The sequence below is a fragment of the Gossypium hirsutum genome, chromosome A08, assembly GCF_007990345.1.
Source record: "Gossypium hirsutum isolate 1008001.06 chromosome A08, Gossypium_hirsutum_v2.1, whole genome shotgun sequence".
Lineage (NCBI taxonomy): Eukaryota > Viridiplantae > Streptophyta > Magnoliopsida > Malvales > Malvaceae > Gossypium > Gossypium hirsutum.
In genome coordinates this window covers 94,084,399-94,156,487 of record NC_053431.1, presented here as the reverse complement: position 1 = coordinate 94,156,487, position 72,089 = coordinate 94,084,399, and the positions used below count along the sequence as shown (strand labels likewise).

The 72,089-nt window shown below is 33.7% G+C and overlaps 1 protein-coding gene and 1 non-coding gene across 2 annotated transcripts; both read right to left on the bottom strand.

Annotated features, from left to right (window-relative positions):
- Nucleotides 1-8,961: 8,961 nt before the first annotated feature.
- Nucleotides 8,962-9,068, bottom strand: LOC121205312 (small nucleolar RNA R71). Its single transcript, XR_005900396.1, has one exon. It is a non-coding gene; the product is annotated as a small nucleolar RNA R71 (small nucleolar RNA).
- A 30,831-nt stretch (nt 9,069-39,899) lies between these two features.
- On the bottom strand, nt 39,900-41,169 carry LOC107926873 (glutathione S-transferase F6). Its single transcript, XM_016857815.2, has 3 exons — nt 40,846-41,169; nt 40,646-40,694; nt 39,900-40,546 (listed from the first exon to the last, which is right to left on the bottom strand). The coding sequence occupies exons 1-3, from the start codon at nt 40,993-40,995 to the stop codon at nt 40,098-40,100; spliced, it is 648 nt and encodes a 215-aa protein (XP_016713304.2). The 5' UTR covers nt 40,996-41,169; the 3' UTR covers nt 39,900-40,097.
- Between the last annotated feature and the right edge of the window lie 30,920 nt (nt 41,170-72,089).

Below are 72,089 nucleotides of genomic sequence, written 5' to 3'. Positions count from 1 at the left end.
GCTCAAATTAAAAGTCATCTAATTTGGTTAGAATTTTATTGGGCTTTAATTATTAAATAAAGTATGGGTCAAATATGTGTAGATACTCTAGTAATTGAGTTATAACCAAATTCTAATTAATGATGGGCTAATTAGAATTTGATTAGAACTAATATACCAAGGTTATAAATATTAAGGTTATGGTCCCCAAATTATACACAAGATATCTTTTCTAATATCCCATCATTAGGGAAGAGAGAGCAAATATTCTCTGAATTTCTTGTATGCTAATTTGGAAGATCAAATCCCCAAAATCCGGTAAAACTTCAAGGAATTCATGGATTTAGGTACGCTTCCGCATTTAGTTTTATTCTTGATGATTTGACATGATAGATCCAGGTTTATTCACTTTTATTTTAGATTTATTTTACAAATCTAACATTATATACTCCTTTCCTGTTTCAGCATACAAAGGACCTTGGTCCGAACGGCCTTGCCGTGAATCGAACAGCTTCTCGGCCAAGCCTCCTACATTAGGGAGGCGATGCAATTAGGCCAAGGTGAAGTAGAAGCTTGCAATACATATAACCATCTGCTATTGAGAAGTTAGCATTACAAAAAGTAATAAATTTACAAAGAAACTGGATGAGACCACCGCCTCTTGACCTCTGATTTCCATCTAACTTCCTTCAACTTCCCATCGATGCCGTAATCTCGCTCCATAACAGGGTTGATTCCCTCATCTGAGAAAAAAAAGCGTAGTTATAATCATCATCTATTAATAACATCATTTTTTGTATAAAGCAAAAGATTAATACAAGTAGGTCGGTAATGTCATCAAATAAAATTATAATTGTAGCCTATTAATGCTGGTTACCACCTCTTAATACATGCTTTAACATAATATCCTAAAAATTAATCAAAAGTGTTTTGATTTCAATCAATTAGGTTTCTCGGATTCAATATTTTAATAAATTGTAGAACCATAAGGTACTTGCTTGGCAAATAGAAACTATGGCTAAGTAATGCTTGGAACTATAGCCACAGTTTCAATCACGAAATAAAAAGTGCAAAAACATAAAGATGAATATCAAGATTGTTTATGTAGTTTGACTTCAGCCTCCGTATGCGAGGCCTTGTCTAGAACAATAATTCACTATCTTTCTCACAGTACATCAAATGATTTAAGTCCTAATATCGATCTAACTCTCACCAATTTAGCAACCTCACCATTGTATAAAGACTACATCACTTTCCCACTAAGCTTCCCCCTCGAAAGCTTAGTTTTGCAATACAAGAAACTCTCTTGATTGCTTACAAAAACAATACCCACATAAAACATTCTTAACTTAAATAAATTTTTGTTTTACTTAATCTTTCGGTTTTCTTTTACCTAGACAAAACTGAAGTTTATATACTACTTAAGTTTTGCTTACATAGAGTCATAGTCTAATCACTTTTCTATAAACTAAAGCTAAAAATTAACATGGTACAATAATTCTATAAGAGTGTTGGTGTAACTAAAGCTTTTGAACTATATAAAGTGATTTTACTTGTTCCACAAGTAACCAAACTTGATCCGTAAGAACCAAACTTCAAGTCTTCAATTGTAAATCAATTGGTCTTCATATTTTGGGCTCTAACTCATCCAAGTATCTTCAAAATAGATAGTCCAATGCTTTTGTTCTAAAATTTGCCGCATTCTGAAAATAGGCAAGTACAATAATAAAACAGTGCATGGAGTTGTGGCCATTGTTTCAAACACATAAACAATCATAGAATTTTTCCTTGCATTCAAATGTGTCAACAATCTCTTCCTTTAGTAATTTTTGAACAAATACGGGGATAATAAAATTATGACAGTTACATATTCTCCCCTTAAGGATAACAATCTCCATTAAGGTAAGCCTTAGGTACAGTCTTGTTAATTAAATTCAAAACATGTAATAAATACAATTTTTAAGACGAATGTTATGATTTACTTTTAAACCTACGAAGTGGATGGACTATTAAAATTTTAATGAGCTTACAAGGACTATTTATGATAGTATACCATCTTAAAGCTGGAAGGAAAGAAAACTATAAGAATGGGTGAAGCTGACATGTGCTGATGCCGACTTTAAAGTCAGATCTCCCATTCCCAATTTCGACTATTTCCTTAAACAATTGAGTAACATGTCTAATTTACTAAATAATTTTTTGAACTAATATATATGAAAAAAAGCCAGATATCTCCTTTATTTACTTTGATAATGAATTTGAAAATTTTCATACCAAATATCAATTCAAATAATAATCAAATAATTAAAAAAGCACCTATTTCAATTCTATTAAATCAATTCAAATTCAAATTTTTATCACTTTTTAAAAGATTATTTATAATTTTTTTAAAAGATTTTTAAGAACTATTTAGACTTTTATGATTAAAAAAATTAGAATTTTTTGCTAAGAAAATTTCTTAAACCATGAAAATGATATTTTATTTACATTTTAAGGGTCAAATTAGTTATTAATCCTCTGAATAACGTGTCCCATCTTCATGTCGTTAAGGGACAACAAAAGTTAACAAATAAGCAACCAAAAAGTAACAACTCGATAATATTAGTGATCATTATGCAACTTTTGAAAGTTGAATAACTAAAACATAATTTTAAACAAAATTTAGGAACCGTTGGTAGAATTTACCATTTATTTTAAAAAGTAAAATGAGTTTTTAATTAGTGCAGACTAAACCAACTAGTCCATGTAAAATAGTGGTGGCAATAAACTGGGTCGGGCCGCGTCCTAATTATAAAAATTTCAGGCCTAAGATTGAATTGAGCCCACTCAAACTCATCCGAATGATTTGTTTAACTGTTAATATATAATTAAAATTGTTTTTATTTAAATTTAATTATAAATTATATAAATATTAAAACAAAATGGAAAATATAAACGTTAGCTGGACTTAAAACAAGCTAAGCCAACCAAGTCGGACAACCAATACATCTCCCGCGAAGTAAGAACAAATATAAAAGTCTCCCAAGGCTCTGCTCATGAATTATTTATTTTTAAATTTTTTTAAATACAATTTAATGAAAATTTAAAGCCTGTGATTATAAAATTAACCCATCTAAATTAGTATTTACCTATTTTTATCATTTTAACTTCAATTCTTCTTCTTATTATTTTCACCTTCAACTTTCAAACTTTAATTAAAATATATTTTTTAATGAAAAATTGACTCAACTATTAAATTTTATATGTTCTTTATTGTTAATATAGATAATTTTTCTAAAAACTTTTGTGAATCATTTTGAAATTTTCTAAAATTTTAAAATATTTTTGAAATATATATGAGTTGCTACACGAGTTGTCAAGTTAGTATTATTAAAATTTTAATGGTTCAAATAATTTATTTTCATCTTAAAAACAATTTAACTAAGATTCAAAATTGAATGCAAAAGTCCAGATTGCGATGTGGAAATTTGTGCGTTCTTATCTCTCGACTAAGGGTTAGTTTAGTATTGCTTTTAGAAAATACTTTTAAAAAGTGTAGTGAAAAAGTATTTTTGAGAAGTACTTTTAAAATGTTTGGTTTAAAATTTGAGTATTTAGCATTACTGTTAAAAAGTATTTTTGAGAAATAAAATGTCTATTTTAAACATGGTATTATCAAGTAACAAATATATATTTAAATAATATTCAAATTAGTTAATATTATTATATTTTAGTAAGAATATAAAAAATAATTTATTATAAAATTTTGTTAATATTTTAATATGTGAAATATAAATTTTAAATATTTTTAAGCAATAAATATTAATTATTTATAAAATTTAATTAGAATATATAAATTATATTTTAAATAATTAAACATAACCATTAAATATTTTTAATTAGATATTAACACATTTTTATTATTTTAAAAATATTTTTTTATTTTTAATTAATGATTTTAACACATTTGTAATTAAGCACCAAGAAAAAAAAAAGGGGAAAGTATCATGTTGTTGTAGGGGTGAAAAAGTAATTAAGCACCAAAAGTAGTTTTGGTAGATGAAAAGCTAAAATTTTAGCTTCTCCTTTTTATAAATACTTTTGAAAAGCCAAAAAATTTAACCAAAAAACAACTTGTTTAACACAGTTTTTCTTCCAAAAGTACTGTTCAAGCTAAAAGTGATTTTTTAAGCAATACTAAACAAGACCCAAGTAATGTTTATATGGCAAAAGAATTGCGTATGATCCCCAGTGTCCTAAATGCCAGTTAGCGGTGGAGAATTTGAATCACGTCTTCCGTTTTTATGCTTATGTGAAAGACGTGTGGGCAATTTTGCAATATGCCAGCCTAACACACAATGATCAAATGGACTTCCATAAGTGGCTCTCATGGGTGTTCGACACTTACATTATGACTAAACGATTGAAAATAGCAATTACAATATGGGATCTTTGGTATGCTCGTAATAAGCTAGTGCATGAGGGTACAAACCAGAGGGCGGGGGAGTTAGTAGTCTTCATACATAGCTATTGCAAGGAGCTTGCTGCTTTGACTTTTGGTGCTCTTCATTCGAACCAGAGCACAAGCGTCAAGTGATCCCTTCCACCATCGAATGTTGTTAAGGTGAATGTGGATGGTGGCTTTTTCCTTGCACAAAGGATGACATGCTCGGGGCTTATTATTCGTGACGCATATGGTCAAATTTTTAGAGCATGTAGTAGACTTACCAGCTCAGTGTCGTCGGTGTTTGTTGCCGAAGCACTAGCAGTTTGATCCATGGACTATGGTTTGCCCTCAAAATAGGTTTCCTATCGATGATTTTAGAAGGGGACTCCAAATGATGTAAGTCTCAAAGCCCAATTTTAGACCCATAAATGTGATGGACTCACACTACTTCAAAGCCCAACAACAATGTTAAAGGCCAAGCAAATCAAAATAGGATTTGCTTAAAAACAAGATTCAAGAACGAATCTTTCCAAGGAAAGGGAGAATGATACATGCACAAATGAGGTGAAATTTATTAAATTCCATTCACTGAAGCTGCCAATTTTCAAGCTTGGGATATCAGCAGATTTCTAATAGCTTTTTGGATAGGATCCAAGCATTTCTAGGTTGAGATGTCCTCATGGCGTTTGAACATCTATCTCTTAGTTTCGAAACGCACTTTGAATCACTCAATTTTGAGTTCGGAAGCTCAAGTTATGACAGTTTTAGTGAAAACTGCGTAAGACGAATTTCTAGATGGGATTATGATGGAAATTACGAGTTTCAAGCTTTTAATTTAAGTTTAAATCATATTGGGTTCGGTTCTGGGTTTAATTTTTATTATATATGAGCCCGATATTTTATCTATCAGCTCTTATTATTTTATTATTCCAAATTTTTAATAATTATTAAGTAGTTTAAGTTATTTAGGAGTTTACGTTAAAAAGAAAGTTTAGTTTAAAACTACTTCTTGTTTAGATTAATTAGAGTTCTAAAATACTTAAGAGTTTTATTTAGATTATTTAGTTAGCCTAGATATAGGCATTTGCATTGTACAAAAATAATTCAATTCTTTATTATTCAACTTCTCTTTTAAGTTAATAAATTCTCTTAGTGTTTTTCTTTTCAAGAATTTCTCTTAAGTTTCTTTTAGAAGAGTTTTAACAATCTTTTTCAGATTGTGGGGATCATCTTTTAACTTTTTCTTGCCAAGTTTTATAACTCGGAGGGGAAATTAGAGTCGCTTGAAGGGGTTTGTAGATTCTCTATGTTTCCAAGGCTTTATAGGACTTCTACATGCCACGTTTTATATTTTTATCTATCTTCTTTATTTTCCTCCTTATTGTTCAAATTGATAATTTATTATTCTTTTTAATTATATTAGTTATTTATTTTAATTGTTTTATCTAACTTGGATTTGATTGCGTTTCAAGTTGTGTCAAAATCTAAGTTTTTTTCCGAACGTCTAGAGCCTCGAGTCAAATATGTGACTTGAACAAACTTAACGATCCTCTTTCACTTATCCATATCATCTGTATAACTAGATCAGTCATCGGGAAAATTATTTTTACTGCTGAGGATTTTTCGGAGATCAATGTGTTTACCTGGGAAGCCAATAAGCTTTCTAAGGCTTTTAGGGTTTGTCATTTCCAGTATATTGGTCGATCCAAAAATAGGGACATACGTGCAATGGCTCATGATGGATTATTGAGAGGCAAAGACCGCTTTTGGGTGGAGGAAGCCCTAGATTTGGTCGTTGTAGTTGCTGCTGAGGAGCATCGTCTAGTAAAACCACCTTAGCTTTATTTGCTGGGTGTCTTTCTCTGTGGGGATTTTGTAAACCTTTTACACCCTTTTTGCTTTTTTGCTACTCACTTAAATCTTTATTGTTTGATTCTACTGTGAATTGGTAGAGTTGTTGGGAAATATGCCCATATTCTAGTAAACATGTAACTATTTTCTATTTATTTGAATGATGAATAAATAAATAAACTTAATTTCACATTTCACTATTATGTCTTTTGTATTTATGTCTTTTATATTTTGCATGCCTAGCGAAATTTTGGCAAGCAAACATTAGCTCATTTATTGTCTAAAGTTCAAATTGAAGATAAATGGCATTGTAAAATATGTTTACATTGCGAGAAAGATAACTTACTTTAGTAGATAATTTAAATGAGTCCGTAATCCCGTAAAAGAATCAAAGTGAGCATTTGATTCAAATATTAAGAAGGATTATTATGTCGTCTACAATTCCAATTGGTGAGATGGCTAGTCTTGGCTATCGGAGTAGTTAACTCCACGAATAGAGACATAGATGTATTCATGTGCTTTGATATAAGTGGAGGCTTATACTCTAAAGATGATCAAGCCCATAGCTGGTATGTTGGGTACATGACTTGCGTATGGCATGGCTTTACTAACAATTTATCACAGTCATTTGTTGACAGTGATTTTATTAATAATTAAGAAAACACAATAGTGACAATAAGATAAAATAGGATTGTATTTGATAAACTATAAAAGTAACATGTTTTTAATCTCATTCTTGATGTGTTTTGGATGATTTATTATGTAAATTAGTGAATTTGATGCTCTTAATCCATTAAATTCATATTTCTATAGTTAGGTGACCATAGGGGAGCGAAAGGAGCAAAAACGGGCCAAAATCAGACAAAAAGAGTTATTTTCAAGATCCACACGGCTTGGGCATTTCCACACGGGCTGGGCACACGCCCATGTTAGCCACACTGGATGGCCACACACCGATGTGCCAGCCCGTGTTGATATTGCTTCCTGTTTCCCAAACACAAGGAAAAACCCAATTTTTAGGCTTTCTGAGCATTCTAAAGTTTATAAATATATAGTAAAAGAGGCCCTAAAAGAGCAAGCAGAGAAGAACGAAGAAAAGACTTGAAGAACGCCATCAGATTCATTTTAGAAATGTATCTCCTTCAAGATTGAAGATCTTCATTTAATTTCTTTAGAAGTTTTCTAGGTTTCTTTATGTCTTGTTGTATTCCAAACTTTGAGATGATATTATTCCAGATTATGAACTAAATTCCCTAGATACCTAGGGAAGAAGAAACCTATATGAATCTTATTATTTGATTTCTGAATTACATGAAAAATACTTGATTCTTGTTCTCAATTATGTATGCTTATTTCGTGTTTTAATATTTTTAGGATATCAATTCATGCTTAATGTGCTTATTTTAATGGAGCAAAAGTCACTGTTTAATAATAGATCTAGCATAATTGAGTGGAGTTGTATGCAATCTTAGAAATAGGACGACATAAATCTAATGAATTAGAGTCAAATCTAATAGGGGAATCCATAGATCAAGTTAATGCGACAATAGAGGTTTTAATTAGAAAGAGATTTCAATTAATCAACCTAGAGTCAGTTGTTCTTACTCTTGAAAGAGATATTAACATAATTTAGGGATTTCTACAGATCAAGGCACAAGTGAATAAATCATCTAATTCAGATTTAGAATAATAAGTGAAGTCTAGGTGGATTCTTTCCTGGGTATTGTCTATCTCATTAGTTTTATTCGATTATTTTCCTAATTCATTTTCTGTTGCGTTATTAGTAATTAGGTTAGTTAATTTTAGATTAAAAATAATTCCTTCAATTTATCGGCTAAATAATAGAAAAATAGTAAGTACTAGTACTTTTAGTCCTTATGGATACGATATTCCCTACTCACCATAACTATACTATTATTTGATAGGTGTGGTTGTCTTTGTCGTAATTTTAGTTAGTTTAGTGATCAGCAAGTTTTTTGTGCCGTTGCTGAGGACTAAAATATTAAAAACACTTGATTTTTATTAATTTAGCCATTTTTATTTTTATTATATTTTATTTTTGTTTTTAGTTTAATTTTTGTTTTCTAATTTTCCTTCTATTTACTTCTAGTAGGTTCCATTAGTTTATGACTAGGAGAAACCCATCGGGACCTTTGGCATTTGACAGAGAAATTGAAAGTACAACTCGTAGAAACTGTAGAAAAGTAAGGCAAAATTGATAGAATATAGTGGAAGAGCAAGAGGACGTCATTAATATTACTGAGGAGATGGCTGAAAATTAGAATAATCAGCTACCTCTTGTGGTTGTTGCAAATCCTGTAAATTCAAATCCTGCTCCTAGTACTATGTACGATTATGCCAAATCCACACTAACTGGGGCTGAATCAAGTATTGTGAGACCTACCATTGTTGCGAATAACTTTGAACTGAAATCGAACACTATTCAGATGGTCCAACAATTTGTTCAGTTCGATGGTTTGCAAGAAGAAAATCCAAATACTCATTTGACTAATTTTCTGGAATTTTGTAACACTTTCAAGATTAATGGCATTTATGACGATGCCATTCGCCTACGATTGTTTCCTTTCTCGTTGAGAAATAAAGCTAAATAGTGGTTGAACTCTTTACCACAAGGTTCTATCACTATATGGGATCAAATGACCGAAATTTTTTTGCTGAAGTACTTTCCACCGGCTAAGACAACTAAGTTTAGGAATGATATCTCTTCCTTCATAAAAATGGACCTAGAGACCCTATATGATGCATGGGAGAGGTATAATGTATTATTGAGACGGTGCCGCAACCATAGGTTACCTTTATGGTTATAGGTTCAAACCTTCTATAATAGTTTGAATCCCTCAACTAGGTAATTGATCGATGCAGCCGCCTGTGGGACTCTGAATAATAAAACATCTAAAGAGGCTTACGAGTTTATAGAAGAGATGTCACTAAATAATTATCAGTGGCAAGTCATGAGGATAAAGTCAAAAAAAGCAGTCGGTGTTTTTAACGTAGATGTGGTCACCATGTTATCGAATCAGGTAGAACTTTTAAGTAAGAAAATTGATGGTTTATATGGTTCTGCGCACGTACATTAGGTGATGCAATGCGATGCAAATGGAGGAGGAATGAACAATCCAGAATATTTACCTTACAGTCCTAGCACAGAGTACGAACAAGTCAACTATATGTGTAATAATTCTAGGTCTCAGAATAATCTTTACAATAACACTTATAATACAGGTTGAAAGAATCATCTCAATTTCTCTTGGGGTGGTCAAGGAAACTAGAGACCACAACTCCTTCCAGGCTTTCAACAACAACCTTACCAACAAGAGAAAAAGCCAAACCTTGAGGAGATGTTGACAAAGTTTATTTCGGTGTCAGAAACCCACTTCCAAAACACCGAAACCACACTTAAAAATCAATATGTGTCGATTCAAGAACTTGAGGATAAAATCGGTCAACTTGCAAAGTTAATTTCAGAACGACCACAAGGTAGCTTACCTAGCAACACCGAGACTAACCAAATGGAGCAACTTCATGCAATTACTGTGTGAGATGAAGGGCTAGTTGAATCTAAACCAAAATAGATGCAAGAAAGTGTGGTAAGTAAAAGTAAGGTTGAGGTAAGCCAAAATGAGAAAAAATTGGTCAGGAAAGAATATAAACCTCGTGTGTCATATCCCAACGCGACAAAAGAAGACCACACTAACGAACAATTTGGTAAATTTCTTAAACCCTTGAAAAAGTTACATATCAACTTACCGTTTATTGAGGCTCTTTCGCAGATGCCCAATTCAGTTAAATTTTTAAAGGAGCTTTTGGCAAACAAATGGAACTTAGATGATTCACCGCAAGTGGAGCTAAATGCAGTGTGCTCAGCTATTCTGCAAAATAAACTACCTAATAAATTGAAAGATCCAGGGAGTTTTACTATTCCTTATTTTATTGGTAGTTTAAATGTTAATAATGCTTTGGCTGATTTAGGAGCGATTATTAATGTCATGCCCTGTAAAATGTTTAAGCAACTAGGTCTTGGGAAACTCAAACAAACTAGGATAAGTATTTAATTAGCAGATAGAGCAATTTGATTTCCTAGGGGTATTATTGAAAATGTTCTCGTTAAAATTTATAAATTCATATTCCCAGTTGATTTTGTTGTTTTAGACATGGATGAGGATAGTGACGTACCTTTAATTTTAGGACGATCCTTTTTAACAACTGGCAGAACTATTATTGATGTTGGTACGGGTGAACTAATACTTCGTGTAGATGATGACACAATTACACTCCAAGCTCGTGATTCTGTTAATGCATCTAACGATAGAGATGATTATACGAGTTTTGTTAATATAAATAACATTATGGCTCAAACTTATTTGCAGGAAACCCTTTGGAAAAACGTGATGGAGCCACGTTCCAGTCTATGTGCAAAAACAGAATGACTCATGAAGAACGAATGCTACAAATCAATGAACTAGATGAATGGTGGACACATGTCAAGGAGAAACTGAGAATATACGATGCAGAACCAAAACGATGCCATGACGAGCATAAGGATGGAACGAACCAATTTAAGGTTGGGGACCAAGTAATGTTAGATAAAACAGATCCTTGAATTGTCATTTTAGAACTTAATGAAAATGGAGCAACTCCTTTTACGGTACTGAATGTCTTCCCATACGGTACAGTCGAGGTAACTTATTTTGAATTCAGCACTTTCAAAGTAAATATTACTCGACCCAAACTTTATTTTGATAATAGAATTAACAGTGAGAAAGAGGAGTTTCGACTCCGCGAACCACCATAAATTGTGCAAATATAAGGTAAGTCTAACTTAGACTTTAAATAAACGCTTCTCGGGGGGCAACCCGAGTATTAACACTGCTAAATTTCTTAATTTTATCTCATGATATTTTTAAAAATTAACTAATTATCTAAAATAAAAAATAAAAAAAATAAAAAAATTGTGTTTTTCACCCACACGGCCTGGACACACAGGCGTGTCCTTGGCCGTGTGGAATCTTAAAACTTAGTTTTAAAATTTTAAAAAAATCAACAGTAAGTTACATGGCCGGGCAACACGACTGTGTGACCCACATGACCTAGACACACGGGCGTGTCCTTTGTCGTGTGGATCCTAGGACTTAATTTTTTAGAAATTGATAGAGACACGGCCTAAAATAGTCTACACAGGCGTGTGACACGGCCGTGTGGACCACACGAGCTGGACACATGAGCGTGTCCTAGGCTGTGTGAAACCTGAAGTTAAATTTTTCAATTTAAAAGCCACACGGGCATGTAGTAGGTCACATAGGCGTGGAGGAAGCGAAGGAGTTTGCACACGGCCATGTGTACCGTACGGCCTAGACATACGGGTGTGTTTAAGGCTGTGTGAAGAATGGGCCTATGTTTTTAAAACGTACACGGGCTGAAAGAGAACCACACGAGCGTGTGACACGGTCGACTAGCCCAATAGGGGCTTATGACACGGGTGAGTGGCCCAACACGGGCCTAAACATGACTGTGTCACCCTTTTAAAGCAAACCTTAATTTTATTTTCTAAAAATTTTGTCTTCTTCTTCCTCATTTCAACTTTTGCAGCCACTCCTTAAACATTAAAACCCTAGCCCCGTTCACCCTTTTCGGCCACTGCCTCACCTCGCCCTTTCCTCCCCTCGGCCTCCCTCTTCCTCGTACGCCCTTTAAACCGCACATTACCAACCAGCCCTCATTCTCACGCCATTCCTTCCCCGTCGTCCCACCCTCAACCACCCCTTCTCCTTCTGTCACCGTTTCCATCCCCCTCTAACCGCGACCCCCACGCACACCCAACCGAATCCCCCTGGCCTCTCTCATCTTCCTCACCCTTTTCACCCACGACGCAACCCCTTTCCTTCCCTCCCCTTCATTTACCTCTCTTTCACCCGGTCACATAACACACCCCCACGATCGCTCCACTACCGCTCGTCCAGCCGCCGCGTGTCCACCCCAACACCTTCCCTTCGGTCCTCCCTTTCCTCCTTATTCTATTTGCTTTATTACTATCATCATCATCATCATTATTATTATTATTATTATTATTATTTCTTTAAGTATTTCTTTATTATTATTCTATTATTTGATTTTCTTTATTTCTTTATGTACTCTTATTTATTCAGTTCATTTACTGTTGATTCTTTGTTTCTTCTTGAAGTTGACATTTTTCCTTTTTTTATTTTAATCTGATTTTATTTTCTTTTATTCAATAGTATTGTGCATGTCTTTTGTTTTGGTTGATTTGATTTGTGTTTTGATTTTATTCTTGCTAGTATGCTTCTTCATGTTTATTATTGCTCATTATTAGGTTTTTTTTGGTAAGAGCATGTTGTTTCTTAATTTTACTCTGTTCCACGTCTATTTCTAAATTCATCCAATTTTAGAGCTTTACTTAGATTTTTATTCTTTCCAAACATGCATCTCTTACGTTGGTTCATCCATTTAATATATTTTGATTTCTTTATTACAGATCCACTATGACAAACACGCGAAAAATCTAAGGTTACAGTCCCCGCTTTGGAAAAGCAGAAAACCCCTGGCGCGACCTCCTTCTCTAGTGCCTCCACCGAGGCCTGCCACCCTTATCTCTGATTTTTTAAAGGCCCCCAGGAGGATCTATTTCAGTTACTTAGACAGCACCCACTCAACCTAGGCCGATGTATTATTGGGCCGCGTTGGAGCAGGTCCACCTAGCTAATGATGTTCGTGCCTTTATTGCCACAGCTCCGTGGGACAAATTCTTCACCATCATTGAGCCCACCTACATGGAGCTTACTTTGGAGTTCTATGCGACATTTCTTTTACAACAAGTTATTACCACTCATGACGAGTCAGGCACCATCACTTTTCGACTTGGTGGTTTGGTGCGCCAGATGAGTGTCCCCAAATTCAGTGCTGCTATGGGACTCTACACTAATGAGTTTATGAGTGCTAAGAACTTCCTCCGTCTACATCAGCACATCCATTACACATCATCACGTTGTTGGACAGAGCTTACAGCGAGCCAGACACTTTATGGTGCGAATCGCTCAAAAGTAACCTCTCTTTCTCCAGCCTTACGGTACCTCCATGCACTTTAGCTCACACCTTGACTGGTAGGAGGGAGAGCACCGGGCATATCTTTGACTTGGCGTACTTCATCGCTTTAGTTTTTCGCTATCAGAATGACCGCCACAGGAAGGGCCCCATTTGTTTAGGCCCTTATGTGACTCACGTTGCTCGACACTTTAGTCTTTTTGACACACCAGAGTAGTCCTCTATACTTACCCTAGTCGGCTAGATGTCCCTACAGAAAATCGCGAGCATGATTCATATGAGGATGATCAAGCGGCGTCGTGGAGTAGATCCTCCACAGTATCGATTATTTCATTCTGACGTTCAGAATGAACTCGAAGACTTCACTGATTATGTTCCTTTCCATCACGAGGACCTACCACAGCCTCCACCTTCGAGTCACCGTCCTATTCCTTCTGCTGCTACTTTAGCGGACCTCCCCGAGCGGTTCACTCGCTTCGAGTAGTACTACATTTAGAGGTTCGACAGTATTGATGCGATACTACAGCAAATATGTCAGTATCTCAATATCTCCTCTTCAGCGCCGACGACTCACAACACTGATGTGTCTGATAATGAGGACCATTGAGTCCATTTGTTTTCTCTTATTTTTATTTTTATGTTCATTTTTATTTTCTTAGACTTATTTTTTTTTTATCTTTTGAAATATATTTTTATTTATTATGGTCATTTCTAATCGGGTTAGTAACCCTTTAATCTTCTTCACCATTTGTGTTCATTTTCTTATTAGTTGTTTAGAATCATGTACTACATTTAGCTTTATCTACAATTCCACTTTTCACTATTCTGGGGATTTCATCCAATATTCAGGGTAGTTTCAATTCTCTTCCTCTCTTATACTATTTTGATTATACTGTGATTATATATATTTGTACATTGAGGACAATGCACATCTTAAGTGTGGGGAGGTTATTTATAAGATTATTAGAAAATCCCTGAATTATGTCTTGTGTTTAAGTAATTTTCTCATATTACTATTAGAATGAATTTTTACTGATGTGTTTTGAATTTAATTCATAGGTATTTGTGCATTGATTGTTTAAACTTTAAGACATGAGAAAATCAAGCATGATAAGTTGATTTTCAGAATTAAAAATTTTAGGTTGTTTCCCTGAATTGAGGTATTATCTTGAAGTTTTATATTTACAAGTTTGACATCAAAACTATAATTTTTTGTGAAATTTTGAGCCTTTAGAGCATAGACTTTCTTGCTCATTTTATTATTGGTTATGAGTGTGTCAATATTGATTTGTTATTCTAGAACTTGCTTCGATTATGCATGTCGAGACCACACCTTTGATTTGATATACTGAGATGATAAAGGCACTTCTGTTTTAACCCACTTATCCCATAAAAAGCTTACCTACATAATTAACCCTTAGTGAACTCCTTTGAGCCTAAAACACTGTTTCTTGATCTACCCATTAATTATAACCCATAACTCTTTTTTTTTATTCTTTGAGAATTTTTCCAATTTTATTGACTCTCTTTTTGTCGAGATTTGATTTGGTTAGTTGCCTAACTATGCTCTTTTGTTTCAGTTGTTAAATTATTTCTTATTATTTATTGTTCTAAAAAAACATGTATATATATTGATTATTACTTAGTTCTATGATAATTGAGCTTGAACAGTTAAATTCATATTTTGAGAAGAAGCTCGTGTTATTCTTGAATAGTTTTGATTGATGTAATTGTTTTTAATTTAGCATTTGTTTATTTTTCTAGTTTGGTAATTGATCAATTCGATCTAGATTTTAACCATCTTTTTTAGCCTTTCTCCACACCCTTAACCTAAGCCCTATTACAACCTCTTAAAGACCTTTTGATTTGTGTATCATCTCATTTTATAGTGGTGGAGATTTGATTTTCATACAAGCCTATGGTAATAACTTTTCATGATTAACTATTGAGTGCTTATTTTTTAACCTTAAACACTTTGAGTGGTTTGACTGAATCTTTAGTGAGGATGTCAATTCTTGTTGGTTTTGAATTAAAGGTAATTACTTAGAAAAAGGGAAATACCTATGTTTTCATGTGTTAAAAAAATGCTCGACTTGGATTGTTTGAATCTTTAATGCTCTTTTAGTTGAATTATCAATGTATGATTATTTTTGAATTATTTCAAAAGGTTATTAATGAGAATTATAAGTTGAGAAAGATTAATTTTAATTGTGAGTTGAGGATTTTGGTTGGGGACAAGCAAATGCTTAAGTGTCCTCAAGTGTGGGGATATTTGATAAACCATAAAATTAACATGTTTTAAATCCCATTCTTGATGCATTTTGGATGATTTATTATGTAAATTAGTGAATTTGATGCTCCTAATCCTTTAAATTTATGTTTCTATACTTAAGTGAGCATAGGGGAGCGAAAGGAGCGAAAAATGGGCCAAAATCAGATAAAAAGAGCTATTTTTAGGATCCACAAGGCTTGGGCATTTCCACACGGGCTGGGCACACACCCGTGTGATCCACACGGGCTAGCCACACACCCATATGCCAGCCCGTGTTAATATCGCTCCTTGTTTCCCAAACACGTGAAAAAACCCAATTTCTAGGCTTTCTAAGCATTCTAAAGTTTATAAATACACGGTAGAAAAGGACCTAAAAGAGCATGCGGAGAAGAATGAAGAAAAGACTCGAAGAATGCCATCAGATTCATTTCAGAAGCGGATTTCCTTCAAGATTGAAGATCTCTGTTTAATTTCTTTAGAAGTTTTCTTGGATTTCTTTATGTCTTGTTGTTTTCCTAACTTTGAGATGATGTTATTCCAGATTATGAACTAAATTCCCTAGATACCTAGGGAAGATGAAACCTATATGAATCTTATTATTCGATTTCTGAATTACATGATAAATATTTTATTCTTGTTTTCAATTATGTATGCTTATTTCGTGTTTTAATATTTTTAGGATCTTAATTCATGCTTAATGTGCTTATTTCAGTGGAGCAAAGGTCTCTATTTAAGAGTAGATCTAGCATAATTAAGTGGAGTTGCATAAATCCTAGAAGTAGGATGACATAAATCTACTGGATTAGAGTCAAATCTAATAGGGGAATCCATAGATCGAGTTAATGCGACAATAAGGGTTTTAATTAGAAAGAGATTTCAATTAATCAACCTAGAGTCAGTTGTTCTTACTCTCGAAAGAGATATTAAAATAATTTAGGGATTTTTACAGATCACGGCATAAGTGAATAAATCATCTAATGTAGATTCAGTATAATAAGTGAAGTCTAGGTGGATTCTTTCCTGGGTATTGTCTATCTCAATGGTTTTATTCGATTACTTTTCCTAATTCATTCTCTGTTGCGTTCTTAGTAATTAATTTAGTTAATTTTAGATTAAAAATAATTCTTTTAATTTATCGGCTAGATAATAGAAAAATAGTAAGTATGTAACACCCCAAACCCGGCCTGGAAGTTTGGCTCGAACTTGGCGTGTCACATTGAAGTGTTTTTCGAAAACCATGTTTCCATTAAAAACCCTTCTTAATAATTAAAAACTTATACCCTTTTTAAACCTTGTTAGAAAACCTCAGCTGAATAACATTCTTAACAACTTTGTAAAAATCTTGGTAGTTGCGGAAACTTACTTTAAAAACAATTGCGGTTACGTGATGTTTTGAATAACAGTAGTTGCTTTGGAAAATCGTGTTCTAATACTAGCAATTATAAGAACAATAAATAAAATTCCAAATTTGAAATCCAGAAAATTACAACGGCTTTACTACAGCCCACATAAAACAATTTAAAGGTAATAATCAAAACTGTAACATAAACAGTGTGTGTGGCTTCCTCCGAGCCCCTAGCAACCCCGATCCATCTAAGGCTGGAAATTACCTGAAAGGTTAATAAACGGGGCGAGTTTACGAAAACTCAGTGTGAAATCCCCTACTATAAAAAAGAACAGTCAGTCATCTAAAAGAATTAAAAGTCTGGCCCCAGCCTTACTTACAATTTCAGTACCAATCGGGTCTTAGCCCATTACAACAGACAGTACCAGATGGACCTTAGCCCATTACAGAATAAGAAACATTATCAGAATTGGAACCAAAATGAGAATCAGAATCAGAATCAGTAACAGAATCAGAATCAGAATCAATATTAGTAACAGAATCAGAATCAGAATCAGAATTAGGTGACAGAATCAGAATTAGAATCAGTAACAGAATCAGAATCAGAATCAGTATTAGTAACAGAATCAGAATCAGAATCAGAATTACGTGACAGAATCAGGATCAGAATGTGAATGCAATCCCAACCCAATCCAGCCGTATACACCCCCGTACCAACCTTACACCATATGGGGAGACAACTCGACCCACCCATCCGCTACACACCACAAAATTTGCAGCATAGCTGCCAGAACAGATATCGTGACAGAGTCACCAGATACAGATATTGTGGCAGAGCCACCAGAATCAGATAATGTGGCAAACCCACCTAACAGAATACGTGGCACAAAGCCATAGATAACTGTAATAACTTCGGCACATAGCCATCAGTGACAGTAATATAACTGGTGCACAGCCTTCGGTAAATATGATCGACACAGAGTCGTCAATAAATATGTTAGGCACATAGCTACAGGTAAATACGTTTGGCACGAAGCCATAGTCAAGATGGCACAAAGCCATATTTAGGTTGGCACAGAGCCATTAATAAGGGGTCTATAATCGGCACGAAGCCCACAACAACGGCACACAGCCTTCGGTAGCGTGATCAGCACTTAGCCATCGATCGGTCAACAGATATTGTGACAGAGTCACCAAATACAGATATTGTGGCAGATCCACCAGAACAGATATTTGTGGCATAGCCACCAGAACGTTTCCTCCGTACAAAATCCCAACCCATGCAATGTCATGCCCATATTTGAATCAAACAATCACAGTCAAGTCATTCATATCACCAACATATATTCACAATCAAATCCGTCAAACACACAGTCCAAGTCAGTCACTTGCCCACAAGGGCAAAATAGTCATTTAACACCCTAGGGGCAAAATGGTAATTTTACCCCACAAGGGTATCTCGGTAATTCTACCCTACAGGGGTATTTCGGTATTTCTACCCTACAAGGGTATTTCGATAATTCTACCCTACAGGGGTATTTTGGTAATTTTATCCTATAAGGGTATTTAAGTAATTCTACCCTATAGGGGTATTTCGAAAATTCTACCCTACAGGGGTATTACAGTAATTTCACAATCAAGGGTAAAACGGTAATTCTGTAAACTGATGGTAAACCAGTAATTCTGTAAATAAAGGGTAAAACGGTAATTTTACAAATCGAGGGTAAAACAGTAATTCTGTAAATCGAGGGTAAAACAGTAATTTTGTAAACTGAGGGTAAAACGGTAATTCTATAAATCGAGGGTAAAACAGTAATTCTGTAAACTGAGGGTAAAACAGTAATTCTATAAATCGAGGGTAAAACGATAATTTTGTAAACTGAGGGTAAAAAGGTAATTTTGTAAACTGAGGGTAAAACGGTAATTCTGTAAACTGAGGGTAAAACGATAATTTTAAAAATTGAGGGTAAAACGGTAATTCTGTAAATCGAGGGTAAAACGGTAATTCTGTAAATCGGGAGTACTTTGGTAATTTTACAAGTCGAGGGCATTTCAGTAATTGGTAAACTAAAGTATTCTAAACATGGATAACAATACGAATGGGCCTAAAGCCTATTTTTTGCCCAAATGGGCCCACACGCTCGTGTGGCCCTTTTAGGCCAAACCTAGCCACAGATATACGATTCACCTAGCCTAGTCCAATATTTACTACACAATCAAACAACTTATCCAATTGGGCCCGTAGGCCCATTAGGCCCACATGGCCCCTTTCGGCCCATCACGGCCCGAAGTAGCCATCCAACAACAAGAGTAGTGATAAATACACACCTGATTGGAGACTGGAGTTAATCCACGCTCCGAGCACTCTTAGCTGACGCCCAACCCAAACGAGCACGCCATAAAGCGAAAGGGATCAGCCAAGAAAGGTACATTTACTCTCCTCATGGTTCTCTCTATTTAAAGCCAGCTTCCCATCCACTCTTATGTTAGCTTCCCAATGTGGGATCCTTCCAACATCAGAGTTTAAATTCAACACCAACTCTTGCCGCCCCCTGTTAGCAAAATAAATGCTCTTTGCTTGCTATGGGATTCGAACCCATGCCTCCCCTCAAATGCACCACACGCCACTTGCCACTAAGCCATAAGGTTTTTTGCGTCACAATTTCTCCAACAATATTCTTAAGGCCTACCTACTACACCCAGGGTTTGATTCACCTTAAACCAAATTTTTTGCTAGAGTTCAGGTTTAAACCCAGGACTTCTCCAACACTTCTCAACACACTTAACCACTAAAACAAGCCTTCATTAACGAAATTTGCATGCACGACAGAATATTATAAGCTGCCTTCAACCGCTCCCATGCTCAAGGCCCAAAACTTCTAGGCCCAAATTCAGGGTGTTACAACTCTACCTCCTTTAAAGAAATTTCGTCCTCGAAATTTCCATCTAACAGGGTAGTCGTGTAACATCTACCCCACTATGCTACCGCTATGCACTCTGATCCTACAATCACTATCACACTTCAACTAGAACTTGAAACATCTCATACATACAACACTTATTCACTGAAGTAGACACATATTTATCACACATATATACAATTTCTAATCCAAACATCACATCCACATAAAATAAATATCAAATTTAAATTCAGACCAATATCTAAGGAATCCATAGTATTTCAATTTCTAAATAGACAAAAGTATTCAGAAGACTTACGGATTCAGTGCCGGAGACTCGGTGTGCCACACTTTTTAAGAGAAATACTTCAAACAGACCACGTGGTTGAAAATAATTTTCTAAAATTCAACCTTTGAAAACCCAATCCACAGTCGAGTTGTTGCAACCCAGGCTCTGATACCACTAAATGTAACACTCCAAACCTGGCCTGGAAGTTTGGCTCAAACTTGGCGTGTCACATTGAAGTGTTTTTCGAAAACCATGTTTCCATTAAAAACCCTTCTTAATAATTAAAAACTTATACCCTTTTTAAACCTTGTTAGAAAACCTCAGCTGAATAACATTCTTAACAACTTTGTAAAAATCTTGGTAGTTGCGGAAACTTACTTTAAAAACAATTGCGGTTACGTGATGTTTTGAATAACAGTAGTTGCTTTGGAAAATCGTGTTCTAATACTAGCAATTATAAGAACAATAAATAAAATTCCAAATTTGAAATCCAGAAAATTACAACGGCTTTACTACAACCCACATAAAATAATTTAAAGGTAATAATCAAAACTGTAACATAAACAATGTGTGTGGCTTCCTCCGAGCCCCTAGAAACCCCGATCCATCTAAGGCTGGAAATTACCTGAAAGGTTAATAAACGGGGTGAGTTTACGAAAACTCAGTGTGAAATCCCCTACTATAAAAAGGAACAGTCAGTCATCTAAAAGAATTAAAAGCCTGGCCCCAGCCTTACTTACAATTTCAGTACCAATCGGGTCTTAGCCCATTACAACAGACAGTACCAGATGGACCTTAGCCCATTACAGAATAAGAAACATTATCAGAATTGGAACCAAAATGAGAATCAGAATCAGAATCAGTAACAAAATCAGAATCAGAATCAATATTAGTAACAGAATCAGAATCAGAATCAGAATTAGTATTAGTAACAGAATCAGAATCAGAATTACATGACAGAATCAGGATCAGAATGTGAATGCAATCTCAACCCAATCCAGCCGTATACACTGTCGTACCAACCTTACACCATGTGGGGAGACAACTCGACCCATCCATCCGCTACACACCACAAAATTTGCAGCATGGCTACCAGAACAGATATCGTGACAGAGTCACCAGATACAGATATTGTGGCAGAGCCACCAGAATCAGATAATGTGGCAAACCCACCTAACAGAATACGTGGCACAAAGCCATAGATAACTGTAATAACTTCGGCACATGGCCATCAGTGACGGTAATATAATTGGTGCACAGCTTTCGGTAAATATGATCGACACAGAGTCGTCAATAAATATGTTAGGCACATAGCTACAGGTAAATACGTTTGGCACGAAGCCATAGTCAAGATGGCACAAAGCCATATTTAGGTTGGCACAGAGCCATTAATAACGGGTCTATAATCGGCACGAAGCCCACAACAATGGCACACAGCCTTCGGTAGCGTGATCGGCACTTAGCCATCGATCGGTCAACAGATATTGTGACAGAGTCACCAAATACAGATATTGTGGCAGATCCACCAGAACAGATATTTGTGGCATAGCCACCAGAACGTTTCCTCCGTACAAAATCCCAACCCACGCAACATGTCATGTATGCAGAATGTCATGCCCATATTTAAATCTAACAATCACAGTCAAGTCATTCATATCACCAGCATATATTCACAATCAAATCCGTCAAACACACAGTCCAAGTCAGTCACTTGCCCACAAGGGCAAAACAGTCATTTAACACCCTAGGGGCAAAATGGTAATTTTACCCCACAAGGGTATCTCGGTAATTCTACCCTACAGGGGTATTTCGATATTTCTACCCTACAAGGATATTTCGATAATTCTACCCTATAAGGGTATTTTGGTAATTCTATCCTATAAGGGTATTTCAGTAATTCTACCCTATAGGGGTATTTCAGAAATTCTACCTTACAGGGTTATTTCAGTAATTTCACAATCAATTGTAAAACGGTAATTCTGTAAATCGAGGGTAAAACGATAATTTTGTAAACTGAGGGTAAACCAGTAATTCTGTAAATCAAGGGTAAAACGATAATTTTACAAATCGAGGGTAAAATGGTAATTCTGTAAATCAAGGGTAAAACAGTAATTCTGTAAACTGAGGGTAAAACGGTAATTCTATAAATCGAGGGTAAAACAGTAATTCTGTAAACTGAGGGTAAAATAGTAATTCTGTAAATCGAGGGTAAAACGGTAATTCTGTAAACTGAGGGTAAAATGGTAATTCTGTAAATCGAGGGTAAAACGATAATTTTAAAAATTGAGGGTAAAACGGTAATTCTGTAAATCGAGGGTAAAATGGTAATTCTGTAAATCGGGAGTACTTTGGTAATTTTACAAGTCGAGGGCATTTCAGTAATTGGTAAACTAAAGTATTCTAAACATGGATAACAATACGAATGGGCCTAAAGCCTATTCTCAACCCAAATGGGCCCACACGCTCGTGTGGCCCTTTTAGCCCAAACCTAGCCAGAGATATGCGATTCACCTAGCCAAGTCCAATATTTACTACACAATCAAACAACTTATCCAATTGGGCCCGTAGGCCCATTGGGCCCACATGGCCCCTTTCGACCCATCACGGCCCGAAGTAGCCATCCAACAACAAGAGTAGTGATAAATACACACCTGATTGGAGACTGGAGTTAATCCACGCTCTGAGCACTCTTAGCCGACGCCCAACCCAAACGAGCACGCCATAAAGCGAAAGGGATCAGCCAAGAAAGGTACCTTTACTCTCCTCATGGTTCTCTCTATTTAAAGCCAGCTTCCCATCCACTCTTATGTTAGCTTCCCGATGTGGGATCCCTCCAACATCAGAGTTTAAATTCAACACCAACTCTTGCCGCCCCCTGTTAGCAAAATAAATGCTCTTTGCTTGCTATGGGATTCGAACCCATGCCTCCCCTCAAATGCTCCACACGCCACTTGCCACTAAGCCATAAGGTTTTTTGTGTCACAATTTCTCCAACAATATTCTTAAGGCCTACCTACTACACCCAGGGTTTGATTCACCTTAAACCAAATTTTTTGCTAGAGTCCAGGTTTAAACCCAGGACTTCTCCAACACTTTTCAACACACTTAACCACTAAAACAAGCCTTCATTAACGAAATTTGCATGCACAACAGCATATTATAAGCTGCCTTCAACCGCTCCCATGCTCAAGGCCTAAAACTTCTAGGCCCAAATTCAGGGTGTTACAAAGTACTAGTACTTTTAGTCCTCGTGGATACGATATTCCTGACTCACCATAGCTATACTATTATTCGATAGTTGTGCTTGCCTTTGTTGTAATTTTAGTTAGTTTAGTGATCATTAGTATTGAATGAACGAATTTAACTCAAAGGAATCATGGATATCATATGAGGGTAACACACAAATGACGAGGTCATTGGACAAAGTAGTTAGATGAATTGCTTTCGTAAAGAGTATACAATAAGGAGTTTTTAGTCATGGTACTTCTTGTAGACTGACTCCATGATTAACTAATTGTGAATTATCGGAACGATGCTTCTAGACATAATTACAATAACTAGAGCTTAATTGTATATATCCGATTGGTCCCTTCGCTAGCTCAACAAAAGCTCGATCAGAATGTATTTGAATCAGAAGAAAATTCTATGACTTTGGGAATAATTTAATTGAGTCGATTTATTCGATGTGGAATTAAATTAGGTGGTTGTGAGAACTGTTCAATTAAAGAATTTGATTAAAGAATTTTCATGAAAAATTAATTTGAAAATTTTAAGTGATTTTTGGAAACATTCATTTTGATAAAGTAAAATTAAATTAATCAAATCAATTAAAATTAATATGATATCTTTTGGAAGTTAATTATCAAGTCAGACAATTAGCTTAATGGATAATTAAACTTGAAAATTCGACCTAAGATTGTAAATTGGGCTTGGGAGCCCAAAATCTAGACCAAGACCCAAAAACTGGTCGAGCCGGGCTTAGTATGTGAAATGGGGCCTAAGATCCAACCAATGGCTAGATCGGACTGGTCTTTTCGCTATTGACCTGGATCGAACTAGTAGCAACCGAACCGACTCGAGGTGCTGTAAGGGTTTCGCACTTGCATCACTAGACACCGCGGTACCAGGGGCTGCAATGGGGGTATCTTGGTGGTCGGCGACGGTTGGAAGAGTTACACTCCTACTGAGACTCTACTAGAGAATTTGATTTGAGATTAATTATTCCAAAAATATTATTATTTTAATAGTTTAATATTAAATTTAATTTAATACTTATCTTAATAACATTTTATTAATTTAATATTAAAGTGGTTAAGTTTAATCATAATTAAACTCTCTAAACTCTCCTTATATAAAGAGAGTATTGAGTCATTATTTGTAACAACCCGATTTTCAGTGATGTCAAAAATAGTAGTTCGAAGCCACCAAATCCGACAAATAAGTTCGTAAATATTATTATTTAATATTTATGGGTCAAATATGGTTTTAGAAAGGTTTTTGAATTAGCAATTTGTGTTTTATAAAGATTTATTTGGTTAAGTAGTTTTAGAAAATGAGGTTTCGGAACCTCGTTTCTATAAACCGAGCCGTAAATATTTTTATAAATATTTACAGAGTGTCATTAAAGTAGTATTAAATTTTCGTTGAAAATTTTTATTGTTTTGGTAGTCAATTAATTAAAAAGGACTAAATTGAAAAAGGTGAAAAACTTGCTAATAATAATAATAAAGTGACTAAATGGCCTAATTAATAAATAAGGAGGGACTTAAGTGGTCCAACTAAATCTTACCTTTGTTTTTGATTTGGTTAAAGATTTTGGATGTGATCCAACTAATTCTTGATGTTAAATGATGAATTTGAGATATTATTTGTTAATTAAAAGTATTTTATTAAGTGATTTTTGATGAATTTCCCTATTAGGGACTAAATTATTGAAATGGTAAAAATACAAGAGTTTGTTTTGAATTTATTACAAAAATGGGCTATATTAATGCCATGAATATTTGGCTAGCTTGAATTTGTATTAAAATGGTTAATTTACATGTTTTGGGCTCAGGGACTAAATTGAATAAAAGTAAAATTTTAGGGGTAATTTTGTAAAAATATAAAAAATGACTAAAATGCATAAAATGGATTGTTTTATTGTCTAAATTAATGTATTGAGTGAAATTATTAATTTAGATCAAGATCGGGTGAAAAATCGAGGAAAATAGAAAATTACCAAAATACCCCTGAATCTTGGTGTTTCTGTAATTTAGCCAGGTAAGCTTGTATAGTTAAATTTTAATGTTTATTTATTAAATTGATGAATGGTATTATGTATTTATTCATATCTATTGTTGAAAATAAAATTATTATTAAATTATAAAATTGAATTAATTGTTCAAAGCGAGTGGAACGCAGGATTGAGTACAATCGTTTTGACGGATAAGACCATGGTTGGACCATGACAGTGTTTATATGTAAGACCATAGCTAGGCTATGGCATTTTAATGAAAAGACCATAACTGGGTTATGGCACCTTGAACGTAAGACCATGGTTGGACCATGGCAATATTTATATGGAAGACCATAGGTAGGCTATGGCATTGTGATGATAAGACCATAACTGGGTTATGGCACTACGAATGTAAGACCATGGCAGGGCCATGGAAATGCATGTGTAAGACCATAGTTGGACTATGGCACAAGGAAAACAATATACTCATATCCGTAACCTGTTCTCTTATTCAGAAAGACTTGGTAAGTGACATATGAAATTAATATTGAGAGACTTATGGTTATTTTTAGTATTGATCTGAAATAAGTTTACCTATCGACATTTAAATGATTCAATGGGCAAGGTTTCAATATGAGATAACATGAGTTTAAAATGAACTATTACCGGTATATACCTGAAATACATGGAAATGATGGTGCATGAAATATTGATATAATGAAATGAGTGATATATGTTTATGAAGAAACAGCAAGAGAATGATATGTATCATGACTTGAAAATATGTGATTATCTTTAATATGTTGATACAAGTAAATTATATATGTTGTGACGAGTAATAAACTCAAGTGTAACATGTTGATAAAATAAGTTTATCAATGTAATATGTGCAAGTATGCTAATCAGTGTTGTTGCTTGGTACTTAGGCAAATGCCAAGCTATTGGTTGAATTGTAATATGTTTATTTATATGATGCATTGAAATGGTAAGTATTTAAGTGAAAATATGCTAGTGCTCATGAAAGAGTGGTAAGGCTTAAATTATGCACTTTCTTATGAAATAACTTATCATGTGATCAATTTGAAAAGGCTTTGGTTAAATGCACTAGCTTGTAAGCATGGTTGAATGATATGATTATGACTTGTGTGTCAGGCATATGGAATAAGTGTGGTAAGTAAAGAAATGCAAATGAAAATAAAGAAATTTGAAAGAGTTAAAGTTATATAAAATCCTACTAAGCTAGGGATAATATGTATAAGTGATACTATGAATTTATTCACCTTATGAATTAATGAATATAATTTCATGAGTATTGTGGTATCAATATTGGATTATTTTTTTTATATGTATAAATTTTATTTTTGAAATGAACTGATATGATTAAAGTTTATACAAACTTACTAAGCATTTGTTGCTTACGTAGTTGTTCTTCTTTACTTTTCAGATTATCGGAAGCTCGATCGGGTTGGAAATTTTGTTGGAGTTATATCACACTATCCATCGGTTCTATCGGTACTTTTAGATATTTTAAATTTTGTTATAATGGCATATATAGGTATTCTGGTTAATGTTGGCCTATATGAGTTTTGTTAATATTAGTCACTTATTTGGCTTGTGTTTTGGCACATTTTGGTTTGTGCATATTTGCCTTATATGGTTAATGTGTGGGTTGGTTTATGGTTGTATAGTGAAAGATAAAATGTTAGCTAAATGTGCATTTATATACATGTGTTTTGGTATGTTTTGGTTGGTAAGTGATTTGGTTTGAAATTATGCAAATTAGCTTGGTAAACCTTAGGCACAATTATGCATATAAGTTAGTTATACATATGAATATATTGAATACATAAACACCATGTTATAATTTTTCATCTGAGGTACTTGAAGGAATAATGGTTGTATGTGAAGATATTATATATATTTAAGACTTTATTTTTACTTGTTTTGGATGCTATAATATAGCTTGTTTACATTTATGATGATAGTTGTAGATACATGCCTTGTTGGGTGAGAAAAATGACTTGTAAAATAGCCTATTTTCATCCACATTGGCAGAGACACGGGCATGTGTCTCAGCCATGTGTGACACATGACCAGGTGACATGGCTGTATGTCCCCTGTATCTTTTAAACGAATACAAGTTAGTGAGTTACACAACCTTAGACACGGGCGTGTCTCTTGACCGTGTGAGTCACACGGTCTGTTCACACGGTCGTGTGACCCTTGCAGTGTTGAAAAAATTAAATGTTTTCAAAAAAATTTTGAGCTTTCGGTTTAGTCCCGATTTATTTCTGATGTGTAATTTGGGCCTCGAGGGCTCGTGTAAGGGACAATATGTATGATTTTGATTTTTTTTACATGAATGATATATGGTATGAAATGTTTACATTTTTTGTCTATTTGATTTGTAAACTTCGGTAATGCTCCGTAAAATTGTTCCGACGATGGATTCAGGTTAGCGGTGTTACATTATTTATACACACTTGAATTCAAGAGAAAGTTGTAGAGAGAAAATTCTCTAAAGAGATTATTTCAGAAAATTTTTAGAGATATTTTTCTAACTTAAAACTTGACTCAAAAGTTTAGAGAAATTGTAAAATTACCGCACTGGTAATTTTTGTGAATTTTTTTTATTCAAAGCAAGCCCATACTTGGCAGATGTGAGCATGAGGATAGCGGAGAAGACTACTCAGTCGAAGCGCTCATCCTAAACAAATCTAAAAGGTAAAATTTTGATTAAATGTTTATTACTTTAGATATCACAACCAAGATCTTGTTTTGGAAAAAAAATTTAAAATTTTAGTTTTTCCCTAAATTTATTTACCGTTGTGTTTTCCAAAACTCGTTTTTCCAAAAATTGGTATCATGACCCAGGTTGTGTTCTATCTATAAGTATAAACAGATGATCAAAATAAACTTCTGTTCTTTTTGAATGATTTGATTACATAGAAAGTGGCATTCTTTAGATCTTATGCATGTTTTGAGTTATATATGGGAATGTATGCGATATTTTATATTTGTTATATAATTGTTTTTTGTCGAGGTTGGGATTATTAGGAAATGGACTGTGGACTATCATCTCCACGTAGGGTTATTTTTTAAAAAAATTCATAGAATTCTTTTGAGTCGGAAACAAATATTGGACTTAATTGTAATTTTTTAAAAGAAGTCCATGATGAGTAAAAGATACGATGTGGGTTGAAGACCCAAGAAATGTCTTGTGGTGAAAATGTGACAGCCCTAAATTGACCCTAGTCGGAAAGTGGTTTCGGGACCGCTAAACCGAGTCACCGAAGTATTTGAGTATAATATTTATTGTCTAAAATATGTGAATATGAGTGTGTGAAAGTTTTAAGCTTCGATTTAGTTAATTGCATGTGAATTTAGTTAATAGGACTTATGTGTGACACTTTTGAAATGTGATAGGTTAATCTATAAGGATCTATTAGTGTATATAATCAAAAGGGTGGACTTGCATGTCAATTTCCCCACTTTGATAGTAGTGGCCGGCCATGACAATGAGGATAAACAAAATGTGATGGGTAATAACAATAAAATAATGTATTAATGGCATAAATTATAAAAAAAATAAAGAAAAAGGGTGTTAAACTAATTAAGTGAATAAAACAAAGAAAAGAAAAAAAAAGTGTTCATCTTTTAACATCCTTGGCCGAAAATGCTAAGAAGAAAGCGGAAGGGGAAGCAAATATTCGGCCACTCCTTCTAGTCTTGAATAAGGTATGTAATTCATGGTAGCTTTTGAAATTGTTGAATGTATTAAGCTAGTTACTAAGTCCCTTAGTTAGCCCATGTCCAAATTTTGGATCTTGTTGGTAACATGAGTAATCGGTCATGAGATAATGTTCAAGAAATAGTTGTTGTTCATGTTATTTGGATGAGAAATGGTAGTTAGGTGAAGTAGAGTCTAACAAATGAGCACATATGTGCATTAGTTGCTAAATGGAGAAAAATCGGCTAACAAGTGTGTGCTAAGGCCGAATATGATTTTGAATATTATTGAGTAATGTATGTGTTTTGAATTGATGGAATGGAGAGGATGCTTTAATTGTGTTATGAACAATTATATGTTAAATTAAGGTTTGCTAAGCTAGCTATTAAGGTGAAGTGCAAATGTTAGTATTTGATTACTAGTGTATATATGTGTATTAGCTGAGTTTTGAACTTGAAACAAAATGGTATTTAGTCAATACAAGTAGCCATATTTGTAGAATGTATTAAGTATATAATCGGCCTCAACATAGACATGCATATTCGGCCACATGAATGAATACATAGATTGATGTTGTACGTTCAGCTATAAGTAAGCATATTGATGGCTTTATCTTGACTTAGAAAATCGGCTAAAGGAGAATATTGGCTAATATGTTGAATTTGATTCATGATTTCATACATATATGACTCTAATGCCTAATATATATGGGCTAAGTACTTTAAATTTCTCTTTGATGTTCAAAATGATTAAATCAATTTATTTGTTGAATTAAGCTCAAGAGCAAAGGGGGACTAAATCCGGTAAAGGAAAGGAAAAGGTGATCGAATAGTCGTTGAAATCGTTCGACAACATCCGAGGTAAGTTTTCGAGTAATGGAACTTAGATTTTGATTCGATTAGATCATGTTATATAGCGAATCAAAACCATCCTCTTTGTATGTAGCTATTGAGCCGAAAATGGTAATGGTAGATAAGTGCCTTGTGACTGAGTTCTAGTAATGAAAACGAAATAAAGATGTGTTATGATTTGTGGACATATGTGCATGATTATTCGGATGATAACCGGACTAAGATCCGAAGGCATTTGTGCGAGTTGCTATATCCGGGCTATGTCCCGAAGGCATTTATGCTAGTGATTATATCCGGGCTAAGACCCGAAGGCATTTGTGTGAGTTGTTATATCCGGCTAAATCTTGAAGATACTTGGGTTTGGAAGTGAGCGATCTTGCTGTAATAATTTCAATTAATACGTTCATAAAATCCAAACAATAAGGTATGTTTCGTATATGCATCGGAAAAGTCGATTCGTTTTAAATAGTATTCGTTCAATTGATTAACGAACTTTCGGCCTTTAGTTAGGTTTGATACCTTGTGTATGAATATATTGATTGAAGCGTGAAGTAAGTATGATTATGAGAATGTGCATATATGAAGTTATTCATTTAGCCATATGAATGTTATACTTTAGTCAAAACAAATTTCATTACTCAAAACTTACTAAGCATTGAATGCTTATTCCGTTTCTTTGATTCTCTGTTTTATAGATTTTGGTTCGTCAGCTATCGGACTCGGGAGTGTCAAAGTCGAAGTCGTCCACACTATCTAAACCACTTTTGGTACTCTTTTAGTTCAATTTGAAAATGGCATGTATAGGGCTGACCCTTGTTGTTAATTGAGTACCCATTTGTAATGTATATTGTATAGCCATGCAAAAATGGCTCGTATATTTTGAAGTATAACATCATGGTCTTATGGTATGGTTATTAAGTGACGTGGAAATGTTTGGTAATGACTAGCCATTGGAATGGCCAATCATGGTTCTATTGGTGCTACGTACGTCGTGGCTAATCGTGAACATACTTGGAAATAATGTATGTTAATTTACTAATTGAATCATGGAAACTATGAAATAGGTGAAATTTGCCTTAAAATAGATGCTGACAGCAGCAGTGTTGTAAGTTTGAAAAATCACTAACAATAGTAGAAATGTAAATAAATAATGAATGAATTATGTAATCGAACCTTGATGAGTCTATTTTCATATGGAAGAAGCGAAACGACCATATGAGCCTTAATTTACGAGATGTTTAAGTTTTCGTGAAACAGGGCCAGAGCGATGACTGGATCCCCTGTTCTGACTTTGGAAATTTACCATAAATTAACCAGAGATAATTAGAAGTCATTCTTTATATGTATGGATTCCTTTTTGAGTCTAGTTTCATTAGAAACAAACGGCATATGTATTGAAGCCCTGTACAGGGAGATATCTAAATTGTAATGCATGAAGGTCAGAGTAGTCGAACCCTGAAACAGGGGAGACTTTAACTAATAAATTGTACTAATTGGCTCAACCAAAAATTCTAGAAAAAAATTTGTAGATGGATATATGAGTCTAGTTTCAGGGAAAATTTACAGAATTAGTTTTCGAGTTTTGGAGCTCGAGATATGATTTTTAAGGTGACAGTGACGCACTTAGCCAGCTTGTCTGGAAATTTTAAAATGAACTGTATAAATAAATGAATTAAGTCCGTTAACACCTCGTGTCCGACTCCGGAAACGGTCTCGGGTACGGGGCGTTACAGAAAATTTATGTAATTTTATATTTCCTTTTATTTTCTAAAAATAGAACCATGGAAACTTTGGTTGACAATTTTATTTTAATTAATTATCTCATTATATATATGTTTTATAATTGTTTATAATATTATCTAATGTTATAATTGTGATATATATGAGATGATCCACAGTTGATCGATTAAAAATAAGAAGTGTGGCAATGAGAAAATACATGTGTTGTATTGTTCTATTCATTTCTTTAGGTTATTCGATAGTTGTGAGAAGTGTGGTAATGAGAAGGTGCATGTTTAGGATTGGTTTTGGCTAGGAAAGACTTGGTTTTTAAGCGGTGAAAATTTGATTCACCTCCATTTCCTAAGACCCAACCTGGTGCAGGTTCTGATTCAATTCTTCGATTTTTCCATTAAAAGAAAAACTGTGGAGAATCAAAATTATTTGCTTTAAGATTGATTGATTCTTATGAATGGATATTATAAAACTGCCATAGGATGCCATGCATATATTGGAAGCATGTTATTTAGATTAAGTGAGAATGCCACTAGAACTATTGTATGATCATTCTTGAAATTTGAGATAAAAAAATCTTGCATGTTTTTAAATTATTGAGTGGGAGAAGGTCCTTGAACAAGACCTATAGCGTGATAAAGTTTCGAGCCAGTTCCTACCCTGGTCACACCTCAAGGTAAACATTGTTACATGGTTTTACTAGATGAGATTTCCTTTTAAGGACAACTAGTCATGCATGACTTTCAAAGAGATTATCCAATGATGACTCACAAATGAAAGCATGTTCATAATGGGTGTTGACTCAATGATTACACACTCAAGATCATCTCTTATTAAATAATTTCCTAAGAAACGATATTTAAGCTAGAGATGATGGCCAAACGTTAAACGATAGTTAGTTCGTGTGGAACCTTGAGAATTAAAAACTGCTTGGATGTAATCCATATTCTTGCTAGTTAATCATGGAGTTCTCCATTGTGGAGCTTTTCTTTTTTTATTTTGTTTGGTCTGTTTATTTTCTTTTAGGGGTCTGTTTGTTTTTTTTAAGGGTCTGTTTGTCTTAATAAAGTGGCAGGCTCTTCTTTCAAAAAAAAAAGTTGAATGCAAAATTACTAAAAAATAAAGCTTAATTGATAAAAAGAAATAAACATTTAAAATTTAAATTTATCGTAATACCTAAAATTAAAAATCTATGTGTGTGTGAACGAGTGAAGGTGGTTGAAGATTTTTTTGCTATTGTATAGAGTTTCATCTATGATAATACAATTAAATATTGAGCTTTCTACGATTTTTTAATTCAATCAAAATTTATTATTAAATTAATTATAATAAGTTTATAAATATTAAAATTTTAAATATTACATTTAAGTTATAAAATTTGTTTAATATATTACTTAAAATTATGTACATAATATAATTTGATTTTTTGATAAATATAATTTTTAAATATTTTAAAGTAATAAATATTAATTATTTATAAAATTTAATTAAAATAGATAAATTATATTTTAAATAATTAAATATAACCAGTATATATTTGTAATTAGATATTAACACATTTGTGTTATTTTTAAAAAATATTTTTTATTTTTAATTAATGATTTTAACACATTTGTAATTAAGCACCAAGAAAAAAAGGAAAAGTATCATGTTGTTCAAGAGGTGAAAAAGTAATTAAGCACCCAAAGTGCTTTTTGTAGAGAAAAAGCTAAAAGTTTAGCTTCTCCTTTTCATAAATACTTTTTAAAATTTAAAACGTAAAAAATTTTAGCCAAAAACAACTTGTTTGATAGTTTTTCTTCCAAAAGTATTGTTCAAGCTAAAAGTGATTTTTTAAGCTATACTAAACAAGACTCAAGTCATGTTTATATGGCAAAGAATTGCGTACGATCTCCAGTGTCCTTGGTGCCAGTTAGTGGTGGAGGATGTGAATCACGTCTTTCATTTTTGTGCTTATGAGAAAGACGTGTAGGCAATTTTGCAGTATGCCAGCCTAACACACAGTGATCGGAAATAACAATTACATTGTGGGCTATTTGGTATGCCCGTAATAAGTTAGTGCATGTAGGTACAAACCAGGGGGTGGGGAGTTAGTAGTCTTCATACGTAGCTATTGCAGGAGCTTGCTGCTTTGACTTCTGGTGCTCTTTGTTCGAACCAGAGTGCAAACGTCAAGTGGTCCCTTCCACCATCGACTGTTGTTAAAGTGAATGTGGATGTTGGCTTTGTCCTTGCAGAAAGGAAGGCATGCTCAAAGCTTATTATTCGTGACATATATGGTCAAATTTTGGGAGCATTTAGTAGATTTATAAGCTCGGTGTAGTCGGTGTTTACCACCGAAGCACTAGCAATGATCCCTGAACTACGGTTTGCCCTCGAAATGGATTTCCTATCGATGATTTTAGAGGGGGACTCCAGCGATGTGAGTCTCAAGGCCCGATTTTAGACCCATGGATATCATGGGTTCACACTACCTTAAGGACTAACAGCAATGTCAGAGGCCAAACAAATCAAATTAGGATCCGATCAAAAACAAGATTTAAGGACGAATCTTTTCGAGGAAAGGGAGAATGATACATGCACGAATGGGGTGAAATTTATTAAATTTCATTCACTGAAGCTGCCAATTTTCAAGCTTGGGAAATTAGAAAATTTCCAGCAACTTTTTGGATGGGTCCAGGCATTTCTAGGTTGAGATGCCTTCATGGCGTTCGAACATCTATCTATTAGTTTTAAAACACACTTTGAATCACTCAATTTCTAGTTCGGGAGCTCAAGTTATGATCATTTTAGTGAAGTCTGCATGAGCAAGATTTATAGATGGGACTATCATGGAAATTACGAGTTTCAGGCTTTTAATTCGAGTTTAGATAATATTGGGTTCGAGTTTTAGGTTTAATTTTTATTATAAATGAGCCCAATATTGTATTTATCATCTCTTATTATTTTATTATTTTATTAGTCTAAATTTTTAACAATTATGAAGTAGTTTAAGTTATTTAGGAAGAAAGTTTAGTTTAAAACTACTTCTTATTTAGATTAGTTAGAGTTCTAATATACTTAAAAGTTTTATTTAAATTTATTTAGTTGGCCTATATATAGGCCTTTAAATTGTACAAAAATCATTCAATTCTTTATTATTCAACTTCTCTTTTGAGTTAATAAATTCTCTTTGAGTTTTTCTTTTCAAGAATTTCTCTTAAATTTCTTTTAGAAGAGTTTTAACAATCTTTTTCAGATTGTGGGGATCATCTTCTAACTTTTTCTTGCCAAGTTTTCTAACTTGGAGGAAAAATTAGAGTCACTTGAAGGGGGTTGTGAATTCTTCGTGTTTCCAAGGCTTCTTAGGACTTCTACATGCCACGTTCTATAATTTCAGTATCTCCTTTATTTTCTTCCTTATTGTTCTAATCATAGATTTATTATTCTTTTTAATTATCTTAGTTATTTATTTTAATTGTTTTATCTAGCTTAGATTTGATTGTGTTTCAAGTTGTGTCAAAATCCAAGTTTCTTTCTAAACGTCTAGAGCCCTAAGTCAAATCCACAACCTGAACAAACTTTACAATCGTCTTTCGCATTCACCTATATCATCTGTATCACCAGATCAGTGATCAGTAAAATTATTTATACTGCTGAGGATTTTTCGGAGATCAATGCATTTACCTGGGAAGCCAATGAGCTTTCTAAGGCCTTTAGGGTTTGTCGTTTCCAGTATATTGGTTGATCCGAAAATAGGGTCGCACATGCAATGGCTCATGATGGATTACTGCAAGGCGAAGACCACTTTTGGATGGAGAAAGCCCGAGATCTGGTCGTTATAGTTGCCACTGAGGAGCATCGTCTAGTAAAACCACCTTAGCTTTATTTGCTGGATGTCTTTCTCTGTGGGGATTTTGTCAACCTTTTGCTCCCCTGTTGCTTTTTATTATTCACTCGGTATGTAAAACGGGCCCTACGATCCAACTGATGGCTAGACTAGACTGGTCGGGTCGTCCTTGACCTAGTCCGAACCAGCAGTAGCCGAACTGACTTGGGGTGCTGTAAGGGTGTCGCACTTGCATCACCAGACACTGCGGTACTGGTGGCTGTGACAGCGGCGTCCTAGTGGCCGGTGATGGTTGGTCGTTGGTGGTTGAGCAGTGGAAGAGTTACACTCTTAGTGGGACTCTACCAGAGAAATTGATTTCAGATTAATTATTCCAAAAATGATATTAATTTAATAATTTAATAGTGAATTTAATTTAATACTTATCTTAATAGTATTTTATTAATTTAATATTAAAGTGATTATCTTAATATTAAATTTAATTTAATATTTATCTTATAGATAAACATTCTATTATTTTAATAAGATTTAATATTAAATTAATATAATATTTATCAAGAAAAATATTATATTAATTTAATATTAAAGTGGTTAAGATTAATTATAGTTGAACTCTCTAAACTCTCCCTATAAAAGAGAGCCTTGTGTCATTATTTACACACACTTGAATTCAAAAGAAAGTTGTAGAGAGAAAATTCTCTAAAGATATTATTCCAGAAAATTTTTAGAGATATTTTTCTAATTTAACTTGACCCAAAAGTTTAGAGAAATTGTAAAATTACCGCACTGGTAATTTTTGTGAATTTTTTTATTCGAAGCGAGCTCACACTCGGTAGATGTGAGCTTGAGGATAGCGGAGAAGACTACTCGGTTGAAGTCATCATCCTATGTGAATCGAAAAGGTACAATTTTGATTAAGTATTTATTACTTTAGATATCACAACCGAGATCTTTTTTGGAAAAAAATTAAAATTTTGGTTTTTTCCTAAATTTATTTTTAGCTATGTTTTCCAAAACCCGTTTTTCTAACTATTGGTATCATGACCTAGGTTGTCTTCTATGTATAAGTATAAATAGATGATCAAAATAAATTTATCTTCTTCTTGAATGATTTGATTACATAGAAAGTGGTATTCTTTAGATCTTATGCATGTTTTGAGTTATATATGAGAATGGATGTGATATTATATATTTGTTATATAATTGTTTTTTGCCAAGGTTGTGGCTCTTAGAAAATAGACTGTGGACTATCATCTCCATGTAGAGCTATTTTTAAAAAAAAATCATAGAATTCTTGTGAGTCAGAAACAAATGTTGGACTTAAATATAATTTTTTCAAAAGAAGTCTATAACGAGTAAAAGATACGTTGGGGTTTGAAAACCCGATGAATGCCTTGTGGTGAAAAATTATGTAATTTTATATTTCCTTTTATTTTCTAGAAATAGAACCATGGAAACCTTGGCTGTCAATTTTATTTTAATTAATTATCTCATTATATATATGTTTTATAATTATTTATAATAGTATGTAATGTTATAATTGTGATATATATATATATATGAGATGATCAACAATTGATCGATTAAAAAAAAGAAGTGTGGCAATGAGAAAATAATTGTGTTGTATTTTTCTATTCACTTCTTTAGGTTATTCGATGACTGTGAGAAGTGTGGTAATGAGAAGGTGCATGTTTAGGATTGGCTCTGGCTAGGAAATACTTGGTTTTTAAGCGGTCAAATTTGACTCACCTCCCTTTCCTAGGACCTTACCTGGTGCACGATTTTGATTCACTTTTTCAATTTTTCCCTTAAAAAAAACTGTGTAGAATCAAAATTATTTGTTTTAAGATTAATTGATTCTTATGAATGGATATTATAAAATTTCCACAGCATGCCATGCAGATATTGGAAGCATGTCATTTAGATTAGGTGAGAATGCCACTAGAACTATTGTATGATCATTCTTGAAATTTGAGATAAAAAAACCTTACATGTTTTTTAAAATATTGAGTGAGAGAAGGTCCTTGAACAAGACCTACGACCTCCATTGATGGTCTCTAAGTGATAGCATGATAAAGTTTCGAGCTGATTCCTATCCTAGCCGCACCTCAAGGTAAACATTGTCATGTGGGTTCACTAATTGAGATTTCCTTTTAAGGACAACTAGTCATGCATGACTTTTACAGAGATTGTCCGATGATGACACACAAATGAAAGCATGTTCATAATGGGTGTTGAGTCAATGGTTACACACTCAAGATCATCTCTTAAATAATTTTCCAAGAAACGATATTTAAACTAGAGATGATGGTCAAATATTAAACGATAGTTAGTTCATGTGGAGTCTTGAAAATTAAGATTTACGAACTGATTGGATGTAATCTATGTTCTTGCCAAATAATCATGGAGTTCTCTATTGTGGAGCTTTTCTTTTAGTATTCTGTTTGGTCTGTTTGTTTTCTTATAAGGGTTTGTTTGTCTTAATAAAGTGATAGACTCGTCTTTCAAAAGAAAAAATAGTTGAATGCAAAAGTGACTAAAAAATAAAGCTTAATTGATAAAAAATAAATATTTAAAAATTAAATTTATCATAATACCTAAAATTAAAAGTCTATGTGTGTGTGAACGAGTGAAGGTGGTTGATGATTTTTTTGCTATTGTATAGAGTTTCATCTATGATAATACAACTAAATATTGATCCTTCTACGATTTTCAATTCAATCAAAATTTATTATTAAATTAATTATAATAATTTTATAAATATTAAAATTTTAAATATTAAGTTATAAAATTTATTTAATATATTACTTAAAATTATGTACATAATATAATTTGTTTGTTTGATAAACAAAAATTTTAAATTATGATAAATTTTACTTAATATTTTATCCTTAATTTTTATACATTTCACCTTATTTTAAACAAAATCTTATTTTTAAATACAAAGTATTTATGGGATAATATAATGAAAAATAAATAAATTTAGGCCTTTTCGATAAACTATTGAAAAAAATTATTATTTTTAATGATTTAAATTTTTTTACACAGGTTCGATAATTCAAAATTAAAACAATCTGATAGAATTTTTTCTACAAAAAAGTATGAAAAATAGCAAGTAGACAAGAGATACTTACTACTTAATAGAAAATATTTCAATTAATTCAATTTTATTTTATTTATTTTAATATTATATTATCCTATAAAAGCTTTATATTTAAATTTTGATTTTTTGTTTAGAATAATTTTAAATGTTTAAAAATTAAGGATTAAATATAAAATATATTTTTTATAATTAAAATCTATATTTATCAAATAATCTAATTATATTTCATAATAAATTTTAAATAATATATCAAAAAAAAAATTATAACTTAAATTTTCAACCATTATTTTTTTCAGTTTATCAAACAGCACTCAAAATAAAATAAATTAAAAATTTTCTCCATTAAGTGATATGTAACTTTCATCCACTTATCATTTTCTGCACTTTTTTATAGAATAATTTACAATGAATTGTTTTATTTTATATTATCAAGTGTATGTAAAAATATTAAATTATTGAAAATATTAATTTACAATTAACTTAATTTTTTCTATAGTTTATAAAATAAAGCTTAAGTTGATACTTTTTTAATCTTTATCTAAGTAAGTTTATAGGTACTCAATTGGTATAAGTATTGTTGCCAATACAAGAGGACATAGGTTCAAGTACACTGAAGAACATTATTTTATGATTTATAGCTTGGGAAAGGATTATGGGTAGCTTTAGACATTGTGTCAAAAAAGTAAATATAATTGGAACCTATAATAAAATTGTTCAAAAAAATTAAGTTATAGGTTTTTTTTTAATAACATAGTTAACTTTTGTACTTATATCTAATAAAATAATTATGCTGACTTTATTAAATTAATTGTCTAAAATTTGATGATATCTTTATCTTATTAATTTTAAACGTGAATTTTTAGTAATTTTCATTTTTAAATTATAAAAATATATAATAAGTTTTTTTTAAGAAAAAAATTCAGATATTTTTACATTTTTTTCTGAATTTTTTAGATTTTTCTGATAATTTTTTAAAAAATTCTCGAATATTTACATTTTTTATTTTCTTGTTACTTATCCTAAGAGGTTACCGCATTACGATAAAAAAAATGATGAAGTTGATCGAAGACCCAAAAAGAAAATCCAATTTGATTAACGATTGTTAAGTTAATGTATATAAAAAAGTACCAATCATCAAATTTAGTGACTAAAATTTACACTAACCCAATAATAATCATTTAAAAAAGGATAAGATTTTTTCTTTACAAAAAAGATATGATTTGGATTACGGTTCAAATCATGTAACATAAAGTCATCAAATCAGAGACACAGACATTGAAACCCAACATTATCCATTCAATACAAAATAGCTTCTTATATTGCATCCCCAAGTCCTTGATTTTGATCTCTTTTGGTAATGATTCGAGACACAATGATTAGGACAACAGACTTGTAATTTCAACAAACGAGAGACACACAACATTGAAACCAAACTGCAAACGTTTATACCCCTGCCGTTATTCATTCAATACTAATTGTTGTACCCCAAGTGTTTACTGTTTCAGCATACCCATGACCTTGCTCCAAGCTGGCCTTGCAGTGATATCAGCCACCCAAGCGCTCACATGTGGCCGCGAATCAAACATCTTCTTGGCCGAGCTCCCCAACAAGTACTGAACAGTAGGGAGGTGATGCAGATCGGCCAAGGTGAAGTGGTCACAAGCCAAGTACTTGGACTCAGCCAAACGAGCCTCGTACACATCTAAAACTTTGGCAAGCTTATCTTCGTATTCTTCCACAACCGCCGCGTCGGTGGTCATCCCAAAATGGGGCTTGTAACGCAGCTCAAAGACTAGCTTCGTCGATGGAGGGTCGAACTGATGAGCTTCAACTTCCTTCCACAATTGAAAGACTGCCATAGTCTTGTTAGAACCCGGCAACAAGAGTTGGGTCTCTTTATCGGCGTATTCATGGGCGATATAGTGGGTGGTTGCCCTTGATTCTGTATGTGACAAAATGTTCAAAAGGGGGTTAGCTAAAAATAGTCGAAGAAACCAACGATTTTAAGGGTTTTCGCTGTTATAAAAAGGAAAAACTTTACCAAAGAGCTTCAAGTCCCCTTCTTCAAAGGCTGGAACTTGACCAAATGGCTGCATCACCATATCCAGAAATGTTAGATTCCAGTTTTCTCATAAATGGGTTTTTTAGGCAAACACCCAAAAAATAAAGACAGAAGTTAAACCCCGTCTTGTAATATTTTTTTTGTTCTTTTAAAAAGCTAAAATAGATTTGGATACATACGTTGAGGGGAAGGAAGTTTGGGGATTTATGCTCTCCAGCGATCATGTCTACGTTAACAAACTGAAACTCAACATCTTTTTCGTAAAGGCAAGCAAGGACCCTTTGAGTAGCTGTTGACAAAGGGTATCCATGAACTTTCATGGCTGCCATAATCGTTTTGAGGACCGTAACTTGTTCGAGAGCTTCAGAAGATGAGAAATATTTTGTGGGTTTCTGCTCACGAAGAAGCTATATTATATACACCTACATGAGTGTGTACATATATAGTGAAAAGGATGGACCTTTCCGTTATTCTAGAATGTCCAATGTGAAAGAATCCTAGGGGCATTAATTACATGCTTTCCTTTATTTCTACTTCTGGAAACAAATTTTCCGTTTGTTCACGTTGGTCATGTTCAGTGTATGTAAATTGTTTCAAATCTGAAATTTTAGATCACCAATAATAGGGGCGATATTAGTTAGGTTAGTCGAAATCCTTCCTTATAATTTATTCCGTTTGATTTGGATTTCGGTTTTTTATATTAATTTTATTTTTATTTTTTAAATTTTTTTAATAAATGAACTTTGTTTTATGATTTTTAAATATTATTTGATAAAATTTTAAAATTTTTTATATAAATATTTTAAAAAATAATAACTTTTTAAGATTTTTTAAATTATTTTTTCTATTTTAAATATAAAATATTTGTTTTTATATCATACAAAATTAGAATTAATTATATTAAATAAAAAATAGAATTTGGTTCAATTTCAAGTAATAGTGGTGTTTGAATTTGCATTCCATAAACCGTTCAAATATCTCCGTTCAGACCAACTTTCACTTTGATCGGATTTTTTCTCTCAGCCCTTGAGAGTAACGACAAACCACGAATCAACTTGGAAGTCCACCTAATTTATCTTACTCTTAATTGGTATTATTGTTGTATAAACTTTGATCGGATTTTTTCTCTCAGCCCTTGAGAATAAGGACAAACCACGAATCAACTTGGAAGTCCACCTAATTTATCTTACTCTTAATTGGTATTATTGTTGTTATAAATAAGTAGTTAATGATTCTATCATTTTTTACTGCTACCGGTATATATCGGTATCAATACGTTTAGATGTACCATTTCATCCTTTATGGTGAACATATCATACTAATATTTTAAACTAATAATAAATACAAGGGATAAATAATAAAATTATACATTAATTTTGATTCAATGTGTAATTTGATATTTAACTTTAATCTCGTGCAATTATACGCATTAAACTTTGATTTTGGTTTAAACATTTACAAAAATTCTGGTTTTGTTTCAATTGTTCTCATTAGTAAAAAGACCTCTCTAGTCCCTTTCAATTCCGATATTGAACAAATTGGTTCCTCTTAAAAAAATAAAGCAATTTAATCCTATAATTTTAAAAGTGAGCAACTAATGACAATTAATCATAGCGTTAATGTATTTTGTCAATTGTATATAAGTTTTATTGATATAATAACAAGTTTAGCTCTCGGTGTTTACATAATTTTTCAATGTGGTATTGATTCTAAAAAATTCAACAAATCTAATCTCAACATTTACACCAAATTTGCGGCCTAAATTTGTTAAATCATGGCCAAATTGATAGAATATATAAAATTTGAAAGCTAAATTTGTTATTATACCAATCAAAATGATATACAATTGACAAAGAACATTAATGTAATAGTTAATTGCCCTTAGTTGCTCACTTTCTAAATTTACAGGAGTTAAATTACTTCATTTATTTTTTCTTTTGAGAGGATCAATTTGATCAATATTGATATTGAGAGGGACTAAAAAGCTCCTTTTTACCAATCTCATTTAATAAAATGAATACATCAATCTATTTTTATAAATATAAGTATAATTATATGTGTATCTAATATTAATAAAAAGATGGTATTACATCAATAATAATGTTAGTGGTTTTTGAAAATTGAATCAAATCAAAATGTCATGTATAAAATTGCACAAAATCAAAGTTGATATATAGTCAGCCCCCTTCTATAACGACTTTATTTGTCTGCCCATATTTTAATTGTAATAGAAAGGTGGTTATTATACATCTATAGTATGTTGTTATAAAGAGATAATTGTTATAAACTTACCATATAATTCATATTGTGAATCTCCATCAAATAAATAAAGTGAGAATTATGTTAAAAAAGAAAGAAAGTGGGAATCAAATCAACGAAATTAAAAGACAGAAAACAGGTGCATGTATTATTGCTTTTATGCGTATTTTATTTTACATTCTTTTGCATGATTAATATAAAGTCCATAAATCTAACAAACTCAAGTAACCAATATGAATTATAAAATTAAATTAATTAATTTATCATGAGTTATTAAATACAAGTGATTAATTTATAAGTTTATGATGTTTCAAATTTATAGTAGAATATTTAATTAGAGAACTTAATAGTTTCTTAAATTGGTATCTTTAATTCCACTCATTGAAGATTATTTTCATTTAATCAAATATGATTAATAGATTTTTTTTCTCGTGAAATTTAATCATTTTGTTGAAATAATATTTTAACTAAGATCTTTTTCATTTAATAAATTATAATTAATAAGCTTACTTATATGAAATAACTATAATTTTACTTAAAAGTTTAGAATATATGTTGTTATAGAGAACTAATTTAATAATGTGCAGTTGTAATACCCCAAACCTGGCCTGGACATTATGGCTGAATCCGGCGGTGTCACATGGTAGTGTGTTTGAAAACTGTAGCTTGTGTTGAAAAATCGAACTTTGCTGAAAACATTTTCCTTTTAGAATCTTTTCATTATTACTTATTAATTCTATTATCGCGTTAATTAATCATTCGAAAGCTTTCAAAACGTTTATTCTATGCGAAAGGTTTTAAATCTGTTTGCGTATTCGTGAGTATTTTATTAAAACGTTTGGCTCTTTTGAAAACTGGAGTTTTCCCCTAGTACTAGCAGTTATAAACCAAAACATTAAAAGTCCCAAACTAAAAATAAAAATCCAAAAAGGCCATGATACAGTAAAATACCCCAAAATAAAATCAAAAACATAATTAAGTACTAATTAGAATGAAATAGGTCATGTGACCACCGCTGAGTCTTCCGCCACACCAATCCGCCTATATCTGAGGATTACCTGTACAGATAAATCAGAAGGGTGAGTTTACGAAAACTCAATGTGTAATCCCATATAAACAACTGACAGAAAGCAATTACAGTCTGGGCCTAAGCCCTTTTTAGTTCTAGATTCAGTTTTATTTAGGGCCTTAGCCCATTTCAGTACAGGAGCAGTCATGCATTAGGGCTTTGGCCCATTACAGTATCAGTAATCAGTACAGTAACAGATATGCAATCACAAAATCCTACCCAGCCAGCCTCTACACACCATTTTCATCCAACCCTACACTCCATGTGGAGATAAAATCAACTTACCCATCCCTACACTCCAAAAAGTATCAAATGCGACACTCGACAATACTTTGCAGCTGAGCTGCCAGTAAATTAGGCTCGAGGCCTTTCAGTACACTTCCTCCGAACAATATCAACCCCCATCCCAATGTAATGCAATATACAAATATGACATGCTATAACATAATACCATGCATATAATCAGGGCATACGATATCAAATCAGTGGAATATCATCATGCTTAATAACATACACAATCGTATCGGTCATACAGTTATTTCAGTTAATTAGGGGTCTAGATAAGCTTACCGACCCTACAGTACGTCCACAGTCGACTTGGGCGACCCGTGCAACCTTAGCAGTCACACAGTGAAAATGGGCCTACAAGCCCATATTATTTGCTCGTGTGGGCCCACACACCCGTATGGCCCACACGGCCCAAAATGGCCTTGGCCGTGTAAATCAAACGGCCTGGCCCAAAAATCTCACACGTCCGGTTCAGCCTGTGTATCGCACACGGCCAGCCTCGTCGATCACACGACCTATCACATAGGTGGCCACATGCCCGTGTAGCATCGACAGTCCCATTTTTTAGCTTTCCGCCGAATCTCATTTTCAGTGATGTGGTTACACACTTGGTTTGTTTTCGCTAGCCTTGTAATCCGAAGCCTCCGACACCTAGAAATTGACAATCCCAAAACTTAATTTTAGAATTAACACGCACCCAAATCGAGTAGTAAAGACCTCTAATCACTGACCTTCAAATCCGAGCAACCCCCAACTACGAGTCCGACGAGATAGGTCACCACTCCCACAATTCGCTGCTGTCAAATCTGAAAGACCCAATATTAACAACAATTCAGATCTTAACAACCACCAGAATAGAAAAGCTTCCCCTAATTCACAAGCCATAACCACCTCACCTCCTAGATGAGTAACAGCAGAACCATACGCCCCGACGCTAATCGAATCACTCTAGCCCTTAACCTTCACTAATGAAACGGTCGACCAAATTACCAAAAATCCATAAACTAAATTACAACACAGTTATGAAAACTTACCTACAACTCACGAAAGTAGAACGGAGATGACAAGTTGCGGCAACGTAAAAGAGATTAAAGCAGGAATGGATTAATGGAGAAACCAATGTAGAGAAAGAAGGAAATTTTTGGCACGCAATCTGCAGCAAACAAAATAAAAAGAAAATAAGAACCAATGGAACAATTTGGTAGAGAAAATGGATTCTAAAATGTTAAAAGAGTAGAAAAGCCGAAATTTGGGAAAATAAAATAAAAAATGCCTAAAATCTAGTAACACCTCCCCTTAATTCCCTTCAGATTTCTCTACCAACTCCCCACTCCTTACTTTTCTCCCCAAATCCCTCCTAAAACCGTCCAACCACTCCCATCTAAATCCCTTAATTTTCTCTCCACACTTCCCACTACACCTCTACCACTTCGGCATTTCAATTCAGCTCAAACACTACAAGGCACCACTAAGAAAAATAATACTCAAGCATAGCTCGAACCCAAGACCTCTAGCATTTTAACACACCACTTATCCACTAGACCAGCAGGCCCATTTTGACATATTTTTACAAACTTTTAACTATAAGCCTACTGAGCAAAAGCAAGGCTTTATTAAATTAAAACAAAAATTTAGCCCAAGACAAGGCTTGAACCCAATACTTCTCAGACACTCCCAGAACACATAATCACTAAAGCAGATAGATATTTGTCATAAATATTCAGAAACAAATATACAAACTTTGGGGTGTTACAAGAGTTATGCCTCACATTTTTGTATTGATGTCATAACGAGCAAGCACATCTTGTCCCGATGATGCGATGACCATTGTCTTGATGACGCAAAGGCCACGTCCCGACGTGGCGACATGATACACAAGTTTTTCAATTTTCCTCTCTCAATTAAACTTTATTTTAGTTTCCCACCTAAACTCTGGTTAATCAAGAGATATCCTAGTTATTTTGTACTACGAATTTTAGCCTATGAATAGGCCTTAGTTATTCTAAGTTAGACACGTAACATAAATATTTAGATTTAGAGAATTTTGTTCTTAGTTTTGAAGGATTTTTTCTTCTAGGGCTTCAAGTTTTCTTTTTAATTCTCTTTATCTCTTTTACTCTATTTTATTTTAGTGAAATCTCATTTTACCCGTGATTTTATCCTCATTTGAGGAGTCTTTCCACGTAAAATTTGTGTGTTTTGATTTTCTTGATTTTATTTTATTTACTTATTCTTTGCAAACATAGGTTTATTCCCTATAAACTGGTATCAAAGCTAGTTCGATTTTCGAAATTAACTCGTTTAGAGATGGAAACATCAAGGTTTGATATCGACAAGTTCGATGGCATCGCAAATTTCAGTTTGTGGCAAGTTCACATGTCAGCAATTTTGATCTAGAGTGATATTGAGAAGATCCTTGTAAGAGGAAACTCGTAAACATGGAACAATCAAAATGGGATAGGTTAGATAGAAAAGCTCTACTCACATTTCAGTTATGCCTAACAAATAATGTGTTACAGGAGGTTTTGAAAGAGAACAATATATATATTATGGAAGAAACTAGAAACCTTGTACATGACGAAATCTTTGACCAATAGGTTAGTATTAAAATGTCTCTACACATTTAGAAAGGTAGAATGTGAGTCTATTTTAATGACTTAAAGAATCTCGAAGTAGATATTAATAATGAGGATCAAGTTATGTTGTTCTGCTTTTTTCCCTTTTCTTATAAAACTTCAGGGAAATTCTAATTTATAAGAGATACCATCTTGTATTTGAGGATGTGAAGGGAAATCTACTAAGCAAGGATAAACTCGATAATGAGTTAGGCTCAAACAAAAATTCAGACGAGCAAACCTCAATTCTAGTTGTAAAAGACAGACAACAATCCAGAAAGACAGAAAAAGCAGGTCTAAAGCGATATCCAAATCCAAAAACTATGAAAAATACTATGGTTATTGGAAAAAGAAAGCCCATGTTAAGGCAGAATGTTAGAAACTTAAAAATAAAATTAAAAAGGATATCAAAAGCGACGAGAGAGATAAGCAGAAATTTGAAGTTGCTTATGCTAGTGTAGCCAAAGATAGAGGTGATGATTTCTTATTGCTGTCGACGAGAGAAAGCTCCAGTCATACTTTCGAATGGATTCTAGATTTAGGGTGCTCCTACCACATGTGTTCCAACAGGGATTGGTTCTCCACGTACAGTTCAGTTAAAGGTGGAGTTGTGTTGATGGGGAATAATTCTCCATGTAAGATAGCCAATATAGGAATCATACAAAATAGGATGCATGAAGGAATAATTCAGACATTGTCAGATGTTAGGTATGTAGCCGACTTATAAAAAAATCTCACCTCGTTGGGAATTTTGGATTCTAACAATTGCAGGATAGTCATTAAATAAATGGCTTAAAAGTTTCTAGAGGAGCTATTGTTGTAATGAGGGAACAAAAAAAAGGTAGCCTATACGTTCTGTAAGGGTTTACAGTAACTAGGGCAACTGTAATTACTGAAAAAAATTGAAATTGTCGCCATGTTGAGACGAGAAAGACCTCGGTGTCATGATGACGCGATGCCTCAACGAGAACACTTTCTACATCCCAACAATGTGGCGTGATTTTTCTCCACCAATTTTGATTCAACCAAAATTTGGCAAATGCAACTGGGTCATATAAGTTAGAAAGATATGACAACATTATGCAAACAAGGTCTTCTAAAAAACATTGGAATTGGTAAGTTAGGTTTTTGCGAACACTACACTTACGGAAAACAGACACAAGCAAGTTTCGATTGAGTAGTACACAGAACAAAAAAGACTCTTGACTACGTCCATTCTAATTTATAGGTTCTAACTTTTGACATTTCAAAAGAAGGTAATAAATATTCCCCAACTTTTATTGATGACCATCCTAGGAAAGTTGGGGTTTCTTTTCTGAAATAGAAAAACAAAGTCTTTGAGATCTTCAAGTAGTAGAAAACACTATTGAAAAATAGAATGAGAAGTCCATGAAGTGGTTGAGAATAGCCATTGGCCTTAAGTTCTATTTGCCAGAGTTTAACAAATTCTACAAATGAGAAGAAATTAAAAGACATCTATTCGTTGTTGGAACTCTACAGTAGAATGGAGTTGTAGAAAGAATGAACAAAACCTTGTTGGAAAAGGCTCGTTGTATGTTTACAAATACAGGATTAGGGAAGAAGTTTTAGGCTGAAGCCGTAAATTTGGCAAGCCATTTGATAAATCGATCTCTACATCGAACATTGAACGGTAAAGTTCCAAAGGAGATATGGTTAGGTAATCCTCCCAACTATTCTAATATTAAAATTATTGGTTGTAATGCTTATGCTAAAGTTAGCCAGGGAAAACTCGATCCAAAGGTCGTAAAGCGCATTTATCTGGGTTACTCTACCGTTAGAAAGGTTTTAAACTATGGTGTCCAAAAATTGACTAAATAATTGTTAGCAAAGATGTTACATTCAATGAACCTGCCATGCTTCCATCAGAAAAGGAGTCTACCTTTAAAGACACAACAAATTAGAGTATCTCAAGCAAGAAAGAGTCAAAAGCCAAAAAAGAAAGCGACATCTTAATGAGTCGATGTCCAATGTCGTAACGACGCAATGAACAGAGGGCTCGTCTCCACGAGAAGTCATACAACGTCAGGATGACACAATAAAATCTCGACTTTTACAAGTTTAAACCTCATTTGGATTAGTTTATAGCTCCATCTTACCCTCGGGTACCCTCACCAGATAAGTTAACTAATTATATATAACACCCCCAAAATCCCGAAATCCAAAAATCTCGAAATCTTGAATTTTTCTTTTTGTGCTTAATAATTCCAGTTAAGTGCTAATTATGCAAAGGTAAGTCTTGGTCAAGGTTTGAGTTCAAATTAAGGGGTAGAAGAAAGTATAAGTTAATTATTAAAAAAAATTAGGGTTGACAAGTAGTTGGGCTTTTAAATAAAGATAGGGGAAAATAGTAGCAAAGAGCCTAGTAGAGGAGTGGCTAAGTGACGCCACTTAGAGTGTAGGAAGGTGGAGTTAATAGCTAGCAAGGAGGTCCAAGGTTTGAATCCTAGCTTAGTGTTTTTAGAAGTTTAATTTTGACCTTCTAGAAGGATGGAAGTGGCGTGAAAGTGGACTCCAAGGGAAGTGTTCTGGAGAGAAAATTAAAGAAAGGATCAAGGGGTTATCAGGGAGAAAAAGGAGGAGATGAGAAGGGAGAAGTGATGGAGCCGAATGGGGAATTGCGCATGGGAAAATTCGGCTATAAGACTTATAAATAGGTGCCGAATGCTAGGGTATGAAGCTAATGACCGAATTTCCTTCGTCCTGTTACCAGAAACTCTGTTCTCTAAAAGCCGAAAACCCTCTGCCTTTCTTTTCTTTTTCTCCTTCCTTGTGTCAAAATCTATTCCTCCTCTAACTCATTGCTGAATTTTCTTTCTTTTTCCTTGAAGTCGAATAACCCTCTTTTGCCATACAAAATCGTAAAGGGCCGAACCTCTTTGGCCGAATACCCTTGGTGCAATCACTACTCCTTCTACTTCGGTCAAATCTAGTGTAAGTGTTGTTCTCCCAATCTGTTTCTTTGCTAAGTATCGAATATTGTCCCTCACTCTTTCTAATCAACTGTGGTAGGGAATTAATATCAGATCTCGGATCTTAGCTCATTGCCGAATTGCCCCTTAGGTGTTGCAGTTTTGGTAAGTATTCCTCATCCATTGGCCAAGGTTGGCCGAATAGCCATTGTAAGGTAAGGGAACTTGTGTTGGATATGAGTCACCTATTATTCTGGTTTTAATAGTTACAATTGGTGCAGATCTAGAAGTTGATCGTGGTTAGTGAAGGGGCTGTTATCGCGCAAGGTAAGGTTAAGGTAAGATTCTGGCTTTTGGTAAAGTATTCGATAAGTATGTGAGATTAATATTTAAGTGATATTGATTGTAGGTTTGGGCTAAGGAAATCGCAGCATGCTTTCCTACCAAGTGTGTACATACACTGCACACACACAATGAAAAGGCAAAATCTGAAATGCCGAAAAGTCGAAAAGCTGAAATGTCGAAAAGCTGAAAGTTAGGCTACGATAGTCACATGAGTGCGCGAACACTCGTGGAGAGGAAATTGATAGGTTGCCTGAGGCCCACGGGCGATTCCGTGGACTTTGGTTGAGAATTGGCCAAATGGGCCAGAGTGGGCTAAATGGGCCTGATGGGCTGTTGGGCCCATAAAGGCAAAAATTGATAAGTAATACTATATTTTAGAAAATTTGAATTTGAGCATGAATATAATATGATTTGGGCCTAATGGGCCATATGAATGTGAATTGGGCCTAGTGGGCCATAAGAATATGAATTGGGCCAGATGGGTCATATGAATGAGATTGGGCCTAGTGGGTCATATGCATGTATGTAGGGGTATTGGGCCTAGTATGTGATGTTGACATAAAACTTAATTAATTAATTGAGACCGTGGACAAGTCATAGGGTTAAGGTGTGGCAACGGGTATATGCATGTCTAGGATTGGATCTAGGGAGTGCTTGGTACTTAAGCGGTCTTAATGACCCACCTCCTCGTCTCTGGAATCCTACTTAGTGCAAAGTATTCGTTCACCTTAGCTCGCGGAGCTTGTTCATGGGCTAAGGTAAGTGAAAACCATAATTAAGGAAAAATTACTGAAATGCCCCTAAGGGCGAAAATGACCAAAATACCCTTAGGTGTTGAATGTAAGTTTTGTGGATGTGACATGCATACATATGATGTTCTGCTTAGGTTGCATATGGGGTGGGAATTATGGTACGGAGGAAGTATATGAGGATCGCATGGTTGCCTGACAATCGTGGATCCACTGACAATCGTGGATCCACCGACGGCTTTTCAAGCCCATTATGTAAATGAAGGTAGTTCCGCAACCGGTCTACCATTGGTGTGTGGGCTGGGTGGGTCGATATTTATATCCTTACTTGGTGTGATGGGGGACGGAGCTTGTGTGTAGCGGATGGATAATTTGAATTGGATTGTATTGCATGTTTGATGTATGATGATTTTTGAATGCTTGTTTTCCGTCGAGGGTTGTATACATTGAGTTTGCGAAAACTCACCGCCTCTTTTATTTTATTTTCAGGATATGCTCAGTAGACGGTTCGATGTTTGGAGGGACTCTGGGTGGCCAACTAGCAAGACAAATTTGGATTTTTTTTAAGCTTATAAGTTTTATTTTACTAAGTATGTTTCAGACCAGATTGTAATAAGGTTTTCATTATGCTATTATTATTATTATTTCCATTGTAATTACGAGAAGTTGAATATGGGTTTCCTAAATTATAGTACGTTTTCTACGGTTCCGCAACTTAATTTATAAATGATAAGTTTTCTTAAATCAAATGTTTTAAACAAGGCTTTCGCAACTGAAAGGTGTGTTTATTTTTAAGTTATTTAAGGTTTCTTTTGTTTAAGAAGGGTTTTCAATGAAAACACGATTTTCGCTAAAACACTTCAATGTGACATACCGGATTCGGCCATAGCGTCTGGGCCGGGTTTGGGGTGTTACATTTAGTGGTATCAGAGCCCAGGTTACAAAACTCGGGCTGTGAATTGGGCCTTATTACTTGGTTTCTTTTTGTGTTTTTAAAAAAATATATATTTTTGATTGAATCACAATGTTTTGGAAAAAGAGAAGTCCTGCTGAGCAGCACACCGAGTCTCCAACGTCGAACCATGTAAGTATTCTTATTCTAAAGTTTATTTAAATTGCTATACAGTAGATAATTAGAGAGCTACTCTAGACGATTATATAGAATGGAACCAAAGCCTGCAGGAACTTGAAACTGTAGAGGAATTCCAAAAATAGTCTTCTCTTTAATTACTTCCATAAAACATCGGGTTAATTATTGAAACTAAATAAAACTTCATAAAATTTCTAATCCAGATAATACACGAATCGACGATGAGTGCTAGAAGAGGTGCAAGGGGTCGTGGCCGAGGCCGTAGAAGTTTTAAGGTTGAATCATCGGCATCGGGCCATGTGCCCAATATTGGAGTAGAAGAGGCTCCGGCCTCACCTGTGGCTGGGGATGAACCATATGATCGGGCCGCGGGAGAAGATGCATTGTCGCAGGCAATGCTGAGAATTTTGGAAAGGGTCGCTGGGCCCAATAATGGCAGCGGAAATCAAGGGTCTATTCCGGAGTGACTTCGATCGAACGAAGCTGAGATCTTTAAGAGCGTCGCTGGCGTGGCTCCTAATGTGGCTGAATATTGGTTGGAGGCCACTAAAAGAATAATGGAGAATTTGAACTGCTCACTGGAACAAAAGCTAAAAGGAGCCGTGTCACTACTAAGGGAAGAAGCCTACCAGTGGTGGCTGACAGCGAAAGAGGGCACCCAACCGGAGCGGGTCACTTGGGAGTTCTTCAAAGCTACTTTCCAAGGGAAGTATGGGGGTGCGAGCTATGTGGATGGCAGAAGAAAAGAGTTCCTGAACCTAACTCAGAGAAACAAATTGGTGGTGGAGTATGAGGCAGAGTTCCTACGTCTTAGTAGGTATGCAAGAGTAATGGTGGCAACGGAGTATGAGTGTTGCGTTAGGTTTGAAGATGGACTTAGAGATAGCCTCAGGATACTGATAGCTCCACAAAGGGAGCGAGTTTTCTCGGAGTTGGTGGAAAAGGCAAAGATTGTAACATCTCGAAATAGGGCCTAAATGGAATAGTGGTTGCGAAACCACAAATATGAGATAGAAAAGTTTATTTCGATTAATTTTTATGATTTACCGAGTGATTAGATGCATGTGTTAGAGTATTGATAAGAAATTTTATAGATTGCATGTTTAATTTGCCTATTAGGGCTTATTTGCAGAAGTTGCTGTAATAGCCTGATTTAGGGCCTAAACGGAACGATGGTTTTAGAACCATGAATTCGAAGTCAAAAAATTTATTTTGAATAAGTTTTAAGGTTTATTTATTGATTAAAATATTGTGTAAAAACATCGTTAAGTAATTTTATTGATAAAGTGCTTAATTGGACTTTTAGGACTAAATTGCAAAAGTTGCAAGATATGTGTTCTAATTCATAAGTACTTGATTGAAATGAGGTTTTAAAGAGGAGGTCCTTAAATGGTAATTATACCATTATATTTAGTTTGGACAAAAATGGGCATGAATAGGACAAAATTTTAAAGAAAGGCCTTAAGGGCATTTTAGTCATTTGGTAATTAAAAGAAATAAAAAGGAAAAATAAAGCCAAAATTGACTCATCTTTTTCATGGAGGCCGAAATTAGCATGGGGAATCCATGGCTAGGGTTTTCAAGCTTTCCAAGCTCAATAGTAAGTCTGTTCTAGCCTCGTTTTTCAAGTTCTTTATGATTTTAGAATCTCGGTAACTTGATTAAGCTTATTGTACCAATAATTTAAGCTAGGGTTCATATTTGGAAAAATACCTATAGGTGAAATGTGTTTATTTTGATGTTTTATGGTAGAATATGAAGGCTGAAATTATGTTAAACAACTTTTTCTCAGCGATTTTAAGCAAAAATGAGTAAAACGGCTTAATCGGTAAAAGTTGTTATTGTTCATAACTATGTGTTAGAGTGAGAATTTGAAGTTGCCATAGAAGGGGAAAATGATCAGCATGTCATAAAACATAAGAATAAGGGATGAAGTTTAATTCTCGAGCTTAGAGGAAAAAGTGTAAATATGCAAAAGTTTAGGGGCAATATTGTAATTTTTCCAAAGTTTGAGTTAAGGACTGTTTTGAATAGTACATTAATTAAATAAGTAAAATATGATGTTTTAGATCCCGAAAAATGAGATTTGAATCTAGAATAAGTGAAAAATCGAAAATCGGGAAAATTGGTAAAATGGCCGTTTTAGTATCGAGGTAAGTTCATATGTATAATAAGCATTAATTTATGCATGTTTCAATGTAAAATTGATATATTTACTATGATTGACGAGGTGTTGAAAGTAAGTATAATTATGATGATTTAAATATTCAATATTAATTCGACATGGAAATGAGAAAGTATGTAAGTTTGTATGTAAATAATACATTATCTTTATTATGTTTTTGTATTTTAGCATATTTTATGTATTGTAGCTGATTTTTTGAATCATAATTGACTATTGGAAGTATGGAATCAAGTATTAGAAAGAGAGAGAAATCCCGGTTGAACCTTCGGAAAGATTGGATGATGCAAATGATATGTAGCTAGGTCACATGTATGGTGTTGACTGCACATCATGTGTACAAGAGAGCTACGAGACATTATGATGTAGCTAGGTAGCATGGGTGATACTATGTGTACACCATGTAGACAAGAGAGCTACGGGATATATGTAGCTAGGTCGCATGCGTGGTTCCAGGTGAAGGACACCATGTAGACAAGAGAGCTACGAGATAAACTAGCTAGTTCACATGGGTGGTACTAAGTGTTCACCATGTGTAAAAGAGAGCCAAAATTATGTGTACATTCGAGCTAAGTCACATGAGTGGTGCTAAGTGAAGGCCAGTATGTGTACAAGAGAGCTTCGATTTTAAAGGTGGGCTGTGTGCGATACCATCGCGTATCTGTTATTATTCCGAAGCGTTCAACTGGGAAATTGATTAAATGAAATTGTGTATGACTTTGTGATCATAAGTGTAAGTATATACGTGTGTAACTTATGAGCAATATGCTCGATAAGTATATACGTGTGTAACTTATGAGAAATATGCTCGATATGTGATTGGAAATTGGAAAGATTGTTATGGGAAAGTGATGAATACAATTGAAGTGTGAAAGATCAAAATTGACAATAAAACTGTTCTGGATAGTCGCAGTGACGTGAATCTAAAAATTTACCAAAAATAATAGAAATTGAATCAGAGACTGGATGAGATATCAAATTATAGCTTAATGAGTCTATTTTCATATAACAGAAACAGACAAGCAAAGGAATTCTATATTATGAGATATTTTAGTTTTTGAGAGACTGGTTCAGAATGACTACGTGATCCCCTGTTTTGACTTGGAAAAATCATTAAAAATTGTACAAAAATAATTATGGGATATAATTTATATGTTTGAAATACTTAATGAGTATAGTTTCAAATGAAATAAACAATAACATCCTTTGAATTCTGTACAAGGATAAAATTTATTCATAGTGAAGAGTGGTCAGAACAGTTGAGCAGTGAAATAGGGGTAACTTCAATGAATAAACTGTACTAATTGGCTAGACCAAAAATTCTGAAAATTTTATGATAAGAATATATGTGAATCTAGTTTCAAGGAAAATTAACGGTTTGTAATTTGGAGTTATGTAGCTCCAGAAATAAATAATTTAGTTTCTGGTACTCTGCTAGATAGCTTATTTTGAACCTGTTTATGATTGTAATAGTGAAAGTATGTGTGTTTGTAATGGTAATATTTCGGGAACATATTGTGACTTTGTTTAAAGTATGATAATGTATTGTTTATTAATATTTACATCCTTACTTACTAAGCTATAATGCTTACTCCCTTCCTTTCCTTTTTCCTATAGTGTCGCAGATGTTAGCTCGAGTTGGAGGTCGCCGGAGGTTAAATCACACTATCAAACTATTGATCAATATATAAAGGTTTTAAAGTATTTTAATTCTTTGGCATGTATGGAGACTCGTTTAATTGTTATTAAGTTTCTAAGAATTGGCTTAAAATACTAACCTATGTTATTTGAAGGTCTCTATTGTATAAAGTCATTTAATGTAGATAGTCTTGATTATGTTATTAATTAAATGATGCAATGTATGAATGTACGCGCTTGCCTATGTGTGTGGTTGAATTAAAGCATGATATGGGCCTTGTAAGCTCTTTTTAAGGGACAGCTTGAATGTGTTTGAAAAAGTTTTAAATTAGAGTGAAATTATGAATCGGTTTTTATACGATGATTAGTGATTAAGTCTGGTAATGCCTCATACCCTATTACAGCGTCAAACACGGGTAAGGGGTGTTACATTTAGTGGTATCAGAGCTATAGTTTAGTCAGTTTTCGGACTTACCTAGTATGTGTAAGAGTTAAGCTATACATGCCATATTACTACTTGTGATAGTGTGATGCCTCCCGATCCCGATGAAATAGTTCTGTTGAGATAGAAGTGTTTTCCAACCGAGCTACCATCGATAGTGTAAAAAGGTGTTAAGTAAGTTCGTATAATTTGGTGGATATATTGGTGTACTTAAATTGATCTTGGTGACTTGTGATGATATGTGTGAGATCAAGTGTAAAATGAAATAGACATAAGTGGAGAAATATAGAAAAGTGAAAAGAAACGAAAGTTTACCTCGTTATAAACTCATCCATGTTCGTTTGACATTGACATGATATTATGTGTCTAACTTATTTGACTAAGTGAAAGTGATAAATAGATTTACTCAAATTTGTGGAATGTATGTTTGAGGGCATTTGTTTTAAAATATGAATATGTGTGTAAGTTTGTCTAAAGTGAATTATATAACTGTGATAATATTAAGATGAAATGAGACACATAAAAGGTAAGAGTATTAGTTCATGATGTTTATGTGATAATGAATGAGTCGGGAATAAGAATTTCTCTTGGAATATGAAAGATGAGATGAAGGGAAAGTTTATATTATGATAAGTGTACATGTTGATTGGCAATTGTGTGATGCTATGAGTGTAACTTGTGAAATTAAATGAATGTTATGAGTAATTCTATTTGAGAATTATGAACACATGTATAAGTGTATTTGTTTGTATAAGATGATAGGAGGGTTGTGTAAAATGAATATGCATGTTGAGTTATTTGAAGCAAATTATATATATATTGATGAGTGTTAAGTTATATGCATGATTATATAAGAGGCAAGTTAGAAGTGTTACAGCCTCACCCCCTTCTAATAAGATTAATTGACAATGTGATAGCATTTGTGAATGGTTTAATAAATGAACTCAGTTGCAGAAAAGATGTCAGGTTAATATGAAGATTTTCTGAATTCTGAAATGTTACAGTTAAAGAATTAGACTTAGTTAATTAACTCATCCAGGTATGATGCTTAAAGTATATGATTGCTGGATTTTTTTTTTAAAAATAAACTTTGATTGTGAATGAGATAATGTGGATTTAGTAATGATAAAATTAGATAGAAGAATTATGATTGAGCTGTATTAATAGCTGAATGCAGAGTTTTTGGTTAAAAGAAAAAAAGTGAAAGCAAATGTGAGAATTGGAAATAGTTTTCGATTAATATAGAGGTCATACCGAGTTGAAACTTAGTTATATTGGATTTCAATTTGATAGTGGGGTGATTTTCAAAGTACTGCTTTGAAGAAAATTTGTTTGGAGATGTTTAAGAAATTTTAAGAAAAGATATTCAATCTTTTTACCGGTAAGATTTTCGGGGACGAAAATCCCTAAAGGGGGGAGAATGTAACATCTCGAAATAGGGCCTAAATGGAATAGTGGTTACGAAACCACAAATCTGAGATAGAAAATTTTATTTCGATTAATTTTTATGATTTACCAAGTGATTAGATGCATGTGTTAGAGTATTGATAAGAAATTTTATAGATTGCATGTTTAATTTGCCTATTAGGGCTTATTTGCTGAAGTTGCTGTAACAGCCCGATTTAGGGCCTAAACGGAACGATGGTTTTAGAACCACGAATTCAAAGTTGAAAAATTTATTCCGATTAAGTTTTAAGGTTTATTTATTGATTAAAATATTGTGTAAAAATATTGTTAAGTAATTTTACTGATAAAGTGCTTAATTGGACTTTTAGGACTAAATTGTAAAAATTGCAAGATATGTGTTCTAATTCATAAGTACTTGATTGAAATGGGGGTTTAAAGAGGAGGTCCTTAAATGGTAGACCATTATATTTTGTTTGGACAAAAATGGGCATGAATAGGACAAAATTTTAAAGAAAGGCCTTAAGGGCATTTTAGTCATTTGGTAATTAAAAGAAATAAAAAGGAAAAATAAAGCCAAAATTGACTCATCTTTTTCATGGAGGCTGAAATTAGCATGGGCGAAGCCATGGCTAGGGTTTTCAAGCTTTCCAAGCTCAATAGTAAGACCGTTCTAGCCCCGTTTTTCAAGTTCTTTACGATTTTGGAATCCCGGTAACTTGATTAAGCTTATTGTACCAATAATTTAAGCTAGGGTTCATATTTGGAAAAATATCCATAGGTAAAATGTGTTTATTTTGATGTTTTATGGTAGAATATGAAGGATGAAATTATGTTAAACAACTTTTTCTAAGCGGTTTTAAGCAAAAATGAGTAAAACAGCTTAATCGGTAAAAGTTGTTATTGTTCATAACTATGTGTTAGAGTGAGAATTTGATGTTTCCATAGAAGGGAAAAATGATCAGCATGTCATAAAACATAAGAATAAGGGATGATGTTTAATTCCCGAGCCTAGGGGCAAAAGTGTAAAAATGCAAAAGTTTAGGGGAAATATTATAATTTTTCCAAAGTTTGAGTTAAGAACTGTTTTGAATAGTAAATTAATTAAATAAGTAAAATATGATGTTTTAGATCCCGAAAAATGAGATTTGAATCTAGAATGGGAGAAAAATCGAAAATCGGGAAAATTGGTAAAATAGCCGTTTAGTATCGAGGTAAGTTCATATGTATAATAAGCATTAATTTATGCATGTTTCAATGCAAAATTGATATATTTACTATGATTTCTGAGGTGTTGAAAGTAAGTATAAATATGATGATCTAAATGTTCAATATTAATTCGACATGGAAATGAGAAAGTATGTAAGTTTGTATGTAAATAATACATTATCTTTATTATGTTTTTGTATTTCAGCATATTTTATGTATTGTAGCTGATTTTTTAATCATAATTGACTATTGGAAGTATGAAATCAAGTATTAGAAAGAGAGAGAAATCCCGGTTGAACCTTCGGAAAGATTGGATGATGCAAATGGTATGTAGCTAGGTCACATGTATGGTGCTGAGTGCACATCATGTGTACAAGAGAGCTATGAGACATTATGATGTAGCTAGGTCGCATGGGTGATACTATGTGTACACCATGTAGACAAGAGAGCTACGGGATATATATAGCTAGGTCGCATGTGTGGTTCCAGGTGAAGGACACCATGTAGACAAGAGAGCTACGAGATAAACTGGTTAGGTCACATGGGTGGTACTAAGTGTTCACCATGTGTAAAAGAGAGCCAAAATTATGTGTACATTCGAGCTAGGTCACATGAGGGGTGGTCAGCTACCGTCGAGAGGCCGTGATCAGGCTAGGGGTGGGAACGGTTTGGTTCGTGGAGCACCAGGCAGACGTGCTAATCATGCTAAGGCGAGGCAGCCAGTTTGGTCTATGCAACACGTCGTCAAGAGGATGGAGACGCTCCAGAGGCGAATAATGGTACGTACTTATCTATAGTTTGCTATTTACCTAAGTTGGAATTAGAGTGCGGAGCGAAAGTGTGGTGTGGTAGTCTGTGTTAGTAGTTGGAAATTTCGAGGATAAAATTTCTTTTAGGGGGTAGAGTTGTAACGCCCTAAAAATCCTGAAATCCAAAAATCCCAAAATCTTAAATTTTTCTTTTTGTGCTTAATAATTTCGGTTAAGTGCTAATTACACAAAGGTAAGTCTTGGTCAAGGTTTGAGTTCGAATTAAGGGGTAGAAGAAATTATAAGGTAATTATTAAAAAAAAAATCAGGGTTGGCAAGTAGTTGGGCTTTTAAATAAAGATAGGGGAAAATAGTAGCAAAGAGTCTAGTGGAGGAGTGGCTAAGTGACGCCACTTAGAGTGTAAGGAGGTGGCGTTAATAGCTAGCAAAGAGGTCTAAGGTTCAAATCCTAGCTTAGTGTTTTTAGAAGTTTAATTTTGACCTTCTAGAAGGATGGAAATGGTGTGAAAGTGGAGTCCAAGGGAAGGGTTCAGGAAAGAAAATTAAAGAAAGGATCAAGGGGTTATCAGGGAGAAAAAGGAGGAGATGAGAAGGGAGAAGTGATGGAGCCGAATGGGGAATTGGGCATGGGAAAATTCAGCTATAAGGCTTATAAATAGGTGCCGAATGCTAGGGTATGAAGCTGATGACCGAATTTCCTTCGTCCTGTTACCAGAAACTCTGTTCTCTAAAAGCCGAAAACCCTCTGCCTTTCTTTTCTTTTTCTCCTTCCTTGTGTCAAAATCTATTCCTCCTCTAACTCATTGCTGAATTTTCTTTCTTTTTCCTTGAAGTCGAATAACCCTCTTTTGCCATACAAAATCGTAAAGGGCCGAACCTCTTTGGCCGAATACCCTTGGTGCAATCACTACTCCTTCTACTTCGGTCAAATCTAGTGTAAGTGTTGTTCTCCCAATCGGTTTCTTTGCTAAGTATCGAATATTGTCCCTCACTCTTTCTAATCAACTGTGGTAGGGAATTAATATCAGATCTCGGATCTTAGCTCATTGCCGAATTGCCCCTTAGGTGTTGCAGTTTTGGTAAGTATTCCTCATCCATTGGCCAAGGTTGGCCGAATAGCCATTGTAAGGTAAGGGGACTTGTGTTGGATATGAGTCACCTATTATTCTGGTTTTAATAGTTACGATTGGTGCAGATCTAGGAGTTGATCGTGGTTAGTGAAGGGGCTGTTATCGCGCAAGGTAAGGTTAAGGTAAGATTCTGGCTTTTGGTAAAGTATTCGATAAGTATGTGAGATTAATATTTAAGTGATATTGATTGTAGGTTTGGGCTAAGGAAATCGCAGCATGCTTTCCTACCAAGTGTGTACATACACTGCACACACACAATGAAAAGGCAAAATCTGAAATGCCGAAAAGTCGAAAAGCTGAAATGTCGAAAAGCTGAAAGTTAGGCTACGATAGTCACACGAGTGAGCGAACACTCGTGGAGAGGAAACTGATAGGTTGCCTGAGGCCCATGGCCGATTCCGTGGACTTTGGTTGAGAATTGGCCAAATGGGCTGGAATGGGCTAAATGGGTTTGATGGGCTGTTGGGCCCATAATAGGCAAAGATTGATAAGTAATGCTATGTGTTAGGAAATTTGAATGTGAGCATGAATATAATATGATTTGGGCCTAATGGGCCATATGAATGTGAATTGGGCCTAGTGGGCCATATGAATGTGAATTGGGCCTAGTGGGCCATAAGAATATGAACTGGGCCAGATGGGCCATATGAATGAGATTGGGCCTAGTGGGCCATATACATGTATGTAGGGGTATTGGGCCTAGTATGTGATGTCTACATAAAACTTAATTAATTAATTGAGACCATGGACAAGTCATAGGGTTAAGGTGTGGCAACGGGTATATGCATGTCTAGGATTGGATCTAGGGAGTGCTTGGTACTTAAGCGGTCTTAATGACCCACCTCCTCTTCTCTGGAATCCTACTTAGTGCAAAGTATTCGTTCACCTTAGCTCGCGGGGCTTGTTCATGGGCCAAGGTAAGTGAAAATCGTAATTAAGGAAAAATTACTGAAATGCTCCTAAGGGCAAAAATGACCAAAATACGCCTAGGTGTTGAATGTAAGTTTTGTGGATGTGACATGCATACATATGATGTTCTGCTTAGGTTGCATATGGGGTGGGAATTATGGTACGGAGGAAGTATATGAGGATTACATGGTTGCCTGACAATCGTGGATCCACCGACGGCTTTTCAAGCCCATTATGTAAATGAAGGTAGTTCCGCAACCGGTCTACCATTGGTGTGTGGGCTGGGTGGGTCAATTTTTATATCCCTACTTGGTGTGATGGGGGATGGAGCTGGTGTGTAGCGGATGGATAATTTGAATTGGATTGCATTGCATGTTTGATGTATGATGATTTTTGAATTCTTGTTTTCCGTCGAGGGTTGTATACACTAAGTTTGCGAAAACTCGCCGCCTCTTTTATTTTATTTTCAGGAGATGCTCAGTAGACGGTTCAATGTTTGGAGCGACTCTGGGTGGCCAGCTAGCAAGACAAATTTGGATTTTTTTTAAGCTTATAAGTTTTATTTTACTAAGTATGTTTCAGACCAGATTGTAATAAGGTTTTCATTATGCTATTATTATTATTATTTCCATTGTAATTACGAGAAGTTGAATATAGGTTTCCTAAATTATAGTATGTTTTCTACGTTTCCGCAACTTAATTTATAAATGATAAGTTTTCTTAAATCAAATGTTTTAAACAAGGCTTTCGCAATTGAAAGGTGTGTTTATTTTTAAGTTAATTAAGGTTTCTTTTGTTTAAGAAGGGTTTTCAATGAAAACACAATTTTTGTTAAAACACTTCAATGTGACACACCGGATTCGGCCATAGCGTCTGGGCCGGGTTTGGGGTATTACATTATAAGTTGGCTCGTGACAATAAAAGATGAGAAACCCGACCACCACAGAAATATTGTGAAGGAAACCTAGTGGCCTATGCTTTAAGTGTTGCCAATAACATTGATCCAATTAATCCTTCGTGTTATTATGAGGCAGTTCAAGCCTGTGATTCTAAAAAATGGCTCATTGCTATGGAAGAAGAGATGGAATTGCTTCAAGATAATTAGACATGGTAGCTAGTTAAACCAGTTATCGGTAAAAAAAAATTGTTAAATGCAAATAGGTGTTTAGAAAGAAGGAAGGTTTCGGTTCTAACGACACTAGGTACAAGGAAAGATAGGTTGCAAAGGGCTATAGTTAAGTTGAGGGAGTCTATTTTCATGATGTTTTCTCTCTCGTTGTGAAACATACATCCATTCCGGAACTTTTTGTTCTTGTTGCATCAAACAATTTTGAGTTAGAGTAGTTAGATGTAAAGACTGCTTTCTTTCACAGTGACCTTGAGGAGGACATCTACATGCAACATTTGGAAAGCTTCAAATTTAAGGTAAAGAAGATCATGTTTGCCTCTTGCAAAGTCTTTGTACGGTTTGAAGTAGTCTTTTCAATAGTGGTACGAAAAGTTTGTCTCCTTCATGATAAGTATTGGTTTTTCACGAAGTAAGTATGACAGTTATGTTTATTTACAATGTCTTGGTGATGGTTCTTTTATATATTTGTTACTTTATGTTGATGATATGTTGATTGCGGCTAAGAATCCATCTGAAATCATTCTTAACTCTAAGTTTGAGATGAAGGATTTAGGTACAAAAAGAAAATTTTGAGGATGGAAATTTTGAGAGATAGATATTCTGAGAAATTATATTTATCTCAAAAAAGGTACATTAAGAAGATCATTGAGCAATTTGAGATACAATATTCAAAATCAGTATGTACTCATTTAGCTACAGACTTTAAACTCTCAAATTAAGATTCCCTACAGGATGAAGAAGATGAAAAGTTCATGTCAAAAGTACATTATTCAAGCACATTTAGAAGTTTGATGTATGAAATGGTATGCACTAGTCCTAATATTTCACATGTTATGTAACGCCCCAAAAATTGGGCCTAGAAGAGTTGGGCTTTGAGTTTGGGATTCGGATAGAAGAAAACCTGAATATTGAGAAGTTTTAAATATTACTAGTGTTTAAAAAAAATATATATTGATAAAATATTTATGTTATTACTAATATTTTAATTTTTATGAAAATTATTATCATTATAATTATTAGATACAAATATATTTATAAAATTATTGTTGTTAATTTAGTGTTTAAATTAACATATTATTAGAAAATTTTACTGTATCTATTTTATTGATTTATGGAAATTATAATTATTATTATTAGGAAAATATATATATTATCGTATTTTAAATTTTCATTATTATGGTTATTATTATTATTTTAGTTTTTAAATAAATTACAATGGATTTAAAGTGTGGGAAAAATTCGGACCAAGACTCTAGCAAAAAAATTATTATTTTTGCTCCTTTAGGGGATCTGGGCATTAAGGTTTATAAATAAGTTGGGCTAAAATTGGACATAAGGAGGAGTCTGGCCTACTGGTTAGGCGTGTTGCATTAGGAATGGAGCAGGGGTTCGATTCCCTGCGTGCACAAATGTGGGTTTTTATTTTAGAAAAACCAAGGGCTGTCGCAGATAGGCCTTATTAATTGTTCAGGCTAATTCATGTTAGAAGCAAGCATCTGGCCTAGTGGCTAAGTGTGGTAGGAGGGCGGAGGAGTGCCTGGGTTCAAGGCACGGTGCGCGCATAATTTGCTTTCTATTTTACAAGCCACGTCGAGCTAAGTTAAAAGTTAAGTGCAGTTGCGACCGAGTTATGCCACTTGTGGCGCAGCGGCAGCAGTGCATTAGAAGTACCCAGGTGGCTCGGGTTCGAGTCCAGGCGCATGTATGTTCTGTTTTATTTTTAAAAGAACTCAGGACGTCAGCAGGTAAGGTTTAAAAGTAAACGCGACGCTATTGTATCAAAAAAGGAGACCCGTCCCAGTGGTCAGCAGTGTGTTGGGCACCCTGGAGGTCCCGTGTTCGAGCAGCGTTGCGTGCAGGAGGGTGCTTCTTTTTTTATGTGCGCGCACGAAAAGGGCCGTACGGGATTGAAACTCCCCCCAGCAGCAAGGTGCAAGGTGAGTCAGCCAAGCGGAGGACTCCTGCTGCTGATTGCGCAAGGAGAGTGAATTAAATTCAAACTATGTTGTTGGCTATAAAGAAGGAGATAGGCACGAGATTTAAATTGGGATTATATTCTTAGCCAATTAGCCGAATCTGTTTATTTTTATTTTCAATTGATTTTTATTTTGCTCATTCACTTTTCACAAAATCTTCTCCCTTATTCTTAATTTATTTATTCCTTTGATTTTCTTTTCCAACAAGACGAATCTATACTGTCATCTCCTCTTTTCTATCTTTCTATTTTCTCTTTTTCATTATACTAAAATCCGAAAATGCATACTTTAGTGATTCGGGAATTAATTTTTAGATTTATTTCCTACTTGCGATTAAGATAGATTCACAGTGGATTGAAGATTTGAAAAGTGTTGGAAACACTTCTGACAAGAACGTCTTTGGTGGTAAGCATTCAAATCTTATTTTTTTTTATTTAGTAATTCGAGGATAAGCTGAAAACCCCTAAATACTTTAGGGAGACTATCGATTTTTGCCAAGATTAAAATTAAGTATTTTTCATTCGGTTTTTTTTATATATGCGCATCGAAGGCTAGCGATCAAGATCTATTTGGAGGCTAGTAAGATCAACAAGGTTAATCGTGGGGGAGATCTCGTTAGCGAATCGTCATAAAACAGGTGTGTAAACGACACCCACTCATAGACTAGATCGGCAAAAGCCGAAAAGCCGAAAAGCTGAAAAGCCGAAAAGCCGGCATTTGTGAACTTGCGAGCGTGCGAGCGCTTGTGAGGTGGTTTGGTTGTTAATTTTGGTAATCGCAAGCAGTATGATTGTAGAGTGCGCAATTTCGTGCACTTCGGTATATTTGGGCTTAATGGGCCGAAAACGAGTTAGCGGGCCAACGGGCCCAATTCGGTAAAAACACTCGGTAAGTGCTTCTGTTAATGTGTTAATGGTTATAATATTATGTAAACTCTAGAATAGTAAATTTTATTGAAATACCCCTAAGTATGAAAATTACCATTTTACCCCTAGGTGCAAAATGACCGTTATACCCCTAGGGTTAATTTTGACTGAAATGCATGATATTCTGATTATGTTTGTTGTATGCCATGACATGTATATCTGTTGCATGGGGTTGGGTTTTGTTATGGAGGAAGAACCCGTTCTGGTGGCTGTGCCACGTATTCTGATATAAGCAGCTTTGCTGCGGATTATAATTAGTGCCGCAACCGGTGCTAACACTGTAAGTGTAGGGATGGCGTGGGTGATTTATTCCCTACAGGAAGTGTAGGGATGGATGGAGGGAAGTGCAGGGTTGGATGGGGTTATCATGCATTAATCATATGAGACTGTTTTATTATGGGCCAACTGTATTAAAATGGGCCTAATTGTGTCAATATGGGCAAGGCCTAATATATCTCGACTTGTAATAGGGCTATGGCCCAGATTGATACTGATATGGGCTAGGCCCAGTATCTCTGTTACTGTAAGGGGCTATGGCCCAGATTAATATTGATATGGGCTAAGGCCCAGTTAACACTAAATTCTGAATAAGGCTTAGGCCCAGTAAAGCTTGAACTGATTTGGGCTCTGGTTGGGATACTTTACACATTGAATTTTCCAAACTCACCCCCTTTTTTCCCATCTTTGCAGGTGAGCCTTAGATCGATGGACTTGGAGTTGGGCGGGATTCAGAGTGGCCACGAAGATTAAGTTTTGTTTTCTTTAAAATAAGTTTCGCATTTATTATTTTGATTATTTTTATTCTGGTTAAAGTTGTAATAAGGCCGCTCTTTTTATTATTTTTAATATTTTGGGTTATTAAATTGGTTAGCTCTAGGGCGCGTTTTATAAAAGTTACTTATTTTTAAAATATCACGATAACCGAGCAAAGCTTTCGCAACGTAAATGTTTTCAAAGGAAATAAATATTTTAAATAGACTTAAACTTAATTTATTGTTCGTGGACAAGTAATAGGCTTAAAGTGTGGCAATGGATGTGTGCATGTCTAGGATTGGATCATGGAAGAGCTAGGTACTTAAGTAGTCTAATTGACTCACCTCCTCTTTTCTTAAATCCTACCTGGTGCGTAGTATCCATTCACTTTAAGCCATGACAAAGAAGGTTTGATACTTAACTATTTTTTTAAAATAACATGATTCTGCCACTACAAAGGTTTACAAGTTTTCAAAGTTTCCCATAAGATTTTACAAGGTTGTTAACAATGCTTTGATTATTACAATGAATCACATTTTGGAAAAAAATAAGGCTAAGGTTTTATTCAAGTTTAAACGATAAAAGTTTCTAAACATCAAGAAGGGTTTTCAATGAAAACATGGTTTTCGAAAAACACTTCAATGTGACACACCGGATTCAGTCGTAACGTCTGGGCTGGGTTTGGGGTGTTACATGTTAGTGTTGTTAGTCGATACATGTCCAATCCCAGTAAGTTACACTGGTATTCAGTTAAGTGAATTTTTAGATATTTGCGGGGTATTTCTAACATGTGCTTAAAGTTTGGAAGAAGCCCAAAGGGCTTAGTCCGATATGTTGATTCTGATTATGCATGAGACTTAAATTGAAGAAGATCTCTCATACGTTACCTATTTGCTTTTGGGAATTGTGCCACTAGTTGGGAAGCTACACTTCAAGATAAAGTGGCTTTGTCGACTACTGAAGCAAAACACATGGCAATTACTGAAGCAGTAAAGAAGTAATTTGTTTAAGGGAATCTATTTTTGTGAACTAATAAGTGAAAAAGAAGCAATTGTCATATATTGTGATAGCCAAAGTGCCATACATCTCACTAAAGATCAAATGTATCATAAGTAAACAAAGCACATAGACATTTGTTACCACTTTGTTCAAGAAGTGATCATTTAAGGGGATGTTCATAATCTTAAAATTGGCATAGAACACAATTCGACCAATATGTTTACAAAGATTCTTCCAGTTTAAAAGTTTAAGCATTTCTTGGACTTGGTAAGTATCTGATAGAGATCAAATTAGGCTCATAACAGGGCTTGGTAAGGGCGTTAAGTCAAATACGAGTCAAGGAAGAGATTTTTAGAGTTATGCCTCGCATTTTTTTTGTTGACGTTACAATGAGCAAGCACATCTCATCCAGATGATGCGACGACCATTGTCTCGACGACGCAAAGGTCATGTCTCAACGTGATCCACAAGTTTTTTTTATTTTCTTCTTTTAGTTAAACTTTGTTTTAGTTTCCCACCTAAACTCTGATTAATCTAGAGATATTCTAGTTATTATGTATTATGAATTCTAGCCTATAAATAGGCCTCAATTATTCTAGGTTAGACACACAACATAAATATTTAGATTGAGAGAATTTTGTTCTTTGTTTTGAAGGATTTTTTCTTGTGAGGCTTCAGGTTTTCCTTTTAATTCTCTCCATCTCTTTTACTCTTTTATTATAGTGAAACCTCTTTTTGCCCGTGGTTTTTTTATCCTAATTTGAGGAGTTTTTCCCAATAAAATTTGCGTATTTTGATCTTCTCAATTTTATTTTATTTACTTGTTCATTATATACACGACTTTATTTCCTACATATAAATAATGTACTTCATAACTATGGATGTTGCTGTTATAAGTGAAAAGTTGTTATAGAGGATTAAAATAAAACATAAAAAAATTGGTTCTTATAAGAACTTGACTATTATAGTGAAATGTTGTTATAGCAGGTGACTGTTATAAAAACTGTATAACAATGCACATTTAACCAAAGTTCAGATGTAATTTTAAGATTTATCCCTAAAAACAATGATATTATGCATAAACAATATTATCTTTTTTTTATAAAAATAAAATTTTATTTATTTTTTTATTAAATTTCTTAACTATTATCAATTATGAAAGTAAAATGTAATTCTTCTTTAGATCAAATTCACACATTAAACTAATGCTTTGGCTATGTTATAATATTATGATTTCTTTTACTCACTTCTTTTCTTTTCAATCTTTTGAAAGTACACTTTGTACAAAAATGACAAGTGTGTTTTTCTCCTCCTTATAGGAAAGGGCTTTGTATTAAAAAAAAAAGAATTACCTATCTATAGGTGAAGTAATGGTAGGAGTGATTTTCTTTTTTCAGTAATATAATTTTTGGACCCTCAATTTGGTAATTAGGTTCGCCTTAGTACTTGTATCTTTTTTAGTCTACTTTTGTTTCTGAACATGGCAACTAGATTTATATTGGTCCCTGAACATAGATTCTGTCAAGATTAGTATTAATTGGTATGATTGTTGTTATAATTAAGTAGTTAATGGTTCTATCATTTTTCACCACTACTGGTATATATCGGTATCAATATATTTAGATGTTCCATTTCATACTTTATGGTGAATATCATTCTAATATTTTAAACTAATAATAAATACAATGGATAAATAATAAAATTATACATTGATTTTGATTAAATGTGCAATTTGGTAATAAACTTTAATCTTGTGCAATTATACACATTAAAATTTAATTTTGGTTTAAACGTATACAAAAAACTCTAATTTTGATTCAATTGTTCTCATTAGTAAAAAGACCTCTCTAGTCCCTCTCAATTCAATAATGAAAAAATTGGTTCCTCTAAAAAAAAATGGAGCAATTTAACCCCTATCAATTTTAAAAGTGAGCAACTAATGATAATTAATCATATTGTTAATGTTTTCTGTCAATTGTATATAATTTTTATTGATACAATAACAAGTTTAGCTCTTGGTGCTTACATATTTTGTCAATTTGATTATAAAAGATTTAACAAATTTAGTCTCAACATTTACACAAATTTTGTAGGTTAAATTTGTTAAATCAAGAACAAATTGACAAAATGTATAAACTTTAAAGGCTAAATTTGTTATTATAACAATTGAAATTATATACAATTGATGGAGAACATTAATGCAATGCTTAATTGTCCTTAGCTGCTCACTTTCAAAATTGACAGGGATTAAATTGCTCCACCTTTTTTTTTTGAAATGGACCGATTTTCTCAACATCGATATTGGGATGGACTAAAAAGGTCTTTTTACCAATCTTATTGAATAAAATTAATACATCTATCTATTTTTCTTTTATTTAATTATAATTATTTGTGTATCTAACATGTAAACAAAAAGATGGTGTTACATCAATAATAATATTAGTGATTAGTGAAAATTGAATCAAATCAAAATGTCATGTATAAAATCATACAATGTAACACCTCAAACCGGCCTAGACGATATGGCCTAATCCGAAAGCATCACAAGGTAGGAGTTTTGAAAAAAATTAATTAATAAGTTCATTTGCCAAAAACTTATTTAAGCAGAAGCCTTTTAACCATTATAATTGTAAACAGAGTCATGTTTTTAGGAAAACCTTCGTTTGCATTAAACCGTCGTTTTAATAAAGTAATTTTTACCATAGCAAACCAATAGATGAACAAACCAAAAACCAATAGTTAAAAACCAAACAGTCCAGAGAGTCCTCAAAAATTACATCTCTCAAATAATTTCAAAAGTTTAATAAAAACCAAAAGTACTAAGTTTATTAGTATTTACAATGTAGTGATCACCGCCGTGTAACACCTTGAAAATTTCTACAGTAAGATATTATTCTTAATATAGTAAAATAAGGAAATAAAGTAACAAAGAAGAGGAAAATTGAGTTATGTCACTGGGAAGTATATTATGACATACTGATTCAAGAAATGACTAAATTGTAAAAGTGAGAAAAGTTTTGTGGCCCAATAGTAAATACTCAAAACTTGAGGGATTAAATTGCAAATATGAAAAAGTTGAAGGACTAATAGTGAAAATATTTTAAGGGTGGAATGATCTAGAAACCAAGGAAATTTTATGAATTAGGACCAAATTGAATAGGTGAAGAATTATGAGGGACTAAATTGTAATTTTACCAAATTAAGTGATGACCCAAGAATGAAATTTTAAAAGATCACAAAGGGTAAAATGGTCAATTGAAAGAGAGAGAAATCTAGAAAGTAATGATGATGTTAGTGATATTTTATAATTATTTAATTAGATAATTATTATTTATTTAATATTTTAATAAGATATTTTATTGTTTTATTATTTTATTTAGTCTATATATATATGTGTGTGTGTGTATGGAGAAAACAAAAACACACGCCATCCATCATTGTGCATGCATCCCACGTTAGAAAGAAGAGAAGAAAAGAAAGAAACTTTTCATTCTTTACAATTTAGTCCTTCCTCTAAAAATTCACCATTTTCACCTAGAAATCAAAAGAATTTCCATGGTTACCAAGAGAGAAAAATAATAAGGAGACTATGGGAAGCTAGAATATCAAGTTAGATTCAAGAAATAGAAGCTGGAGGAGAGACAAAATCAAGTTAAAGATTGGAAACAATAAGACAAGGTAAGAACATCAAGATTTCCATGTATTTTTAAGTTTGATATTATTGAAAAAGCATGGAAATGAAGCTAAAGTAGAGTTTTCTTATATATGGTTCTATGTTCTTGATATATTAGTGAAGATAAATAAGAGAAAGTGGTGGGAAATATTGTAAAGAAAGGAAATAAGAGTGTTATAAACTTAATAATTAACATTTTGCACTAAAATAGTTTTAGGCAGCAGCAGTAGTCTAATTTTCAAAAATCACAAAAAGTTTTAGAAATTGAATTAGAGAATGAATAAAATATTAAATTAAACCTTATTTAGTTTAGTTTCTTATAAAAGAAACTGTGTAACAATGGAATTGTGAATCATGAGATATAATAAATTTTGTGAGACAATGTTAGAATAATTTTGGGTTCCCGTGTTCTGACTTTGGAAAATCATAAAAAATTAGAAAGAAAAAATTATGTTCTTAAAGTTATATGTTTAAAATCATGAATGAGTCTATTTTCAATATAAATAAACAAGATCATCATCCAAATTCTATACAATGAGATAATTAATTTTTAGTAAAGAAGGGTTGAAACTGTCAGACAGCAGAATAAGGGTGAATTTAAAGAATAAACTGTATTTATTGGCTAAACTAAAAATTCTGAAAATTTTATGGTAAGAAGATACGTAAGTCTAGTTTCATGGAAAATTATTGGATCTTAATTTTGAGTTCTGTAACTTAAGATATAAATAATTTATTGACTATGACGCAAATGGACAGTTTTGAATATACATATAAGTAAATAGTGAAATTATTGATAATGTTACTTCTAGCATGTTATATAAATTAAGGATGTAGAATGGGGAGGAGGAGGAGGAAAATATGTATGAATATTCAGCTAGCATGGATAATTTGCATGTTTTAGGCTTAGGGACTAAATTGAATAAAAGTAAAACTTTATG

Coding starts and splice junctions, on each gene's coding strand:
- LOC107926873 (XM_016857815.2), bottom strand. CDS start 40,995: ATGGCAGCCATGAAAGTTCATGGATACCCTTTGTCAACAGCTACTCAA. Junction 40,695..40,845: donor CAAACTTCCTTCCCCTCAAC/GTATGTATCCAA, acceptor ATGGTGATGCAG/CCATTTGGTCAAGTTCCAGC. Junction 40,547..40,645: donor AGGGGACTTGAAGCTCTTTG/GTAAAGTTTTTC, acceptor TGTCACATACAG/AATCAAGGGCAACCACCCAC.